Source organism: Stomoxys calcitrans, chromosome 3 (genome assembly GCF_963082655.1).
Source record: "Stomoxys calcitrans chromosome 3, idStoCalc2.1, whole genome shotgun sequence".
NCBI lineage: Eukaryota > Metazoa > Arthropoda > Insecta > Diptera > Muscidae > Stomoxys > Stomoxys calcitrans.
The window spans coordinates 12,615,467-12,680,219 of record NC_081554.1 but is presented as its reverse complement, the minus strand read 5'-3'; the positions used below and the strand labels follow the sequence as shown (position 1 = coordinate 12,680,219).

General features: G+C 38.3%; 1 protein-coding gene across 1 annotated transcript; it reads right to left on the bottom strand.

Annotated features, from left to right (window-relative positions):
* Positions 1–7,291: 7,291 nt before the first annotated feature.
* Positions 7,292–57,494, bottom strand: LOC106092170 (excitatory amino acid transporter). The gene is made up of 8 exons (XM_059365003.1): positions 56,872–57,494; positions 51,741–52,222; positions 28,863–29,042; positions 17,034–17,367; positions 14,496–15,065; positions 13,528–13,857; positions 8,671–8,782; positions 7,292–8,278 (listed from the first exon to the last, which is right to left on the bottom strand). The coding sequence occupies exons 3-8, from the start codon at positions 29,023–29,025 to the stop codon at positions 8,108–8,110; spliced, it is 1,680 nt and encodes a 559-aa protein (XP_059220986.1). The 5' UTR covers positions 29,026–29,042; positions 51,741–52,222; positions 56,872–57,494; the 3' UTR covers positions 7,292–8,107.
* Between the last annotated feature and the right edge of the window lie 7,259 nt (positions 57,495–64,753).

Here is a 64,753-nt window from a genome sequence, read left to right as displayed (position 1 = left end):
AGAATTCCCCAAAAAGTTCTCATTTTGTTCGATTAGCCCATGTTACTTTTGGCTTGAGGTGTTGATGGACACAGTTACGCGCTTAAATACATAAATAACTTAAAAATAAGGTCTCATGCCTCCTTTTCGATCATCTTCCAAAAGATATATTTTTTTTTAGGAACACAAAACCCTCTACATCCTCATGATGGAGATCTTCATCATAATCATCAATTGAGAATGACGACAAAAGAGGCCAAATGAAAGATTACTTTGGCGTTACAGCACCAGAGTTGAGCCGTCATGTAAACAGTGGATTGTAGGAGAAATCTTGGTGTGGTGTGCAAAATTTTAGTTTACTTGGCACATATGGCCTCTCAGTTGTTAATGGCCTCCCAAGCACAGAGGTTGAAATTTTTTCCCTAAGACTATGAAGGCCTGGCTTCTAAATTTGTGGAATTTTATCTCTCAATTTTTATACCCTCCACCATGGGATGGGGGTATACTAATTTCGTTATTCTGTTTGTAACACCTCGAAATATGCGTCTAAGCCCCCATAAAGTATATATAGTCTGGATCGTCGTGACGTTTTAGGTCGAACTAGCCATGTCCGTCCGTCTGTTCGTCCTTCTGCCAGTCGAAAGCACGGTAACTTTTGAAGGAGTAGAGCTAGCCGCTTGAAATTTTGACAAATACTTCTTATTGGTGTAGGTCAGATGGGATTGTAAATAGGCCAAATCGTTCCATGTTTTGATATAGCTGCCATATAAACCGATCTTGGGTCTTGACTTCTTGAGCCTCTAGAGGGCCCAATTCTTATCCGATTGGAATAAAATTTTGCACGACATGTTCCGCTATGATATCCAACAACTGTGCTATATATGGTTCAAATCGGTCCATAACCTGAGATAGCTGACATAAAAACCGACATTGGGTCTTGACTTAGCCTCTAGAGGGCGCAATTCTTATCTGATTAGAATGAAATTTTGCACAACATGTTTTGTTATGATATCCAACAACTGTACTAAGTATGGTTAAAATCGGTACATTACCTGATATAGCTGTCATATAAACCGATCTGGGGACTTGAGTTTTTGAGCTTCTAGAGGGCGCAATCCTTATCCGATTGGAATGAAAATTTGCACCACGCATTTTGTTATGATATCCAAGAACTGTTCTAAGTATGGTTCAAATCGGCCCATAACCTGATATAGCTGCCATATAAACCGATCTTGGGTCTTGACTTCTCGAGCCTTTAGAGGGCGCAATTCTTATCCGATTTGGCTAAAATTGTGCACAAAGTATTTTATTATGATATCTAACATCTGTGCCAAGTATGGCTCAAATCAGTTCATAACCTGATATAGCTGCCATATAAACCGATCTGGGATTTGGACTTCTTGAGCCTCTAGAGGTCGCAATTATCATCCGATTTGCCTGAAATTTTGTACGACGAATCCTCTCATGACCATCAACATACATATTTATTATGGCCTGCATCAGTCAACAGCCTGATACAGCTCCCATATAAATCGATCTCTCTATTTTACTTCTTGGGCCCCCAAAGGGCGCAATTCTTATTCGAATTGGCTGAAATTTTCCACAGGTCTCCAACATATAATTTAATTGTGGTCCGAACCGGACCATATCTTGATATCTTTCTAATAGCAGAGCAAATCTTTTCTGTTTCCTTATTTTGCCCAAGAAGATATGCTGGGAAAAGAACTCGACAAACGCGATCCATGGTGGAGGGTATATAAGATTCGGCCCGGCCGAACTTAATGCCTTTTTACTTGTTTCCTTCCTTTTAACCAATGTTCAGTGCAATACCATCAGCCCCTTTCCACATGATTTTTAATTCATTTGAATATTTTTGGTTTTTTGTTTTCCCAAATTTTTACGCATGCGCAAAACACAAAGCTTCTCAAAAAGATATATCCAGCGCTCACATATGGCACATTACTATTCAAACTTTCAACATCAGTTGAAAGTACCAACATGTGATTCATCTCCTCATAGCCATGGTACTGGCCATAAACATATCCCTGCCATACCTTCACCTCTTTCACTCACTCAGCCATCCATCGATCGATCGCATCCATTTAGTCAGTCAACGTTCATTGATCGATCAGTTAAGCTTATTGATGTCTTCGATTGTGATCATAACCTAAGGATATGTGTTTTACGCCACAGCAGCCACCAACCACCAAACCACCACCACCGTGTGTTATGTTCCTTTTTAAGAGAGACAGAGTTGTCCGTCCGTCTCACACGGAAATTTGTGAATTATGATAATAAAAGTGTAAAAAATATGTTCCATACATAAATATCCTGCAAGGCTGGCGTTTAGCAATTTTCAATGGTATAATGGTCAGCCCGTATGAAGCATGCGTCGCTGCCCTATCTGTAGCAAAAGCGGTAGTCGAAGGATATCGTATCATAAATAACAGTTATTTGACCAAATTTAAATAGGCCTGCATACTTTATGAGAGGACTACTGTATGGTAATGAGGAAAAGGTTTTAAAATGTTTCTTTTTATTATTTATGTGGGAGAGGTGGTAATTGTCTGGCCCACAATTTTATAGAGTGGCTTAGAGCAACCGATTCTAGGCTTCTCACGAGTTGGCTCTGGGGCTAGCAGTTGCCCAGACCACCAGTGTACATTTCCCCATTTCTAAACCAGCAACCGCACAGCACTCATTCGAAAGACCACGGTCGTCTGGAGATCTTCCCATCCACCAACAGCATTTGTGCGACAGAAAAAATTTCCTTCATAGGCAAAATGACATTGATTCCATTGTCTAAAGAAATTTTAAAAATTTTTTTCCAACGACAAAATTTCCATGAAATTGTCCCTTAAAACAAAATTTCCCTCTAATTTTCTGAAAAAACTTAATTTTATTGAAAATTTCTCCTAAGAAAAAACTCACAAACCTTTTCTTTAAGAGCCAATAATAATCTCCACATTTTCCCTTAAACTTCTTGCCAATTTCTTATGATTGGCTAAACAGCAAGGCTGCTGCTTCCAGCAACTTCAACGCAATGAATCAACGCCACTAAGCGAACCAGTTAATCTTGAATATGTCAAAGACATTTCGACATTTCAGACAAAATGAAAAAGGTGTGAAAATAAAATTTACAAAAATGTATCAAGAATTCTGCAAGCAAAAGGAAGCATTGCGCTGGCAGTGGAACATCACCCAGAGCACTAATGAGGAGGCAGTTCATGAAGCAAGTGATTCAACGAATGCGGCCAGTGGCCGCCAAGATTGGGGTACAAAAAATATTCACAGAAATATTGACAACAACGAGCAGAGGGACAAACGGCGACTCCTTGCCATTGATAAGAGCACCAACTGGAACGATTGAGTTGCCGATAATTTTTTGACAATTATGACAAGTTGAAGTTAATTAGTACCTTTTGTATTGACAACAGCTAATCAAAGAGGCCAGAGGCAGCGGCAGCAGCAATGGCAACATCATCCCAACACCCATTCACCGTGACAATGATGTGCAACTATTTTTAATGAAAATGCTAAAAATAACGCAATGCTTAACTTAAACGACGCTACTCACTATCAATGGAAAAAACAAAACAAACAAGTAAAAGCGTGCAAAGTTCGGCCGGGCCGAATCTTATATACCCTCCACCATGGATTGCATTTGTCGAGTGTTTTTCCCGGCATCCCTTCTTAGGCAAAACAAGAACTAAAATAGAGAGAACAATTTATATGGGAGCTGTATCAGGCTATAGACCGATTCAGACCACAATAAACACATAAGTTGATGGTCATGAGAGGATCCGTCGTACAAAATTTCAGCTAAATCGGATAACTATTGCGCCCTCTAGAGGCTCAAGAAGTCAAGACCTAAGATCGGTTTATATGGCATCTATATCAGGTTATTCACCGATTTGAACCATACTTGGCACAGTTGTTGGAAGTCACAGCAAAACATGTCGTGCAAAATTGCATTTCAATCGGATTAGAATTGCGCCCTCTATTGCGCACGCTAACTCCTTCAAAAGTTAGCGTGCTTTCGACAGACAGGCGGACGGACGGACATGGCTAGATCCACCATCCTATGGTGGAGGGTATAATAAGAGAAATGCCACAAACACTGGGTGTTATCATTTAACAATGGCACTTGAATGTTATATGAAGGAGTTTCCTTTGGCGAAGAATAAACCGGTTCTTTGGTCCTTAGACAAATAAAAAAAAATATAAAAAAGACTTTAACGACCTGTGATATATTCGGCAAATTTTGCTCATGAACATTGCACTAAGAATCAGGGGCAAACTTCTCACATATCAATAAGTATAGTCCGATTCAAATTTAAGCACAATGCCAAGACGAGTCCAAACACCTCTTAAGAGTGTAGTTTTTATATGGCATAGTACCTCACCTCAAATGTTGCCAGCATCAGAAGGGGAAAACCACCGGAAAAATTTTTTGTCTTCAGGTTTAAAGTAAAGTAAGTCTCCAGGTTTACGTATTTCGTTGGAAGTGACGAAAAAGATTAGTGGTAAGAAGTTCAGCCAACATATGAAGAGGCGGGGTCTGCTGGGGGCCTATTTCCGATACAACAAAATGAAGTCGGCCGTGGATCGTGCTACGGAGTATCTTATCGAAGCCTTTTGAGACGTTAGCCCGAAATGAGTAGCGACGCGTAAGACCAACCAATAGTGGCAGGGGGCCACGAGGTGTTTTAGCAGCCCGAAAAAATAGAATGGAAGAAATATTGTTAAATGCAACTTTTATTGGCTCAAGATCCTTAATCGGCAGATCGGTCTATATGGCAGCTATATCTGCATAAAGATCGATCTGACCATATTTAGGTGTGGTGACGCAAGGCTTCAAATAACTCAATGTTTCAAATTTCAGCGAAATAGGATAATAATTGCGGCTTTTATGTGCGTAAGACCCTAAACCACCAGATCTGTGGCAGCTGTATCAATATATGGTCCGATCTGAACCATATCGGGAGGTTTTTATCAACTCAAAATTGCACCAAAAGGTACGAAATGGGTGAACTTTGTGCAAGGCGAATGGATAGAGGTTGAATTTTGAAATTTGACTTAAAAGACTTCAGGTGCAAAAGGATGAGGGTGAAAAGAACTTTGGGTACCCAGCACCTCGGGTGTATATGTAAACCCCCTTTCGCCACAATCTGGTGAAAATTGGATAACTTATGCACCCAAATTCGGCACTGACATTGAGTGGTCTACAAAAATAAAAGTCACTGTTGAATTTTGTATTTCAAATTTCAGCGAAATCGGGTAATAATAAAGTTTTTATGGTCTTTAGACCCTATATTGAGAGATCGGTCTATATGGCAGTTATATCTTAGTATGGACCGATCTAAACCATATTTGGGTCAGATGTCGGGAGGCTTATAATAACTCACTGTTGCAAATTTCATCCAAATCGGATAACAAGTAAAGCTTTGATGGGCTTCAGACCCTTTATCGGGAGATCGGTCTATATGGCAGCTATATCTATATATGAACCGATCTAATCCATATTTAGGTCAGATATCAGGAGGCTTAAAATAACTCACTGTTGCAAAATTTCAGAGAAATCGAGTAATAAATAAAGCTTTTATGGCCTTCAGACCCTTTATTGGGAGATCGGTCTAAATGGTAGCTATATCTAAATATAGTCCGATGTGAACCATATTTGGGTCAGTTGTCAGTTAAACTACTCACTGTTTAAAATTTTAGCAAAATCGGATGAAAAATAAAGTTTTTATGGGCATTAGACCCTTTATCCGTACCTGTGCCAAATTTCAGCTCAATATCTCAATTTTTGAAGGCTCTAGACACACGGACATCGTAAAATCGTAAATTCAGGCATTAGTGGAGCTATGAGGTATAGGTTCAGTCAAACTTAAGGCCTTCATGCTGGCTTGTAAATGGTATGAGAAAGTGCGCTGACGGAACTTCTGCGAGTAGATAAGAAGTTCGATGTAAGTAGTCGATGTAAACCCCGCGATTGAAGATGAGAGAAGTTTGAGGAATCACAATGGGACAATTTGGAGGCCACCATAGCGCAGAGGTTATGTCATGTCCGCCTATGACGCTGAACGCCTAGGTTCGAATCCTGGCGAGACCATCAGAACAAATTTTCACCGTTGGTTTTCCCCTCCTAATGCTGGCAACCTTTGTGAGGTACTATGCCATGTAAAACTACTCTCCAAAGTGGTATCGCACTGCGGCATGCCGTTCGGACTCGGCTATAAAACGGAGGCCCCTTATCATTGAGCTTTAACTTGAATCTCGGACTGCACTCATTGATATGTGAGAAGTTTGCCGCTGTTACTTAGTGGAATGGTCGTGGGCAAAATTTGCTGTTTTTTTAATGGGACAATACAAGGTCTCAGCGGATATTAAGACGAAGTCTTGCTATCATTGACGGTTCTAACCCAACCTAACCTGTATTAGCCAGGTTTATCCCAGGTGCGTAGCCTTTATACCTCTTTGATGAACTTTTGGTTTGTTTCTGAACCACTTGATACCTATTTTATGTACCAAATAAAACAACCACCTTTCATTGGTACTATAATCGAGTACATGGTTAGTGTTTATAAGTAATTTTCACACGATATTTATTGTTTTGTTATAATAGTACAATATATATGTATGTATAGTATAGGTAATATTTTTTCATTTCTCTTCTTCCTCCTTTCATCATCATCTTTGGGTTTGTTTGCATACAAATATATTTTTTTTTTTTTAGGTTTAATTACTAATTTGCTATCAGTCTACTTTTAAAATGTGAATATATTCTTTGGGGTTTTTCTGCTTTTTTTTTGAGAAAACACACAGAAACATGTGAGTGAGGGGACAAGGGGAAGGTGACAATGATCAAAACGTTTTTTTTCTGTTTTCTTTGAATGGGTGAATTTTAAAAAGTTCATTAATTATTTATAAAAAAAATAAAACAAAAAAAAAATACAACCAATTTTGATTATGTGGAATTTATAAAAAAAAATGTTTTTTATACGTGGACATTTTTAAAATTTCTTAAAAAAATTTCCAATGAAATTTTGATTTTTTCAAAAAATAACAAAAATTTAAAATTTTCGTATGTATATTAAAAAAAAAAAAAATTAAAGCTTTTTTTTTGGCCCGTTAAAAAAAAATTATAAATATTTTTCAGTGTCATGAGGTAAAAGGAACTTAAACTCAAAGTGTCTTAAAGTTAAAAGAAACATAAAAAAAAGTTATTTGTTACATGATTTGCTTTCACTAAATACTTAATAACATCACAAATTCAGTTTGTTGTTGTAGTTTTGTTTTATTGTTGTTGTGTTGATTTTTTATTTTTTTTTTTTTTTTTCTTTAAAATACTTGCCTAACATTAAGAAATATTTAAAATAGTTATAGGGGGCTTTATACTGGTGTGTCTGGGTGTGTTCGAGTGTGTTCAATGGGTGGTGGGGGGAGCACAAAGTCTTGGGTTTTTTATTCACTTTTTTGAGAGTATCTTTAAAACGTTCATCTTGTTAATCGTTTTGCAAAAAGGAGTCTTTTAATTTTTTTTATTGAAAATTCTTTTTTTTTTAATTTAATTTTTCAATAGTTTTGGTGGGTTTCAAGAATACAAATTGGTTTATTTCATGGATTATTTTCTCTTGGACATTTTTGCTTGTTTGATTTTTATGATAAACAGTCTGATTATGTGGTCATTCTTATTATTGCATGGCTTTAAATTGAAGTCTATTTTTAGGGGTTTTTGATACGTCTTAAGAAAATTAACCCTTTAAGAGGGTTCTTGACATACAGAAGTTCTGTTTCTTTGATATTTTTATGTTTGCTATGGGGTGGCTTATGAGTCTGACCGAGGCATAAACGGCCGTAGAAAACTCTTGGAATGGGTGGTTGTTGGGTGGGGGGGGGGGTAACTTTTAAAACTACACAAGTGAACTTTAGACAATTACGTGTTTCATTGCTACTCTTATTGTTTTAGTTGTTGTTGTTGTGGCGATTGGTGTTGTTGTTGTTGTTATTGTTAATCATGTGGTTTACATATGCTCACGCAATTATTGTTCTTTGGTTTAACTCTACAACTATGGCTGTAATGCCACTTTTGGGATCCTTTTGTGTTTTTGCTTTGAAATCTCTCTTAAATCTTATGATTGGCATGTCCATTCTGATGATGTGGCTGCTGATGTTGCACCTTATTGATAACCGCATTCATATCCACTATAACAGCATCTGGCATGGTGCAAGTGCTATCCAATTCAGTTTGTCCCTCCAAACTGACATGACCATTGGGGGTGCTGATGGGAATTTCCTGTGCAAGAGAAAAAATTCAAGTTGGCCCCGCAAAGAGAACAAAGCCAACCCCACAAAAATTTGTATTAGTAAATATCTCCTAAAAAGGGTTAAAGAGCACATGGCAGTAGTAGTAGTGGCAGTAGTTGTTGTTCTTCTTCACTTCACTTCAAGGCCCAGACCTCTAGCCAACTTAGTCTCACTTTTTTAATTTGCTTAGCATGTCATCTGGAAACGCATATTTTTTTAGTGAGTTACAGAAATTTTTAACAAAAAAAATTTCTGTTACAGTTTTTTTTTTTTTTAACACATTTTATACTTAGCCTTGATGGTTGGTAAGGGGTTAAGTTAGGTTTGGAGGGATAGGTTTTGTGTGTTTATTTAGAGTTATTAATGGAAATCATGTATTACCTGATAAAGTATTGCAGCATCAAGTGCCATTAATTCCTTACGAGATAGTTCTTCAACAATGGCTGCTGTATAACAATCACCCAACATGTTGTTAGTGGTCCGAATACGATCGCTGAAAGGGAGGAAGAGACTGAGAGGTAAATTCAAGTGCTGCTACGAAAGCAAAATTACAACGGATGTGAAGAAGTCTGTCTAAAAGGAGACCCAAACCGAGAAGGTGCCCACTTTGGTAAATAATATTGGGTTGCCCAAAAAGTAATTGCGGATTTTTTAAAAGAAAGTAAATGCATTTTTAATAAAACTTGGAATGAACTTTAATCAAATATATTTTTTTTACACTTTTTTCTAAAGCAAGCTAAAAGTAACAGCTGATAACTGACAGAAGAAAGAATGCAAATACAGAGTCACAAGCCGTTGAAAAAATTTGTCAACGCCGATTATATGAAAAATCCGCAATTACTTTTTGGGCAACCATACAATATCCTAGTTGAATTTATCCCTATAACTTTTGCTTATCTCCAGCTGCTCTTCATTCCCCCCGGTTACGCTGAGACTCAGGCTCAGATGCAAATTGAAAATTTTGACCATGGACATTCAACTAAGGAACAGGGACAAACGTCTCACATATCAATGAGTGTAGTCCGATTCAAATTTTAAGCTCAATGATAAGGGGCCTCCTTTTTATAGGCGAGTCCTAACGGCGTGCCGCGGTGCGACACCTCTTTGGAGAAAAGTTTTACATGGCATAGTACCACACAAATGTTGCCAGCATTAGGAGGGGAAAACCACCGCTGAAAAAATTTTCTGATGATCTCGCCAGGATTGGAACCCAGGCGTTCAGCGTCATAGGCGGACTTGTTAACCTCTGCGCTAAGGTGACCACCGATACCTTACAGTAAAATAGACCGAATCTTGGGCCAGGTCGAATATTGGGTACTCATACTCGGATCATACTCCGCAGGGAAGTTGAAAGTCCAAACAAAAGACCTCGAACCAAATTCAGCCAAATTGGATGAGGCTTCAAGGTGCCAAGAAGTTAAATTCAGGGTATCGGTTTATATGGGAGCTATATGTGTTTATAGACAGATTTGGATCATACTCTCCACGGATCATACTCTCCATAATAACAGAACTATGTGTGTTAGAAGTGATAGCAAAACACCACCTGCAAAATTTCAGTCAAATCTAACGAGACTTGGGCCCTCTAGAGGCTCAAGAAATCAAGACCCAAGATTGGTTTATATGGCAGCTATATCAAAACATGAACCGATTTGGCCCATTGATAGTCCCATCCTACCTACACTAACAGAAAATATTTTTGCAAAATTTCAAGCGGCTAGCTTGACTCCTTCGAAAGTTAGCGTGCTTTCGAGAATTGTGCCCTCTAGAGGCTCAAGAATGCAAGATCCAAGATCGGTTAATATGGCAGCTATATCAAAACATGAACCGATTAAAACCATACTTTGCGTAGTTGTTGGAAGCAATAACAAAACACCACGTGCAAAATTTCAGTCAAATCGGACGAGAATTGCGCCCCCTCGCGGCTCAAGAAGTCAAGATCCAAGATTGGTTTATATGTCAGCTATATCAAAACATTGACCGATATGGCCCATTTATAATACCAACGGACCTACACTAACAAAAAGTATTTGTGTAAAATTTCAAGCGGCTAGCTTTACTTCTTCGAAAGTTGGCGTGCATTCGAGATTTGCGCCCTCTAGACGCTCATGAAGTCAAGACCCAAGATCGGTTTATATGGCAGCTATATCAAACATGAACCGATTTGGACCATACTTAGCGCAGTTGTTGGAAGTGATAGCAAAACACTATGTGCAAATTTTCAATCAAATCGGACGAGAATCATACTCGAAACGGATATTGCAAAACCGAACAAAAGAACTTGGTCAAAATTTCAGGCAAATCGGATGAAACTTGAAGCTGCTAGAGGTTCAAGGTGGAAAATCTAGAGTTTGAGTTGAGGGCAAATTTTAGCCAAATCGGATGAAAATTGAGGCTGCTCCCTGAGTTCGAATCCTGGCGAGACCTTCAGAGAAAATTTTCAGCGGTGGTTTTTCCTCTCCTAATTCTGCCAACAGTTGTGAGGAACTATGCCATGTTAAAACTTCTCTCCAAAGTGGTGTCGCACTGTGGCACGCCGTTTGGATTCGGCTATGGAGGAGGTCCATTATAATTGAGCTTAAAACTTGAATAGAGAGAAGTTTGACCCTGCACCCTAGTGGAATGTTTTTGGGCAAAATTTTAATTTTTATACCCACCACCGAAGGATGGGGGTATATTCATTTTGTCACTCCGTTTGCAACACATCGAAATATCCATTTCCGACCCTAGAAAGTATATATATTCTTGATCAGCGTAAAAATCTAAGACGATCTAGTCCGTCCGCCTGTCCGTCTGTCTATTGAAATCACGCTACAGTCTTTAAAAATAGAGATATTGAGCTGAAATTTTGCACAGATTCTTTTTTTGTCCATAAGCAGGTTAAGTTCGAAGATGGGCTATATCGGACTATATCTTGATATAGCCCCCATATAGACCGATCCGCCGATTTAGGGTCTTAGGCCCTTAAAAGCCACATTTATTATGCGATTTTCCTAAAATTTGGGACAGTGAGTTGTGTTAGGCCCTTCGACATATTTCCTCAATTTGGCCTAGATCGGTTCAGATTTGAATATAGCTGCCATATAGACCGATCTCTTGATTTAAGGGTTTGGGCCCATAAAAGGCGCATTTGTTGTCCGATGTCGCCAAAATTTGAGACAGTGAGTAAAGTTAAGTCCTTCGACATACTTCTGTAATATGGCATAGATCGGTTCAGAATTGGATATAGCTGCCATATAGACCGATCTCTCGATTTAAGTTCTTCGGCCCACAAAAGGCGAATTTATTGTCCGATAATGCTAAAATTTGGAACAGTGAGTTGTGTTAGACCTTTCGACATATTTTTGCAATTTGGCCTAGATCGGTTCAGATGTAAATATAGCTGTCATATAGACCGATCCGCCGATTTAGGGTCTTAGGCCCATAAAAGCCACATTTATTATCCGATTTTGCCGAAATTTGGGACAGTGAGTTGTGTTAGACCCTTCGACATTTTTCTTCAATTTGGCCTAGATCGGTCTAGATTTGAATATAGCTGCCATACAGACCGATCCGCCGATTTAGGGTCTTAGGCCCATAAAAGCCACATTTAATATCCGATTTTGCCAAAATTTGGGACAGTGAGTTGTGTTATGCCCTTCGACATATTTCTTCAATTTGTCTTAGATCGGTTCAGATTTGAATATAGCTGCCATATAGACCAATCTCTCGATTTAAGGTTTTGGGCCCATAAAAGGCGCATTTATTGTTCGATGTCGCCAAAATTCGGGACAGTGAGTTAAGTTAAGCCTCTCGACATACTTGTGCAATATGCCACAGATCGGTCCAGATTTGGATATAGCAGCCATATAGACCGATCCGCCGATTTAGGGTCTTAGGCCCATAAAAGCCACATTTATTATCCGATTTTGCAAAAATTTGGGACAGTGAGTTGTTTTAGGCCCTTCAACATAGTGCGTCAATTTGACCTAGATCGGTCCAGATTTGAATATAGTTGCCATATAGACCCAACTCTCGGTTTAAGGTCTTGCGCCCATAAAAGGCGCATTTGTTGTCCGATGTCGCCAAAATTTGAGACAGTGAGTAAAGTTAAGCCCCTTGGCATATTTATCCAATTTTGCCTAGATCGATCAAAATTTGGATATAGTCCCTATATGGACCGATCCGCCGATTTAGGGTCTTAGGCCCATAAAAGCCACATTTATTATCCGATTTTGCAAAAATTTGGGACAGTGAGATGTGTTATGCCCTTCGACATCCTCCTTCAATTTGGCCTAGAGCGGTCCAGATTTGAATATAGCCCGTTATAGACCGTTCTGCCTATATAAAGTATTTGCCCCATTAAAGCCCAATTTGTTATCCGATTTTGCTGAAATTTGGGATAATGAGTTGTGTTAGGTCCCTCGACATCAAATCAATGCGACCCACATTGACATATAGCTGCCATATAAACCAATCTCCCGATTTAAGGTCTTGGACCCTTAAAGGCGCATTTATTGTCCGATTTCGCTGAAATTTGGTACCCTGAGCTATGTAAGGCTGTTGCACATTCATGCTTGTATATATCTGCCTTATACATATACCGATCTCCCGGTCTAAGTTATTGGGCCTATAAGAGGTGGCTTGGTCCAAATAGGACCATATATCGATATAGCTACTATGTTTTCATAAATGATGAATTTTCCCTGTTTTATGATGAATGTTGGTTAATATGCATATTCGAGCTGGTGGGTACTCACAGTTCGGCCCGGCCGAAATTAATGCCTTGTTACTTGTTTGTGCTTCTATCACCCCGAGAGTTGGTGATATCCTTGTACGCCTCGGTTTAGGTACTTCCAGCCCCTGTCTACATCTTTTGGCCTCATAGTTTCTGCCCAGCGGGACTTTTCCGATATCTTTAAGCCTTTTCGTTTTTCTAGCCTTTTCGTGAATTGCTGTCATTAAGCGTAGCCCTTGTTTGACGCCCAAGACGCCGCAGTTTTTTTTTTGCTGGCCCAGGGATCATCTTCGAGGTCACTACGATTTGTAGTCCCCTTGGACTGCAAAATCTGTTTTGTCTAACCCCATATTGCTAAACGATGAATTTTTTGTCTGAAAATCCCCTGGAGGATTACCGAAATTTTAACATTTCCAGTTTTATTCGTCTTGATTACTACAGGGTGCTAAATATTCGCAAACTCTGCAATTACAGCCCTTACTTATAGCTAAAATACAGTGATATTTGTTGGTAATACTTACACAAACCAATCGACAGCAAACAAGAGTGTGACATCCTGCACCGGAGCATCAATAGCCGTCAGGACAACCAAGAGTAGAACCAGAGCAGCACTTGGTACACTAGCAGAGCTCATCGAAGCTGCGGTAGATGTCAGCAGGACAGTGACAATTTCGCCAAAGCCCAAAGTCATGCCACTCATCTGAGCGATGAAGATCGAAGCAATGGAAATGAAGAGAGCCGTGCCGTCCATGTTGATGTTACAGCCAATGGGCAGGACGAAACGCGTTATACGCTGATCCACACGTAGCTTGTCGTTCATGCAACGGAATGTCACAGGAAGTGCAGCAGCACTGGATGAGGCAGTTTGAAGATTGTAGAAAAATATATCACAGATATCCAAGAGTTGTAGTATCACAGATGATTTTGTTTAGAGAGAATTATCACAGTCACATTTTGGTTTTAAATATTTTTTTTTTTTTTTAAAGGTTAACAATTTACAGTTGTTGGAATATTTTTTTTTTTTTTTGGTTTTTAGGTTGGGAAAATTTTACATAATTTTCACATGAATGTTTTCGTGTGTTTTTGGTTAGTTTTGGGTTTTTTTGAGGTGTTGTTGTTGAACAACGTTTTAAATCAAAAATGTTGCATAAAAGTACAAACCAAAAAAGGAAAGAAATATTTGTAGCAAATGAACAGAGTTTTTGTTTAAAGGAAATGAATAATTATTAAAAAAAAATTACCAAGAAGACAAACAATCTGTGTCCTTATGTCCTTTGGTAGGAGAGTAAAGAGTACAAGGCATCGCTTGAACGATGCCCAATGCCCATTGTAGGTTTTTGTTTCCCTCATATCCCCTTTTGTGTCAGGGGGTGAATGGGCGAAACAAAAACTTTAAGGGCGCTCTCATTGAAAAAATTTCTCTTTTTTTTTTGATCGTTTCTTCATTTTCTGAAAATATTTAATATTTAAATTTTTATGTATGGCTTACGTTGATGCTGTCGCAAATGCGGTTAGCATGGCTTGTATTAATCCTGCATAGAATTTGAATGGATTACGACGCACCACCACATAATAGATGGCTTGCATGATCACAAACTGATAGAGAACCACCCCAATGGTCACCGTCAGTATGAACCACATCAGCTGGGCCATAACCAGATGCAGATCGTTGACGCTGAGAATTTTGCCCGCTATCACCGAACTGATGCCCACCGGTGTTAGCCACATGACGCAGGTGACCATTTTCATGACAACCTCAAATATGGCCGAAAAGAAATCCACCACAACTTGGCCCTTTTCACCGATTGTGCCGAGGAATGTGCCAAAGACTAGACAGAAGAAAACAATGCCCAGGGTATTGGTGCCACTGCGATACTGGATGACACGTATGAGTGCGGGTTCCACATCCTGACGTTGTGCCTCTACGGCGGGATCTTCATCTGTATCGTTGGTCTCGCTGACGGTTTCATTGAATGTATTCGTTATTGAAGGTTTAGGCAGATAAACAGTGTGCGCTTGTTGAAATGTGGCTTGGAATAGGTTGTCTGGGAAGACATTTCTGCAAAAAGACAAAGAGAGAGAGAGAGGAGAGAAGCAAAAAGAGAGAGTGATTAGAATTAGGAAGTTGTACGAGATTGTAATAAGCGTTGCAAAACTTAACTAAAATTCAAAGAAGTTTCTATTAAAAAAAAAGAGTCACCCTGTTTAATGGATTTTTGTTAGCTAAGACATACACCTGACACTAACAGCATGTACTATAAAAGGTGTATACTTAGCTTGGACACACACCTCTTGAACGAAGTTATGAGCTATAAAAACTAATATAACGCTATTAGGCCAGTAAACGAATATAATTCGGCCAGTTATTTATTTTTTTATACCCACCACCGTAGGATAGCAGGTATATTCATTTAGTCATTCCGTTTGCAACATATCGAAATATCAATTTCCGACCCTACAAAGTATATATATTTCGGATCGTCGTAAACTTCTAAGACGATTAAACGATGTCCATGATAGAGATATTGATAATAAAGGGTCGGATAAATGATGATGATGATAAAGGGTCGAAAGCCCATAAAAGCTTTATATTTAACCGATTTCGCTGAAATTTGAAACAGTGAGTAGTTTTAGGCCTCCTAACATAGGACCCAAATATGGAGATCGGTCTATATGGTAACTAGATATGGTAACCATATAGACCGATCTCCCGATAAAGGGTCTGAAAGTCATAAAAGCTTCAGTTTTTATCCGATTTCGCTGAAATTTGCAACAGTGAGTTATTTTAAGACTCCCGACATCTGACCTAAATATGGATTAGATCGGTCCATATTTAGATACAGCTGCCATATAGTCCGATCTCCCGATAAAGGGTCTGAAGGCCATAAAAGCTTTGTTTTTTATCCGATTTCGCTGAAATTTGAAACAGTGAGTAGTTTCAGACCTCTCAACTTCGAACCTAAATATGGTTCAGATCGGACTATATTTAGATATAGCTGCCATATAGACCGATCTGCCGATAAAGGGTCTGAAGCCCATAAAAGCTTTATTTATAATCCGATTTCGCTGAAATTTAAAACAGTGGGCTATTCTAAGCCTCCCGACATCTGACCCAAATACGGTTCAGATCGGACTATATTTAGATAATGCTGCCATATAAGCCGATCTCCCGACAAAGAGTCTGAAGGCCATAAAAGCTATTTTTTACCGATTTCGCTAAAATTTTAAACTGTGAGTTATTTTTAGCCTCCAGATACCCGGTCTAAATATAGTTCAGATCGGAAATTTTTTATTTATAGATACCATGTATAAAGGGAAATTTGGAATTATGCGCAGTTTTAAGCCTCTCAACATCCGACTCAAATATGGTACAGATCGGACTATATTTAGATATAGCTGCCATATAGACCGATCTCCCGATAAAGGGTCTGAGGCACATAAAAGCTTTATTTTTTAACCATTTTCGCTGAAATTTGAAATAGTGGGTAGTTTTACACCTCCCAACATAGGACCCAAATATGGTTCAGATCGGACTATATTTAGATATAACTGCGATATAGACCGATCTCCCGATAAAGGGTCTAATTCCCATAAAAACTTAATTTTTCATCCGATTTCGCTGAAATTTGAAATACAAAATTCAAATTCAAAAAGTTTGAAATAGTGGGTAGTTTCACACCTCCCAACATAGGACCCAAATATGGTTCAGATCGGACTATATTTAGATATATAACCGCCATATAGACCGATCTCCCGATAAAGGGTCTAATTCCCAAAAAAACTTAATTTTTCATCCGATTTCGGATGAAACCACTCAATGTCTGTGCCGACTTTGGGTGCATAGGTTATCCAATTTTCACCAGATTGTAGCGAAAGGGGGTATACATATACACCCGAGGTGGGGGGTGTCCAAAGTTCGGCCCGGCCGAACTTAATGCCTTTTTACTTGTTTGACTCTCTTTCAGTGTATAATACACTCATAATTATTCGCTGCGCCAAAGATGTGTTAATGTCTATTAGTACTCACCTTCCCAAATCCAATAAACTATCCAAAAGATTCACAGCCCTCTTATCAGTGGAACGATCTATAGAATTGTGTAAATCCGGGTCACCTGGATGAATCAGCAGCACCAAAGCAATACCCAATGCGGCATTCATCAGCGAGGTAGAGGCAAAATACACCAAAGTCCTTAGGGCTATCTTGCCATTCATGCGGGCATTTAAGCTGGCCGAACCGGCGATAAGACTTGAAATGACCAAAGGTAAAATCATCAGTTTCAGCACACGCATAAATAACTCGCCCGGATAGGAGATCAGCATAATGGAGTCCTCATGTAGGTGGAAAGGACGAAGTGAGAAACCTGGAAATAGAATAAGAAATAAATATTTTAAAATTAAAATTGAACAGCTCGAAGTGGTTGAAGTTCCTTAAGGGTTAAAGCGAAATTTTAAGAATTAGATGGAAACACTATGTGTTAGATATGTTGGAAAATACACCGTTTGTATACTTTCTCTAGATACTTTATGTGCTGCAGTTGTGCATGGTCACATTAATTTATAAAATATCCACACTTTTTTGCCACCTATTGCAAAATAACTATGAAATTATGGCCATAGATTTGAAGAACATGTCACCTACTCGCCGCCATTCTTGTGTACTTAGAGTACCTCTGTGTGTACTCTCTGCCCTACTCTAATGTTTCCGAATTCTATTTTTATCTGACCTATTTCTTTCAGTTGATTGTGTCTTTTCTTTTTCTGTTAGTTTTTGTTTTGTTTCTTCTTTCCTAGACTTGAAGGAAGGTGGCAGGTGCTTGCTCTGGGATTGTATCAAGTGTTCCAACACATGTTCACGTTTACCATGAACTTGAACTTATCAGTCAGCCAGCCGTATCTGCCATCCCAACCACTTTCTCTAGTACTGTGGAGTTTATGTGTGTGTGTGTGTATTCAAGGATAATTGTGTCAGTAAAAACAGTAGGGAGCAATTAAATAGCATTGTTTTCAAATTCCTTTCATTGGAAACGGAGGTAAAAATTAATAGAGATTACTGATTATTTTGAGTTAATTGGAATTCATTTGACAAGGGTTGGTATTCTGTTAATCTTTTCATGCGAAAATCTGTTAAACTCCTTAATAAAATCAGTAAAGAAAGGCAAAAATCGGGCGGTGCCGACTGTATAATACCCTTTACCTACACTTTAAATACAAAGAGAGAGCATTTTTGGGATGGGTGGTCAATAAATGCGCTTGTAGTGGTTCCAGGGGTGAAAATCGGACGATATATGTATGAGAGCTGTATATAAACCTAAACCGATTTCCATAATATTCACCAATAATGTGTAGAGTCCAAAGAATGTCCCTCTTACCCAATTTGGAAATCGGTTAACAAATGACCATTTTATTGCATTATTACTGTAAATCGGACGAAATTATCCAAATCCAAAATCTGAACCGATTTTTTCCAATTTTAATAGGTTTCGTCTTCAGGCCGAAAAACTTGCCTGTACCAAGTTTTTAGACCAACGAAGGAAAATTAAGACCTGTACTTCGTACACAAACTAACATGGATAGACAGAGGGGCAGGCAGACAGACGAAGATAGCTTAATCGAATCAGAAAGTGATTCTGAGTCGATCGGTATACTTATCAATGGGTCCATCTCTCTTCCTTCTGGGTGTTACAAATATATGCACAAAGTTATAATACCCTGTACCACAGTGATGGTGTAGGGTATAAAAGCGTATGAGCTACAAACATGTGAAATAAATAAAGGACATCTTTACGCTAATGGCTTAAGGGGAGTACATAACAAGTAAAAGCGTGCTAAGTTCGGCCGGGCCGAATCTTATATACCCTCCAAAATGAATCGCATTTGTGAATTTCTTTGCGCGTATCTCTTCTCAGGCAAACACGTGATAAAATATAAGAATTGCTATGATTTTGGAGCTATAATATCAAGTTATTGTCCAAATCGGACCACAATTGAACTGAATGTTGGTGACTATAGTAGAAGTCTTTGTGTAAGATTTCAGTCAGTTCGAATAAAAATTGCGACCTTTAGGGGCTCAAGAAGTAAATAAGGGAGATCGGTTTATATGGGAGCTGTATCAGGCTATAGAATGATTCAGACCATAATTGACACGAATGTTGAAGTTCATGAGAGAAGTCGTTGTACAAAATTTCAGCCAAATCGGACAAGAATTGCGCCCTCTAGAGGCTCAAGAAGTCAAGATCCCAGATCGGTTTATATGACAGTAATATCAGGTTATGGATCGATTTAAACCGTGCTTGGCACAGTTGTTGGATTTCATAACAAAACACGTCATACAAAATTTCATTCCAATCGGATAAGAATTGCGCCCTCTAGAGGCTCAAGAAGTCAAGACCCAAGAACGGTTTATACGGCAGCTATATCAAAACATGGACCGATATGGCCCATTTACAATTCCAGCCGACCTACAGCAAGAAGCATTCGCAAAGCAAATTTCAAGCGGATAGCTTTACTGCTTCGAAAGTAAGCGAGCTTTCGACAGACAGACAGACGGACGGACATTGCTAGATCGACTTAAAATGCCATGACGATCGAGAGTACATATACTTTATGGGGTCTCAGAAGAATATTTCGAGGAGTTACAAACGGAATGAGAAATGAGCGAACCCCCATCCTATGGTGGAGGGTATAAAAACAATTAATCCCATTCTTAAGTGAATGTAAGATTTCTTTAATACAAACAAGTAAAAAGGTATTAAGTTCGGCCAGGGCGAACATTGGATACCCTCCACCTCGGGTGTATATGGCGAAAGGTGGTTCGCCACAATCTGGTGAAAATTGGATAACTTTTGCACCCAAATTCGGCACGGACATTGAGTGGTCTAATAAATATAAGTCACAGTCGAATTTTGAATTTCAAATTTCAGCGAAATCGGGTAAAAAATAGAGCTTTTATGGGCTTCAGACCTTTCATCGGCAGATCGCTCTGTATGGAAGCTATATCTAAATATAGTCCGATCTGAATCATATTTGGGTCAGTTGTAGGGAAGTTTTAGGCTACTCACTGTTTCAAAGTTCAGCGAAATCGGGTAATAAATAGAGCTTTTATGGTCTTCAGACCCTTTATCGGGAGATCGGTCTATATGGTAGCTATATCTGAATACAGTCCGATCTAAACTATATTTGGGTCAGTTGTCTGAAAGCCCTAAACTACTCACTGTTTTAAATTTCGGCGAAATCGGGTAATAAATGAAGCTTTTATGGTCTACAGACCCTTTATCGGGAGATCAATCTGTATGGCAGCTATATCTTAATATAGTCCGATCTGAACCATATTTGGTTCAGATGTCAGGAGGCTTGATATAACTCACTGTTTTAAATTTCAGCGAAATCGAGTAATAAATAAAGCTTTTATGGTTTTCAGACCCTCTATCGGGAGATAGGTCTATATGGCAGCTATGTCTAAATATAGTCCAAACTGAATCATATTTGGTTCAGTTGTCGGGAAGCCCTAAAGAATATGTTCCGATTTGGACCAAATACTTATACGTACAAGTCATTGTTCAATTGTGTATACCAAATTTTTGGCCTAACATATGTCACTGTGTCAAATTTCAATGAAATCGGATTATAAGCGCGCCTTTTATGAGGTCAAGACTTTAAATTGAGATATCGGTTTATGGCAGCTATATCCAAATCTGGACCGATTTGGGCCAAGCGGCAGAAAAATGTCAAAAAGCCTAACCAAACTCACTGTCCCAAATTTCGGCGACATCGGACGATAAATGCGCCTTTATGGGCCCAAAGCCTTAAACCAAGAGATCGGTCTATATGGCAGCTATATTCAAAACTGGACCGATCTGAGACAAATTGAAGAAGTATGTCGAAGGGCCTAACACAACTCACTGTGCCAAATTTCGGCGACATCGGACAATAAATGCGTCTTTTATGGATGCTAGACCTTAAATTGAGAGATCGGTCTATATAGCAACTACATACAAATCTGGACCAATCTGGGCGAAATTAAAGAAGGATGTCGACGGTCTTAACACAACTTACTGTTCTAAATTTCAGCTAAATCGGATAATAAATGTGGCTTTTATGGGCCCAAGATCCTAAATCGGCGGATCGGTCTATATGTCAGCTTTTATGGGCCTTAGACCCTAAATCGTCGGATCGGTCTATATGGCAGTTACATCCAAATAAGGAAGGGCCTAAATTTCAGCAAAATCGGATAATAAATGTGGCTTTTATGGACCTAAGAGCCCAAATCGGCGGATCGGTCTATATGGGGGCTATATCAAGATATAGTCCGGTTTAGCCCATCTTCGAACTTAACCTGCTTATGGAGAAAAAACAATCTGTGCAAAGTTTTAGCTCAATATCTCTATTTTTAAATACTGCAGCGTGATTTCAACAGACAGACGGACGGACGGACATGTCTAGATCGTCTTAGATTTTTACGATGATCAAGAATATATGTACTTTATAGGGTCGGAATGGATATTTCGATGAGTTGCAAACGGAATGACAAAATGAATATACCCCTATCCTTCCGTGGTGGGTATAAAAAAATTAAATAATATGTGGATGTTAAAAATTGCCAACTTTCGACAAGCCAGTTTCCCCCCCAAACATGACCTTATGTGACGCAAACAATTTTTCTTAAAAAGTTTCATTCGTCTTCTTCACGCCAATCTAAATTTCATTACGATACCACTTTCCCAACTCAAGCTAGAATTTTTCTAAGACAGCTCTATTCTTGGGTACTCTTCTACCCCTATATCGCTAATGGGTTAAAGTGACTCTAAAATCACACTACACAAAAAATAATCATATGGGCACACTAATACATGATCAATATTTCCTTCAAAACATTGCCATTTCTAACATTGAAACTCTCTACATTCACTGGCAATGTTCAATTTTAAATGCATCCTCTTTCCATACTATATTGTGTATACATCCCCATATCAGTAATGCACATCAATACTTTGCCTTATGAATTTGTCGTTAAACCGTCCCATTGCCATTGAGTGCCAACTGAACTCATCAGATTTGTGGCATGCCACACATGCATATCAAAGAACAACAAAAACTTAAATAAATTATTTGTTGACTGTTAGCACTTTATTACCTCCATTGTCACGAAATACGGAAAAAAAATCACAAAACCTGTCGCCTCCACCTAAATGTTGACGATTGATTTTGTTTGTTTATAGCGCAAAATAGGGTTGCCCAAAAAGTAATTGCGGATTTTTCATATAGACGGCGTTGACAAATTTTTTCACAGCTTGTGACTCTGTAATTGCATTCTTTCTTCTATTAGTTATCAACTGTTACTTTTAGCTTGCTTTAGAAAAAAAGTGTAAAAAAAGTGTATTTGATTAAAGTTCATTCTAAGTTTTATTAAAAATGCATTTACTTTCTTTTAAAAAATCCGCAATTACTTTTTGGGCAACCCAATAAAATAATTGCTTGGGTATTTTTTTTTTTTTTTTTTTTTTTTTGTTTAAACATAAATTAAAACATTGTTTATCTTAAAATACTTTGTATGGGTTAAAATGTTTTGCATATAAGTGAATAACTTGTTGGGAAAAATAAGCCGTCAATGGATAAGGGCAGATATACGAACGGACGGACCAGTTGAGTGGTTAACTTGCTGATAAGAGGATAAACAAGCGAAAGCGTGCTACGTTCGTCAGTGCCGGATGAGGTGTTACAAACGGAATGACGAAATTATTATACCCCCATCCTATGGTGGGGGGTATAAAAACACATGCTTCTAGCCCATGCAAAACTTTGAAAGAATCGAAAGAGAATCAGTGAAAGTGGTTTTGGCAGTAAATGGGGATAAGACAAAATGGATGATATCAACTCCCACAACGACTTGTACATCCGAGCATATAAAGACAAGCCGTTAAGTTTGGCCGGGCCGAAATTTAGATACCCACCACCTCGGGTATATATGAAAACCACCTTTCGTCATAATCAGATGAAAAATGCATGATTTATGCCCCCATAGCAGATCTATCGAAATATGATCCGATTTGGATCAAATTCAGCTCGGAAATTGAGTGGTCCAATAAGTCATTGTTAAATTTTGTAGAACAACATATTGGTCTTTTTGGTAGCTATTGGGTTGCCCAAAAAGTAATTGCGGATTTTTTAAAAGAAAGTAAATGCATTTTTAATAAAACTTAGAATGAACTTTAATTAATTATACTTTATTTACACTTTTTTTTTTCTAAAGCAAGCTAAAAGTAACAGCTGATAACTGACAGAAGAAAGAATGCAATTACAGAGTCACAAGCTGTGAAAAAATTTGTCAACGCCGACTATATGAAAAATCCGCAATTACTTTTTGGGCAACCCAATATAACCAAATATAGATCGATCTGAACCATATACGACACGGATGTCGAAAAGCCTAACGAAATCGGATAATAAATGCGCCTTTTATGGGGCAACGAGATCGAGAGATCGGCCTATATGGCAGCTATATCCAAATCTAAACCGGTCTAGGTCAAATTGAAGAGGGGTCTAACACAACTCACTGTTCCAAATATCGGCGAAATCGGACCATAAATGCGTATTTTATAGGCCCAAGACTTTTAATCGAAAGATCGGTTTATATACAAGCTATATCAAAATCTGAACCGATCTGAGCTGCAGAAAGATGTTGGACAGCCTAACACAGCTCACTATCCCAAATTTCGGCGAAAACTGAACCAATCTGAGCCAAATTGAAGAAGGATGCCGAAGGGGCTAACACAACTCACTATCTCTTGGGCCTTTATGAGCCCAAGACGATAAATCGAGAGAACGGTCTATATGGCAGCTATATCCAAATCTGAACTAATCTGGGCCAAATTGAAGAGGGATGTTGAAGGACCTACTACAACTCACTGTTCTAAATTTCGGTGACATGAGACAATAAATGCACCTTATATGGGCCCAAAAGTTTAAATCGAGAGATCGCTCTATATGGCAGCTATATCCAAATCTGGACCGATGTGGGCCAGATTGAAGAAGAACGTCGAAGAGTCTAACATAACTCACTGTCTATAATTTCAGCGTCATCGGACAATAAATGCGTCTTTTATGGCCCCACAACCTAAAACCGAGAAATCGGTCTATGTGGCAGCTATATCCAAATCTGAACCGATCAGGACCAAATTGAAGAAAGATCTCGACGGGCCTAAGACAACTCACTGTCCCAAATTTCAGTGAAATCGTATAATAAATGTGGCTTTTAGGGGCCTAAGACCCTAAATCGGAGGATCGATCTATATGGCAGCTATATGCAAATATGTACCGAACTGAGCTAAATTGACGAAGGTTGTCGAGGGGCCTAACACAACTCACTGTCTGAAGTTTCACCAAAATCAGATAATAAATGTGGCTTTTATGGGTCTAAGACCCTAAATCGGCCGATCGATGTAGCCCATCTTCGAACTTAACCTTTTTATGGACAAAAAAAAGATTCTGTGCAAAGTTTCAGCTCAATATCTCTATTTTTAAAGACTGTAGCGTGATTTCAACAGACAGACAGCTCGTTTAGGAGTTTTTTTTTTTGTATGCATTGACCCTTCATATACTTGACCCAAAATGAGATTATCGGGTTTAGTTCCTATTCCCAAATGCCTATCATTTAACTCCTTTTTTCTCCTTGCGGTCTACTTTTTTATTTAAGCCATTTTGATTCATGACCTTGGTAATCTCACATCTTCCCAACATTGATAGGTTAGGTTGAAAAGAGGGTGCAAATATAAAGCTGTCCCATGCCACTATAGACATACACCTAAGTCTTGTTGTTTGCTTTAAAAACTAAAAAGTAACCTCGGCCGCCCCGGTAGCCGAGTTGGTAGCTTGCTTGGATTACCAGTGCAGGGGTCGTGGGTTCGATTCCCGCCAGAAGCCTTGGTCTGTCGCTACTGTGGTATCACAATGGACTTAAAATTGTCTAAGTGAGTCTGTAAAGGACTGCCACTCTTACCTAACCTAACTTCGAAAAAGAAAATTTTAAAGTTAGGAATTCCGAGCTGCTTACAAAATCCTTAAATGTTTTCCATACCACTTCCCTAAGTTGGTTAATGCCTTGCATCGTGTGCCCACCTAAGTACCGGTGTTTGTGAGCCTCGAAAGCCCATCAATGACATAGGAAATGGTCCAACGTCTAAATATCTTCCTGACATGCCCTACACATGCTATCACTTGCCGCACCGATTTTGCGTAAGTGAACTCCAAGTCCTATGTGTCCCGTTTTGACACCAAAAGCTATACTGACCTCCTTTTTACTTCTTTTCAGTAATAGCCTCGTCCTCTCATGATCTGGATCACCCCATAGGATTTTCGCCGTCCTACCGACTGTTTCGCTGTTCCACAGCGTTACATGCCCATGCTCTTAAATTCTAGTCCATGCTCTTAAATCGGACTGCGTCGACCCGAAAGGCTTCAGGTTAGTCGGGTTTATCGAAGGAAGTTCTCTTACCTTCACTGCCAAAGCGACTGCCCTTTCATTCCCCCTTAATCCGTTAAGGCCCGGCATCCAAACGATGCGGATTGTGCCATCCTCAGAGAAGTCGTTAATCTCCTTCTTACACTTCAAGACTGTTCGTGACCTTACCGTCAGGTTATTATTAACCTTATGGCCATTTTACGGTCCATAAATATGTTCACACTCGATGTCCTCGCTTTAACACCACACCACCTCACGCATTCCGTGATCGCACGGTCCTCCGCCTGCAAGGCCGTATTATGGTCAGGCAGTCTAAAAGAGATCTCAGTTCTTTGGTTCTCAATGTATACCCCCAGGCGCACTCTGTCCCCTGGTTTCAATCCATCCATGTAACATGATCTTCCAGACGGCAATATAAGGTCTCCGTCTGCCCAAGACTATGCCGCTGGCAGCAGTGCCTCATACTCGACCTCAAGTGTCCTCTCAGGAATTCGAAAACCTCTTCCCTTCCTTCTAGGTTTCCTATCCTCACCGCGATTATATTGCGATGGTATGTGGTACTTCCATCCTTAATCCATTCACCTAACGCCTTAAGCCACAGGGGCTGCCTCACACTTAATCTGTATGTCTATGGGTCGGATATCCAGAATAGTCTCCAGTGCCCTAGTGGGCGTGGTATTCAACGCTCCACCTAAGCTAAGACTACATGCTCTTTGAACTTGTTGTATGGTCCTAACGTTGCACTTTTTATCCACAGCAGTCCACCAAACTATGGAGGCATAAGCAAGTATTGGTCTAATCACGCTTCTGTAGAGCCAGTGGATTCGATAACTTTCTCAATACTTCCCATTTTATGACCATATTCTATCCTTAATCTTCAATTTGTGTTTGCTTGTTTGTATGTTTGTTTGTGTGTCGGTTTGTTTGTTTGTTCCGTATAGACTCAAAAATGGCTGAACCGATTACCTTGAAATTTTCACAGATTGTTGGTCTGGAAGGAAATATAGTCTATATAATTTTTTGATATCGGGAGGGGGGCGGACCCTCCCCCTTACCTTAAAAGTATTACCCGAAAATAAAAGTGGACCGATCGGGACAACATGGGACTTAAATGAAAGGTATTCAAGAGTAGAGAACGAATTTCATATTAAAAATTGGGTCCTAGTACCTGGGGGGCCGCCCCAGCCCCAAAATCCTTTTAAATAGGTTTATTTGACGATCATGACAATATGGGATTCAAATGAAAGGTATTCGGGAGTAGATTGCGAATATGGTCAGGAACGAGAAATAGGCTTTTTAGTTTGTTAATTTTGGAAGGGGGCGGACCCTCCCCCTTTACCCAAACACAAAACCCAAAATTAAAAGTGCACCGATAAGGCCAATATGGGTATCAAATGAAAGGTATTGGAGAGTAGAATACGAATATGGTATTAACATTTAAATCTAAGTACCCATCGGGCCGCCTCAACCCCAAAACTCCCACAAACAAACATATTGAACTTTCGTTTCAATATGGGGCTCAAATGAAAGGTATTCGGGAGTAGATTTCGAATCTGGCAAAGAAAATCAGATCGAAGTATTGGGGGTCAGCCCTCAAAAACGCCATTAGACCCATTATGATTATATGATACTTGGCTGAACCGATATTCTTAAAATTTTCATTGATTGTGTACGTTTGTCTGGAAGGAAACATAGGCTATATGATTTTTAGATATCGGGTGGAGGTGGACCCTTTCCCTTACCCCAAAAACGCCACCCATATCCGAAAGTGGTCCGATGGACACAACAAGGGTAGCAAATTAAAGGTTTTGGAGACCAGAAAACGAACATGGTATTAAAATTTGGGTCCAAGTACCCAGCGGGTCCCTCAATCCCAAAACTTCTCTAAGCAGATATATTCGAAATTCATATAAATATAGGACTCAAATGAAAAGTATTAGGCAGTAGATTACAAATATGGCATAAGAAAATAGGTCCAAGTAATGGGAGGTCAATGAAAGGTATTTAGGAGTAGATTACGAATTTGACATTAAAATTTGCGTTCAAGTCTAGGTGGGGCTTTTCATCCTAAAGATACGTCAAATGGGGTTTTTGACCCATTATGACAATATGGGACTCAAATGAAAGGTATTTGGGAGTAAAAAACGAATTTGATATCCAGTTTTGGAGCCAAGTGTTTTGGTGTACGCACCCCCCAAACTGAACTTTATTTCCGTTGGGAATAAATGGGTTTTTGACCCTTTATGACAATTGGGAGTAGAAAATGAATTTGATATCCAATTTTGGAGCCAAGTGTGTAAAGCACCCCCTAAACTGAACTTCAATTCCGTTTGGAATAAAGAAAGAATTTGATATCTATTTTCAGTGCAAAGTGCCGGAGGTCGCCCCAGCCCCAAAACACCCTCCAAACAGCTCATATTTACCATGCCTTGGCAATATAGGGGTCAAATTAAAGCGATTTGGAAGTCCCGCACGAATTTGATATCCATATTTGAGTCGAAATGTCTGAGGTGCCATCCCTCCCTTAAAAAGCACTTCTCATGACCCTAATTTTCAAAAACGTCAGGAACCGAGCAGAGGCATACTGCTCACACATCAGTGAACGCTTTCCAATTCAAGTTTAAAATCAATGATAAGGGACCTTTTTCATAGCCGAATCCAAACGGCGTCCCGCAGTGTGACCTCTCTTTGGGGAAAATGTTTTAAATGACCATGCATGGCATTGTACCTCGCAAATGTCGCCAACCACTGCTCTGTACGATGTTCTCGCCAGGATTCGAACGCGTTCAGTGTTATAGGCTACAATAGCACGAATTCGATATACACATTCAGGACGAAGTGTACCCACTCTAAAAAGATATTAGAGATTTAAAGAAGGCACAGCGGAGCGGGCCCGGTTCGGTTAGTTTAATATAAACCAAGGCACATATCCCTTTGGGGGATTGGGTTTAAGCATAGTAAAACTTCTCACAAAGTGGTGAAGCTTTGGGTCCCGCCATTCAGACTATACTACGAGTAGCTTAAGTTGGAATCAGACAAGGTTTTCTAGATAGATGTATTGCATGCAACAGTTGTTGTCAATTTTGAAGAACTAATCCATCAAAGAGGCCTTCAGCAATAGTAAGGCCAGGATCCCTTCCTTAGTTTAGTTAAGCAAAGACTAGAACTAGTGGACCTTTAATAGTGTTTGGGCACAAGTACAATTTTTCCCTGATTTCAAAGCTTCGCACTAACATTAACGTATACGTATAATCTGGACATAGACGTTAAAGAAGTAGTGGAGAAACAATTTGTCGCTAAAATCGAAAGCTCAATGGTTTCTTGGATACTCGTCATAGATTTCGATAACCCACCCTAATATATAATCTTATCTACTAGTTAGGTGACATTATCGGTACTTACCCAAAATGACACCCAGCATAACGCCAGAGAGTGTTACGAGCAGCATAAGATTCTCACTTAGCCATTTGCGTATGCCCTTCAGCTCACGGGGAGCTTCACAGCGTTCGGTAGTTTTGGGTGGTAACTCCGAACCATTGACGGTGGTAGAATTTGGTGGACCCATTTTGGCAAAGAGATAATCTGAAAAATGTTCAGATTTTTCCATTTCACACGAACTACAAAAGCGTTTAAAAGGGAAATCGAACGTAACCAAAGGAAGTAAGGCAAACGAAGAAACCAAACGTAAAGTAAAGGGGTGTGCAGTGCTTATAACGGTCCCCTTTAGTAGAATTGATGCTGTGCTCCTAGTGCCAATGTAAATGTGAGTTGATGGCCAAGAGATGTATTAAGATTAGCTTTTTCTATGGTGGTTTGGGGGAGGGCTGCCACCACTTGGCTACCCCAAAGAGGGCAACACTTGCAGGTGCACGTGAACTGAGAGGTCAACCGAAGCGGAGAGTGAGAGATAGGTTTTACAAGTTGCTGCTGCTGCTGCTACAGCTGCTACTGTTGTTGAGGTGCGGTTGGGGGTGGTAGTGGTGTTAGTGGTGTTGGTGGTGGTGGTGGTTTGAATGTGTTGTTGTGTTTAGAAACCTGCTAGTCTGGCTTGCACTTGAGGATGTTGTTGATATTGATGAGGTCGATGATAGATTTCTTTTGTTTTTGTTTTTGTTGCTGTTGCCACTGCTATTGCCTATGCTTGGCCTTTGGGGGGATTTTGCCTTAAGCTTTTCAAAAACAGAATTCACTGTTCAGTTATTTTTAGTCATTGTTTTTTTTTATTACTTTTGAGGGGATTACTGGGAATTCATACACCACTCTTGCTGCTCTCTCACTCCTCTCTCTCTGTCTGTCTCTCTCTCTCTCTCTAGACTGCAAAGCTCTGACTATTGATTCAGCAACAGACTGACTGCAGGGGGATTTTCTTTACTATTTGCTATTTTTGTTGGGCTCTTGAGTTGTCTTAGGACTCTGGTTGTGTATTCTCAGCTTAATTGTATTATTGATTTTTTAAATATTTTATATTAAATTTCAATATATTAATTAAGTACTCCATTGATATGGGTTTATAGAACATTTATGTGCCTAGAAAATCTTTGCGTAGTCCCGTAGGGTGTGCTGATGGTGCTGTTCTCTGTGTTGGGGCCGGTCCAATGGTTGTTTTTGTTTAATGATTTGCCACCCTCTGCTCCGTCTGCTACCGATGGGGAGTGGTCTTGCGTTTATTTTCCAAATATTTGAGTGAAAAACATGGATTGTTTTTGTCCTTTTGATTAAGAAATTTATTTGAAGGCTCCGTTGTTGGGGTGATTGAAGAGACTTGGTTAATGAATTGAATTTTGTTGGGGCTTTTCTTTAAGGCTAATAAGCGATTTTGAGTTATGCCCACTAGCAGTTAATTAGAAAAGTTTCTGTTTCTTGGAGGTTTTAAACTATTGTCGAAATATGCAATTGGTCCTCTTTGCTAGTCAGTGATTATTTAGTGTTTTTTTGTTTTTTATAAAGAATTTAAACAAATAAATTCGTTTGTTCAGTCTTTTTTTCTTCTATATAATAGTTTTTGATATATATTTTCTCGACTCTTTTTTTTTTGTAATCCTTTATTTCTGTATTTGATTTGTGGTTGGATGAAAATCTTGTTCAATCTCTCTTTGTCTGCAACTGCACTTTGAATCTGTGTCAAGTCCTTGTACTAGTGCATACACCACAATCTAGTGTATAGTTCAATTGTCCCTTGCTGTAGGTGCATGTGTATGTGCGCCTTTTTTTCCAATTCGATATCTTTTGTCTCGAAAAAGGGGCGTTGTACCCACAGAATAGTTCAACTTTGTCAAAACCACACGACACTTGATTAGATTTCTTTGTTTTCCTTTTAATTTCTTTAAAAATTTCTTTTATTTCATTCTTTTTTTTGAGGAAAAATGCTATCACTAGGGAATTTCAAGCTTCCTTGTATTTTCTGGTGTGTATATATTTTATTTTTTCCAGCTTTTCCGGCTTGGGTTTCCGTTTCCCGCTTATGTTGTTCGCTTGACAAATGCTCGAGTATATCTGTCTCCACTGAGTCTCTTGTTCATGCTATTTATAAGGAATGCCTTAACACAGCTGGTTTTGTTTGTCAAACTTCCTCTCTCACTCTCTGCGCTCCTTTGTTCACAATTGCGTGAGAGGTACAAAGAGCTCCAGTGCTCTTGCACTCATTGACGTTTATAGGGCTTACCATAATTACTTTGCTATACATAGAACTTTTATAGGCAGTATGGCAGGTAGTAATGAAACAATTTGCCACGAGAATAGCCTACCATGTGTATTAACTATTGATAATAAATATTAAAATCTATTGGTGGTAATTAAACATTAAAATGGAAAAAAATTAAAAATTCAATGTAAAAACTAAAAATTATAATAAATTGAAAACCAAGATTTTTTTTCAAAAATTTTTAAACAAAACATGTATGATAAGACAAATAAAAGCGTTCTAAGTTCGACCGGGTCGAATCCTGGAAACTCACCACCATGGATTCTAAAAAAAAATTGCATTCGAAAAAATAAAGAGCGTGCTAAGTTCGGCCGGGCCGAATCCTAGCTACCCTCCACCATGGATAGCATATGTCGAGTTCTTTGCGCGGCATCTCTTTTTAGGCAAACAAAGAATAATGAATAAGAACTGTTATGCTATTGAAGTTATATCAAGTTATAGTCCGATTCGGACCATAAATGAATGCTGAACATTGTAGAAGTCACTGTGTAATATTTCACTTCATTCGGATAAGAATTGCGCCTTGTAGGGGCTCAAAAAGCAAAATCGGGGGAGAGATTTATATGGGAGCTATATCAAGCTGGTTGATCGATTCAGACCATATTAGACACTTATGTTGAAGGTCATGAGAGAAGCCGTTGTACAAAATTTTCACCAAATCGGATGAGAATTGCGCCCTCTAGAGGCTCAAGAAGTCAAGATACCAGATCGGTTTATATGGCAGCTATATCAGGTTCTATACCGATTATCGTCATACTTAGCACAGTTATTGGAAGACATAACAAAACACCTCATGCGAAATTTCAGCCAAATCGGATAAGAATTGCGCCCTCTAGAGGCTCAAGAAACCAAGGCCCCAGATCGGTTTATATGACAGCTATACCAGATTATAAACCGGTTTTCGCCATACTTAGCACAGTTATTGGAAGACATAACAAAACACCTCATGCAAAATTTCAGCCAAATCGGATGAGAATTGCGCCCTCTAGAGGCTCAAGAAATCAAGACCCCATATCGCTTTATATGACAGCTATACCAGATTATAAACCGATTTAAATTATACTTTTCACAGTTGTTGGAAGTGATACCAAAACACCACGGGCAAAATTTCATTCCAATCGGATAAGAATTGCGCCCTCTAGAGGCTCAAGAAGTCAAGACCCAATATCGGTTTATATGGCAGTTATATCAAAACATGGACCGATTTAAATCATACTCATCGCAGTTGTTGGAAGTGATACCAAAACACTACGTGCAAAATTTCAGTCGAATCGGATAAGAATTGCGCCCTCTAGAGGCTCAAGAAGTCAAGACCCAAGATCGGTTTATATGTCAGCTATATCAAAACATGGTCCGATTTGGCCCATTTACAATCCCAACCGACCTACATTAATAAAAAGTATTTTTGCAAAATTTTAAGCGGCTAGCTGTACTCATTCGAAAGTTTGCGTGCTTTATATAGGAGCTATATGAGGTTATATACTGATTTGGACCGTATTTGGTACAGTTGACTCTCTACAACTGTGTCGTAAAATTCTAAAACGATTTAACGATGTCCGTGCGACTGTCCGTCCGTCTGTTGTCATCACGCTACAGCCTACAAAAATTGAGATTTTGAGCTGAAACTTGAACGGGCCAAATCGGACATTGTTGGATATAGCTGCTATATAAACCGATCTGCCGATAAAGGGTCCAAAGCTCATTAAAGCTTTATTTCTTTCCGATTTCGCTGAAATGTAAAACAGTAAATAGTTTAAGGCTTTCCGAAATCTTACCCAAATATGGTTCCGATGGGACTATATTTAGATGTAGCTGTCATATAGACCGATATGCGGATAAATGGTCTGAAGCCCATAGCTTTTTTTTTACCCAATTTTGCTGAAATTTGAAACAGTAAGTTGCTTAAAGGCTCCCGACATCCGACCCAAATATGGTTCAGATCGGACTATATTTAGATATCTTATATTGTGTTTGTTTGTTTATGGACTCAAAAACGGCTGATCCGATTACCTTGAAATTTTTACAGATTGTGTAGGTTGGACTGGGAGGAAACATAGGTTATAAAATTTTTTGATATCGAAAGGGGGCGGACCACCCCCCTTACCCCAAATGAACTACCCAAAAAAAAAGTTAACCGACCGGGATAATATGGGACTCAAATGAAAGGCATTCAGGAGTAGAGTACGAATTTCATATTAAATATTGGGTCCAAGTAACTGGGGGACCGCCCCAACCTTAAAACCATCTAAAATAGGTTTTTTTCGGACGACCATGACAATATGGGACTCAAAAATGAAAAGTATTCGTGAGTATATTGCGAATATGGTCAGGAAGGAGAAATAGGTATGATAATGAGTTGATTTCGAAAGGGGGCGGACCCTCCCCCTTTACCCAAAAACACCACCCAAAATCAAAAGTGGACCGATTGGGACAATATGGGTATCAAATGAAAGGTTTTGGAGAATAGAATACGAATATGGTATTAAAATGTGGGTCTAAGTACCTATCGGGCCGCCCGAAGCACAAAATTTCCCCAAACAGACATATTGGGCGTTCATGTCAATATGGGCTTCAAATGAAAGGTATTCGGGAGTAGATTACGAATCTGGCATACAAAATCAGATCGAAGTATAGGGGGGGTAACCCTACCCCCCAAAAACGCCTTAAATGGGCATATAAGCCATCATGACTATATGGGACTCGGTTTTTTTGTTTCTTCCGTAGAATCAAAAACGACTGAACTGATTTTCTTAAAATTTTCACAGATTGTGTAAGTTTGCCTGGAAGGCAACCTAGGCTTTATAATTTTTAGATATAGGATGGGGGCGGTCCCTCCCCCTTACGCCAACAACGCCATCCAAAATCAAAAGTGGCCGACCGATGACACGATATGGGTAACAAATGAATATCATATTAAAATTTGGGTCCAAGTACCCAGCGGTCCTCCCCGACCCAAAAACTTCTCCAAACAGATATATTCCACGTTCATGTCAATATGGGACTCAAATGAAGAGTATTCGACAGGAGATTACAAATATGGCATAAAAAATTAGATCCAAGTAATGGGAGGTCGCCCCACCCCCAAGTACCCCCAATGGGCATATTAGCTGACCATGTCTATATGGGACTCAAATTAAAGGTATTTTGGAGTAGACTACAAACATGACATTAAAATTTGTATTCTAGTCTAGGTGGCGCTTTTCTTTCCAAAAATAAGTCAAATAGGATGATTGACCCATTATGACAATATGGTACTCAAATGAAAGGTATTTGGGACTAAAAAACGAACTTGATATCCAATTTTGGAGGCAAATGTTTGGGGGTACGCCCTTAAGCGCCCTCTTAACTGAACTTCATTTCGGATTATGGCAATATGGAGCTCAAATCAACGGTATTTGGGAGAAAAGAACCTATTTTCAGGGAAAAGTACCGGTGGCCGCCCCCGCCCCAAAACACCCTCCATACATTTCAAATTTACTGACCATGGCAATGTGGGGCTCACATTAAATGGATTCGGGAGTGCAGCACGAATTTGATATTCATATTTAAGTGGAAATGCCTTAGCGCCATCCCTCCCTCAAAAAGTACTTCTCATTACCCTAATTTTCAAAACCACCAGATCTCGTAGATTGGTAATGCGATTCGTTCGAAATTTTGTTTGCACTCTCACAGTCAAAACAAAAGATGGGTTCGGTGCCTCGGGGGCCGTCCAAAACCCATCAAATGGATACATAGACCAATCACGACAATATAAAGCTCAAAAGAAAGGTCAGAAACCGAGAACGGGCACACTTCTCATACATCAATGAAAGCTTTTCGATTCAAGTTTAAACTCAATGATAAGGGACTTACATTTATAGCCGAGTCCGAATGGCGTGCCACAGTGCGACATCTCTTTGAGGAGAATTTTTACATGACCATGCATGGCAAATGTCGCCAGCATAAGGGGGGAATCACCTCTGCTTTAAATTTTGTCCGATGTTATCGCCAGGATTTGAACGCAGGCGTTCAGCGTTATAGGCGGACATAGGCTACAGTGGCACGAATTCGATATACACATTCAAGGCGAAGTGTCCCAATCCTAAAAAGATATTGGAGAGTTAAAGAAGGCACAGTGTAGGGGGCCCGGTTCGGCTAGTAACTGCTATATAGACCACTCTTCTAAAAACTAGGGTCTTGATCCCATAAAAAGCTTTGGTGCCCGACTTTGTTGTTACTTGTATAAGAGTTCTCGAGACCTTTATGAAATATGATCCATACCAGGACCCATTTCCATATTATTATGGATATGGTAGTTGAGTTGTTATAAGACAGGATTTTTAATTTATCCTTGGTGGTGGGTACCCAAAGTTCGGTACGGCCGAACTTAACACACGTTTTTACTTGTTTTATTTTTTATGAAACAAACATCAAATGCACAAACTCCCAGGATTTTCAGAAATTTCACTCCTGAACATTTTCAGAACATCTTTTGTTTGAATTTTTCAGTTTTGTAAAAATGCAGATATTTACCGAGCCAATTTTTTCTTAAACTTCACATTATATGGCAAAAAAATTTATTATTTTCCAAGGAACGTGTGATGAAGCAAAGCAAAAGCGTCTGTTCTAAGCTAGACAAATATAATATTAACTAATTTCCTCAAAAGTTTTTCGAAAACGTCTCATTCTCGTAGAGAAAATACTTCACCCGATCATCGTATACTTAACATTAACTACATGTGGCACATGGACTACATGTGAGGCCAGTAGTCTTATTTTCCTAGAACATCAACAATTGAATATGATATTAATTATCGATTTTATTGTAGCACTTAATAAACCAGCAATAAGTGCGTAAATTAATCCATACCAAGGGACTGAGAAAAGGAGTTCGAACAAATTTTAATGTAAATCGAATTGCTAATGACTCGCTAATGATGAATGTCCTTAGTCATGTTTTCTACATTAGTTATTGTGGTCATTGACCTTCTTAGTCAAAGCTTGTTGATAAAAGAAATTGTGTTCCTTGGGTTATCTCCTTAATATCATTTGTAGAGAAATGAAGTAAAGTAACAAGACCGTAGGGAATAATTTGAAAGTAGTTCCGTACATACGTACATATTTAAACACACTTTGTAACAAACGCTAAAAAAGTGAAAAGTGCTCATGAAACATTTCGAATTTCAAGTATATACCCTAGAAATTTGGCTTTAAAAAAGGTGGTGAACTAAAATCCTTGCCTTGACGAAGATGGTAAACTTAAATCCACGATTTAAAGAAGGTGGTGAACAAAAACCCTCGCCTTAAAGAAAGTGGTGAACTAAAAACTACGATTTAAAAGGGTGGTGAAATAAAACCCACGACTTATAGAATGTGGTGTACTTATACCCAGACCTTGAAGAGGATGGTGAACTAAAAACCACGATTTAAAGAAAGTGGTCAACAAAAACCCTCGCCATAAAGAAGGTGGTGAACTAAAAACCACGATTTAAAAGGGTGGTGAAATAAAACCCACGCTTTAAATGAAGTGGTGAACTAAAACCCAGGCCTTAAAGAAGGTGGTGAACTAAAAACCACGACTTAAAAACGTGGTGAAATAAAACCCACTCCTTAAAGAGGGTGGTGAAGTAAAACCGACGCATTAAAGAAGGTGGTGAATTAATAACCACGCCTCAAAGAAGGTGGTGAATTAAAAACCACGCCTTAAAGAAGGTGGTATACTCAAATCAATGCCTTAAAGAAGGTGGTGAACTTAAAACCACGACTTAGAAAAGGTGTTGAAATAAAACCCACTCCTTAAAGAGGGTAGTGAAATAAAACCGACGCATTAAAGAAGGTGATGAATTAAAAATAACGACTTAAAGAAGGTGGTGAATTAAAAACCACGCCTTAAAGGAGGTGTTGAATTACAAACCACGTCTTAAAGAAGGTGGTGAATTAAAAACCACGCCATAAAGAAGGTGTTGTACTCAAATCCATGCCTTAAAGAAGGTGGTGAACTAAAAACCACGACTTGGAAAAGTCAACGCCTTAAAGAAGGTGGTGAATTAATACCAATGCCTTAAAGAAGGTGGTGAATTAAAAACTACACCTTAAAGAAGGTGGTATACTCAAATACATGCCTCAAAGGTGGTGAACTAAAAACCACGACTTAGAGACTTAGATGGTGAACAAAAGTCAACGCCTTAAAGAAGGTAGTGAACTATAGAACCCAGTCCTTAAAGAAGGTAATGAACTTAAACCCAGGCCTTAAAGAATGTGGTTAACTAAAAACTACGACTAAAGAGGTGGTGAAATAAAACCCACCCCTTAAAGAGTGTGGTGAACTAAAACGCACGTATTAAAGAAGGTGGTGAAATAAAACAAACGCCTTAAAGAAGGTGGTGTACTCAAATCCATGCCTTAAAGAAGATCGTGAACTAAATACCACGACATAGAGAAGGTGGTGAACAAAAATCAACGCCTTAAAGAAGGTGGTGAATTAAAACCAACGCCCTAAGGAAGAAGGTGGCGAACTAAAACCCACGCCTTAAAGAAGGTGGTGAACTAAAACCCACACCTAAAAGTAGGTGGTGAACTAAAAAATCACGACTTAAAGAAGTGAAAAATCCTAATCTGGTCTGATTTATGTCAAGTTGCAGAAAAATGTAGAAGAGCCTAACACAAACCACTGTCAAAAGTTTCGGCGAAATCGAACAATAATGGCATCTGTTATGGCCCCAAAACCTAAAACCGAGAGCTCGGTCTATATGGCAGCTATCCAATATCTATCAATATAGCAACTTTATCCAAATGTGGACCGATTCAAATCTGGACCGATCTGTGCCATATTGCAGAAATATGTCGAGGGGCTTAACCTACCTCACTGTGTCAAATTTCGGGCAGTAAATGCGCATTTTATGGGCACAAATCCTTAAACTAAGAGATCGGTCTATATGGCAGCTATATCAAAATCTGCACCGATCTGAGCCAAATTGAAGGAGAATGTTGAAGCGCCTAAGACGACTCACTGCCCCAAATTTCGCCCAAAACCTTAGACCAAGAGATCGGTCTATATGGCAGCTATATCTAAATCCAGACCGTTGTGAGCCAAATTGCTAAAAGATGTCAAGGGGCCTAACACAACTCACTGTCCCAAATTTCAGCAAATTCGGATAATAAATGTGGCTTTTGTAGACCTAAGACCTTAAATCGGCGGATCGGTCTATATGACAGCTATATTCAAATCTGGACAGATCTGGGCCAAATTGAAGATGCATGTCAAAGGGCCAAACATAACTCACTGTCCCAAATTGTGGCAAAATCGGATAATAAATATGACTTTTATTGGCCTAAGACCCTAAATCGGAGGATCGGTCTATATGGGGGCTATATCAAGATATAGTCCATCCATCTTTGAACTTAACCTGCTTATGGACAAACAAAGAATCTATGCAAATTTTCAACTCAATATCTCTATTTTTAAAGACTGTGGCGTGATTAAAACTGACAGACGGACAGACATGTCTAGGTCGTCTTAGATTTTTACGCTGATCAAGAATTTATATATATCTTATAGGGTCGGAAATAGATATTTCGATGTATTGCAAATGGAATGACACAATGAATATACCCCCCTCCTACGGTGGTGGGTATAAACATTTTCATGATATTAATGATTTTGTCATAACATTTAAGAAGAATGCTTCATATAACGCAAAAATTAGAATCACTGAAACACTTCATAACATTTATGAAAATCAAGCATAAATTATATGAAAAGTTTAAATATGAAGCAAAAGTTCATATATATGAGAACTTTCCATTTTTATGAATCATCATATATTTATGCTCACCACCATAGTTTGGGGGTTTGAAATTTTGCACAGATACCAAATATTGATGTAGTTCGTTGGAGACTGCCAATAGGCCATATCGGTTCAGATTTAGCTATAGCACCCATATAAACCGATCTTCCGATTTGACTACTTGAGCCCGCAATATTTGTTCGATTTGGCTGAAATTTTCCACGTAGTGTTCTTTTATGACTTCCACCAACTGTGCCAAGTACGACATAAATCGGACTATAACCTGATATAGCTCCTATATGGAACGATCTACCGAATTCTCTTCTTGAGCAATTTTTGTCCGATTTAGTTGAAATTTTGCACATGGTGTTCCGTTGTGACTTCCGACAACTGTACCAAGTATGGTCTTAATCTGATATAGCTCTCGTATAAACCGATCTCCTGATTTGACTTCTTGAATCCTTACAAGCCGCAATTTTTGACCGACATGGCTTGAAATTTTGCATGCGGTGTTCTGATGGGCTATCCAACAACTGTGCCAAATACGATCAAAATCAGTCTAGAATCTGATATAGCTCCCATGTAAACCGGTCTTTGATCATCGTTGTTCAGTTCCAAGAATTTTTGGTGGTCCTTCAACTAAATTTATTTTGTATAAATTTTTAGCAGAATCCGTGATGGTGGGGGGTACCAAGATTCGGCCGGGCCGAACTTAGCATGTTTTTAGGTGTTCTGGATGCATTGGTAGCTCTTGCAACGATACTGGCTGATCTTTACTCCAAAATCGAGAATTCTGCTTATTTACATACCCATTGAGCCAAAAATGAGTTTCGTCCCTCAATGGCAGAAGCTCGCAATGAACTTTTTTAACAGAGCCCTCATTTTGATAATGAAATTCAATAATTTGCAAGCGTTTAGACCAAACAGAAGATGTTTGACAGTGACCCAAACCGCAAAACATTAGTAAGCTGTATAAACCAGTGTAGCCAAAAGAATAATAGTTAAAAATTTCACCCTTAATATCCTTTAATGTTGCCATAACTTTTTATGGGGATTATTTACGAGCCCAGAAATATTCCACCATCTTGGTCATATCCTGTTGCATAGTGTTTCGAGTGCAAACTCGTTCAAAACAATTGCTCAAGGCAAAAGTTGAATAATTACCAAAGCTTGGAGGAGGAGACTGGAGGCTACTAAAAAGCCACCAACTTCAACTGGTATTTACATTCCAACACGTGTCCCTATAAAAGTATCGGAAATGTCAATTTTATTGCCTTTTTATACCCTCCACCATAGGTTAGGGGTTTACTAGCATAGTCATTTCGTTGTTAATATCTCGAAATATTGGTCTTAGAGCCCATAAAGTATGCATATTCTTGATCGTCATGACATTTTAACTCCATTTAGCCATTTCTGTCGGTCTGTCTGTTCATCTGTGGGTCCGCCAGTCAGTCCAAAGAATGCTTACTAAAGGAATTAAGCTAATCGCTTGAAATTTTGCTCATATACTTCTTATTAGTAAATATCGGCTTGGAATGTAAAGGAGCCAAATCGGCCCTTGTTTTGGTATAGCTGCCTTATAGACCAATCTCCCGAGTTGACTTCTTGAAAAATTCTTATCCGATTTGCCTGAAATTTTGCAAGTTGTGGTTTGCTGTGATTTCCAATAAACGTGCTTAGTATGACCCAAGTCGGTCCTTAACCTGCTATAGATCTCATATAAACCGATCTTAGGATTTCATTTCTTGAGGATGCAATTGCTATTCGATTGGGCTAAAACTTTTCATAAAGTGTTTTACTTTGACTTGTAACAACTACGGTATGTACTATCAAATCGGTTCATAACCTGATATAGCTCCCATATAAACCGATCTACCGATTATACTACTAAAGCCTCTAAAGAGCGCAATTCTTATCCGATTTGGCTGAAAATTTACACAACGACTTCTACTATGACCTTCAACACACGTGCAAAATACGGTCTGAATAGATTCATAACTTGCTAAAACCGATTTCCCGATTTTACTTCTTGAGGCCCTATAGGACCAAACTCTTAGCCGAATTAACTGAAATTTTGCACAGACAAGAACTGCGCCCTCTAGTGAGAATCAGCACTAGAGGGCGCAGTTCTTGTCTGATTTGGCTAAAATTTTGCACAATGACTTCTTCTATGACCATTTTGAAGGTCATAGGAGAAGTCATTGCACAAAATTTTGGCCAAATCTGACAAGAACTGCGCCCTCTAGTGCTGATTCTCACTAGAGGGCGCAGTTCTTGTCTGCATATAGCTCTCTATCGGTTATGAATGGTATGGTATGAATCGGTTCGTAATATTATTGGGTTGCCCAAAAAGTAATTGCGGATTTTTCATATAGTCGGCGTTGACAAATTTTTTCACAGCTTGTGACTCTGTAATTGCATTCTTTCTTCTGTCATTTATCAGCTGTTACTTTTAGCTTGCTTTAGAAAAAAAGTGTAAAAAAAGTATATTTGATTTGATGTATTTACTTTCTTTTAAAAAATCCGCAATTACTTTTTGGGCAACCCAATATATGGCTCCCATATAAGCCGATTTTATTTTTTAAGCCCCTATAAAGCACAATTCTTATCCGATTTAGGTGACATTTTGCACAATGACTTCAACCAACATTTAAACCAAGTATGGCTCGAATCGGTATTTAACACTTTGCTTTAAAGAGATACCAGGCAAAGAACTTCTCAAATGCGATCCATGGTGAAGGGTATATCAGATTCAGCTTAGCCATACTTAGCATACTTTTTCTTTCTTCAATACATTTCTTCCTTTGCCCACACCTCCCCCCTAAACTTCAAGCTGTCATCATTAATGCCTAATAACGCCATGTCATTAAACGTCTCATTTCATTGTTCATAGTTGCTTGCATTAAAAAAAAAAAAAAAAAATAAGGAAATTACAATTAAAGTAAGCGAATGTTGTCTACATTTAGAAAATTATATCGTACAACACTTTTATTGCCTGCTAGCCCTTCATTTTGGGACACGCATTTAATGGGAATTTTGAACAAAAAAAAAACAAAAAAACATTGATATTAGCGTCGAACGTCAATCATCGATTGCTTCTATCATTGACTGGCCATACGGCTGTCACTGTTATTATGGATTTGAATGAATGACTGTAATTACCACAGCGCTGACTCAAATTATATCTCAAATGACGCAGGAATAATCGATTGGAAAGGTCTATTTCAAGCACATATAGGCAAACTGTCAAGGATTACTACACAGGGGAAAGTTAAATTTAAACTCAAAAAGGAATATTCGATTGAAAAGGTTTATTTCAGACATGGTCTATTTCAGGCATGGATAGTTCTATTTCAAGAGAACTCTTTAAGTTAAAAGCGGGTAAAAGCGTATGAATTTAAGCAGGGCCGAATCTTGGGATCACTATATTCTGCTAAAAGTATACGCTAACTGAACTTAGTTAAAGGCCATGACTGTACTCGTACTCGTAGCAAATTTCTGCCAAACCTGTCAAAAATTAAAGCAATCTCTTGCTTTCTTTTTCTATTTTTGTAAAGAAAATCTCCGATCATTGAGCTCGTCCCGAAAGAGAAACAAACAAAAATTGCAAAATTTAATGACCTTCCCCCTAACAGGCAAAAAACTTGAAAATTAAAAAGGTTCGGCAGAGCCCGCCCAGGATTTGAACCTGGCCGCACGGAACAATAGCGAGAGCCGTTGTCGTTGGCTAGCGTTCGAAGCCATCAACACAACTTCCAACAGATGCACAGAATCATGTGTACCACGGAAGTAGTATAACTGTCACAGAAACAAAATCTGTCATTACACGAAAACACATGCATTGGGAAAAGTACAGCTAATAGACAGAGCTGTCGAGCGTGGTTAATGTGGTAATTGTATCAAAGACAACATACCAACGCCATCATACATAATATGGTTGAAGCCATCATACCTAATATGGTTGAAAAGTCTTCTAACCAAAGACGAAACGCGTCCCATAGGGGTTGGTTTGTTTTGCTATTTTTGGCTTTCCTTTTCCATTTGCAATCTCCGATCATTGAGCTCGTCTCAACAGAGAAAGAAACAAAAGTTGTAAAATTGAATGATCTTCGCCCTTACAGGCAAAAAACTTGAAAATGAAAAAAAAGCTTCAAAAGGCTGTATAAGGTTTATCGGAACATCAGATTGCATGTTTTTGACCGATTTTAACAATAATTACCATGGATGTGATTTTCAACATAAAATAAATTACAAAAAATTACATGCAAAATTTTAGCCAAATCGGAAAAAAAGTTGCGTCTTTAAGGTCTCAAAATGTTAATTCGTGAGATGGGTTTATGTAGAAACTATATTAGGTTCTAGACAGATTTGGACCGTATTTGGCACATTTATTGGAAATCCTAACAGAACACCACATGCTCAATTTCAGCTAAATCGGACAAAAATTGCGGCTAGTTAAGGGTCAAGAAGTCAAATCGGGAGATCGGTTTATATGGTAGCTATATCAGGTTATTGACCGATTTGGACTGTAATTGGCACAGTTGTTGGATGTCATTATAAAACATTACATGCTCAATTTCAGCCAAATCGGACAAAAATTGCGGCTTGTTAAGGGTCAAGAAGTCCAACTGGGAGATCTGTTTATATGGGAGCTATATCAGGTTATGGACCGATTTGGACCGTACTTGACACAATTATTCGGAGTTATAACAGAACACCATATGCTCTATTTCATATAAATCAAACAAAAATAGCGGTTTGTAAAGGCTCAATCAAATCAAATCGGGATATCGCTTTATCGCTACATGCAAAATTTTACCCAAATCGGACAAAAGTTCCGATTAGTAAGGGCTCAAGAAGCCAACTCAGGAGATCGTTTATATGGGAGCTTTATCTAAATCTTAACCAATATGGAACATTTGCAATCTCCAACGACCTTATCATTGTATAAAATTTTAGCTCAATCGGATGAAAATTGCGCCCTCTATTGGCGGACACATTCAGTGTCGAATCGCTTTTTCTACACACCTCCGAAGGTTGGGGTATATACTTTTGGTCATTCCGTTTGCAACACGTCGTAATTTCCATTTCCGAGTAATTGCGGATTTTTCATATAGTCGGCGTTGACAAATTTTTTCACAGCTTGTGACTCTGTAATTGCATTCTTTCTTCTGTCAGTTATCAGCTGTTACTTTTAGCTTGCTTTAGAAAAAAAAAAGTGTAAAAAAAGTATATTTGATTAAAGTTCATTCTAAGTTTTATTAAAAATGCATTTACTTTCTTTTAAAAAATCCGCAATTACTTTTTGGGCAACCCAATATATCTTCGGACAATCCAGCAATGATCGTTCGTCTGTCCGTCCGTCTATCTGTTGAAATCACGTCACAGTCATCAACAAGTAAAAAGGCGTTAAGTTCAACAGGGCCGAACTTTGGATACCCGCCACCTCGGTTATGTATGTCAACCACCTTTCGTCAAAATCCGGTGAAAAATGCATAAATGCCCCATAACAGGTATATCGAAATATGTTCCGATTTGGAGCAAACACTAATAAGTACAAGTAATTGTTCAATTGTGTACAACAAAATATTGGTCTTTTTAGTAGCTGTATGTAAAAATTAACCGATCCGAACCATATACGATACGGATGTCGAAGAGCCTAACATAAGTCACTGTGGCAATATTCAGTGAAATCAGATGAAATCATTTTATGGAGCCAAGACTTTAAATCGAGATATCGGTCTTTATGGCAGCTAAATCCAAATCTGAACTGATTTGGTCCAAGCCGCAGACAAATGTCAAGGAGCCTAACAAAACTCACCGCGCCAAGTTTCGGCGAAGTCGGACAATAAATGAGCCTTTTATGGCCCCAAAACCTTAAATCAAGAGATCGGTCTATATAGCAGCTATATCCAAATCTGGACTGATCTGAGTGATATTAAAAAATGATGTCGAAGAGCGTAACGCAACTCACTGTCTGAAATTTCAGCGAAATCCGATAATAAATGTGACTTTTATGTGTCAAAGACCCTAAATCGGAGGATCGGTCTAAATGGCAGCTATATCCAAATCTAGGCCGATCTGAGCCAAATTGACGAAGGATGTCGAAAGGCCTAACGCAACTCACTGTCCCAAATTTCAGCATAATCGGATAATAAATGTGGCTTTTATGGGCCTAAGACCCTAAATCGGAGGATCGGTCTATATGGCAGCTATATCCAAATCTGGACTGATCTGAGTGATATTAAAAAATGATGTCGAAGAGCGTAACGCAACTCACTGTCTGAAATTTCAGCGAAATCGGATAATAAATGTGACTTTTATGTGTCAAAGACCCTAAATCGAAGGATCGGTCTAAATGGCAGCTATATCCAAATCTAGGCCGATCTGAGCCAAATTGACGAAGGATGTCGAAAGGCCTAACGCAACTCACTGTCCCAAATTTCAGCATAATCGGATAATAAATGTGGCTTTTATGGGCCTAAGACCCTAAATCGGAGGATCGGTCTATATGGCAGCTATATCCAAATCTGGACTGATCTGAGTGATATTAAAAAATGATGTCGAAGAGCGTAACGCAACTCACTGTCTGAAATTTCAGCGAAATCGGATAATAAATGTGACTTTTATGTGTCAAAGACCCTAAATCGGAGGATCGGTCTATATGGCAGCTATATCCAAATCTAGACCGATCTGAGCCAAATTGACGAAGGATGTCGAAAGGCCTAACGCAACTCACTGTCCCAAATTTCGGTGACATCGGACAATAAATGCGCTTTAAATGGCCCAAAACCTTATATCGAGAGATCGGTCTATATGACAGCTATATCCAAATTTGGGCCGCTCTCTGCAATATTGCAGAAGAAAGCGAGGGTCTTATCTTTACTCACTGTCCTAAATTTCGGCGACATCGGATAATAAACGCATAATCGGATAATAAATGTGGCTTTTATGGGCCTAAGACCCTAAATCGGAGGATCGGTCTATATGGCAGCTATATCCAAATCTATACCGATCTGGACCCAATTGACGAAGAATATCGTAGGGCCTGACCCAACTCACTGTCCCAAATTTCAGCAACATCGAATAATAAATGTGACTTTTGTTAGCCTAAGACCCTAAATCGGAGGATCGGTCTATATGGGGGCTATATCAAGATATAGTCCGATATAGCCCATCTTCGAACTTGTCCTGCTTATGAACAAAAAAAGAATCTGTGCAAAGTTTCAGCTCAATATCTCTATTTTTGAAGACTGTAGCGTGATTTAAACAGACAGACGGACGGACAGACAGACGGACAGACGGACGGACAGACTTACGGACATGTTTCGATCGTCTTAGATATTGACGCTGATCAAGAATATATATACTTTATAGTGTCGGAAATAGATATTTCGATGTGTTGCAAACGGAATGACAAAATGAATATACTCCAGTCCTTCGGTGGTGGGTATAAAAAGTGACTGTTTGGTGCGGTTTATGGTCTGGTGGCATCATTGGACCATACTTCTTTAAAGATGATGCGAATCGTAACATAACTGTGAATGGTGAGCGCTACCGTGAGATAATATCCAACTTTTTTTTGTCCAAAATGCAAGAGCTAGACCTGCATAACATGTGGTTTCAACAAGACGATGCCACATGCCACACAGCCGCGTAACAATGAACTTATTGAGAGGCGAGTTCGGTAAACATTTTATTTCACGTTCAGGACCGGTCATTTTTCCGCCTAGATCGTGCGATTTAACGTCTTTATACTTTTTTTGTGGGTCTATGTTAAAACTCATGTCTATACATACAAGCCCGCTTCAATTGACGCTTTGGAAGACAACATTGAAGCATTTATTCGTGATATACCGGCCGAAATGTTGGAGAGAGTACGCCAAAATTGGACTAAGCGGATGGATCACTTGACGCGCAATCACGGTCAATATTTGCATGAAATAATCCTCAAAGATTAAATTACATGGACCGTTCTATTGATTCAAATACAGATGCCGCGCATTTGTCTGAATTTTAGGTGTATTTATAACCTCCACCATAGGATGGGGGTATTCGAATTTCGTCATTCTGTTTGTAACACTTCGAAATATACGTCTGAGACCCCATAAAGTACATATATTCTTGATCGTCATGTCATTTTAAGTTGAACTAGCCATGTCCGTCCGTCCGTCTGTCTGTCGAAATTACGCTAACTTTCGCAGGAGTAAAGCTAGCCGCTTGAAATTTTGCACAATTATTAGTTGCCCAAAAAGTAATTGCGGATTTTTTAAAAGAAAGTAAATGCATTTTTAATAAAACTTAGAATGAACTTTAATCAAATATACTTTTTTTACACTTTTTTTCTAAAGCAAGCTAAAAGTAACAGCTGATAACTGACAGAAGAAAGAATGCAATTACAGAGTCACAACTGCCTAAAAAAATTTGTCAACGCCAACTATATGAAAAATCCGCAATTACTTTTTGGGCAACCTAAAATTTAAAATTATTTGATCAATTTTCATAATGCAAAGCATTACGAGTATAGAAAAGAAATCTATAGTCAAATGAAATTTAAAAGTTCTTCTGAAGATTCAAAAATTTCTTGCAATTGATTGTCACGTGCATTGCATATAAATCAGCAAAAAAGCAAATCAGCGAAAACAAATTTTAAGAATTTGCCAAAGTTTTTGCAAAGTCTATGACTGTTACATATGTACAAAATCCATGTGTATGTTGGTAAAGTGGAATGCAAAACAATATACAATATATTTATAAGGAATTTGTTCCAAAGAAAATCCCTTTAGGGTTTACCTTGGACCCTAAGACGAACCTAAGTCATTAACTTAAGCAAGAATTTATGCAAAATTTCAGCATAATGTCATTATTTGGAAAGTATGAAGACGGATAATAATTCGCAAGAAGATAGACCGGCAGACTTTGGGACACCACTAAACATATGTATTTTGGTTCTACTATTTGGTTGCCCAAAAAGTAATTGCGGATTTTTCATATAGTCGGCGTTGACAAATTTTTTCACAGCTTGTGGCTCTGTAATTGCATTCTTTCTTCTGTCAGTTATCAGCTCTTACTTTTAGCTTGATTTAGATAAAAAGTGTAAAAAAAGTATATTTGATTAAAGTTCATTCTAAGTTTTATTAAAAATGCATTTACTTTCTTTTATAGAATCCGCAATTACTTTTTGGGCAACCAATACTTAAATGGTTATATAGAAAGATCCCAAATCTCTACATTTCCACAAACCTCTAATGCAATGAGAAAATGTATTCGCACACCCCCTCAATCATTTAGAAGTGTGAATGGAAAATATGACTAAAAGCAATCAATAACTGCCTCAAATCTGCTTAATTTGATTGTTACGCTCTATTGCATTTCCACTGAAGTTCTATGTAGCAAATATTTCAACAAATGATTAAATTATCATTTGGTTTTTTTTTTCTTTTGGCATTTATTCATAAATTTTTGTATGCAATCATTTTCGATTTTCTTAAGCAGCCATCATGGGGTGGTATGTTTGTCTGCTATTCGTTTTTTGCTTACCACCACTTAAGCGTCTTTTGACTTGATATGAGTACGTTCTTGACATTCGTGTTTGAAAATAATTGACAAAATTTTCCGAAAGGTGGGATGGAAATTGGGAATCATTTTTCTCTCTTTCGTTTTTTCAGCCAAATTGATTTATGTTGATTTTATCATTATTTAATTGTCATCCTAATGAGATGGTTCGTTTGTGTTTGTTCGGGTAGTTGGTTTTGGCATTAGGAATTATAAGAATTATTCATTTAATTTGTTTTATTACCAACACTAAGACATTAATGAAGAAATTTATTGCGGTTATTGGCGGGGCGGGGTTCTAGGGGGAGATGGTTTGTTGATCAAATGGGAAATGGCAAGCAATCACGCAAAGAAATATTAGTTCTCAACTTTTATTTTTGCAAGGTAAACAACATCAGTCAAAATATTTTTGGCACTCATTCTCTATTTCATTCTAAGAACGAAATAACGATGAGAAATTTGTTATCCATAGGAAATGGGTTTTTAATAACACACAAAATTTTAAAGAATAAACTAAAACCAAACATGTAAAAATAAGCAAACATCAGGCGGAACCGTTCATATAATACCCTACACCACCTGGTATATAAACTACCGACAAGTCTGAGAATGTACCAAATGAATGATGTATGGGTTAATACATAGAGATGGCTTTCTACCGGGTAAATACCCAACGCTTGGGTATTTATTGGGTAAATACCATTTTAATACCCACCATCGTAGGATGGGGGGTATATTCGTTTAGTCATTTCGTTTGCAATACATCGAAATATCCATTTCCGATCCTATAAAGTCTATATATTCTTGATCAGCGTAAAAAATCTAAGACGATCTAGATATGTCCGTCCGTCTGTCTGTAGAGATATTGAGCTGAAATTTTGCAAAGATTATTTCTCTTTCCATAAGCAGGTTGAATTCGAAGATAGACTATATCGGACTTTATCATGATATAGCCCCTATATATACTGATCGGCTAATTTATGGTCTTAGGCCCATAAAAGCCACATTTATTATCCGAGTTGTGTTGTGTTAGGCCCAATGACGTCCTTCTTCAATTTGGCTCAGATCGGTCCAGATTTGGATATATCTGCCATATAGACCGATCCTCCGATTTAGGGTCTTTGGCCCATAAAACCCAGTGAGTTTTGTTAGGCAGTTCGACATTCTTCTTCAATTTGGCCCTGATCGGTCCAGATATTGATATAGCTGCCATATAGACCGATCCGCCGATTTAAGTTTTTGGGCCTATAAATGGCGCATTTATTGTCCAATGTCGCCGAAATTTGGGACAGTGAGTTGTGTTTGGCCCTTCGACATCCTTCTTCCATTTAGCCCAGATCGGTCCAAATTTGGATATAGCCGCCATATAGACCGATCAGCCGATTTAGAGTTTTAAGCCCATAAAAGCCACATTTATTATCCGATTTTGCTGAAATTTGGGACAATGAGTTGTGGTAGGACCTTCGATATCTTTCTGCAACTTGGCCCAAATCGGTCCAGATTGGGATATAGCTGCCATATAGACCGATCTCTCGATTTTAGGTTTTAGGACCATAAAGGGCGCATATTGTCCGATATCGCCGAAATTTGGGACAGTGAGACAAGTTAAGCATCTCGATATACTTCTGCTATATGGAATAGGTCGGTTCAGATTTGGATATAGGTGCCATGTAGACCGATCTTTCGATTTAAGGTTTTGGGGCCATAAAAGGCGCATTTATTGTCCGATATCGCCGAAATTTTATATAGTGAGTTGTGTTAGGTCGTTCCAAATCCTTCTTCATTTTGGCACTGATCGGTTCAGATTTTGATATAGCTGCCATATAGACCGATCTCTCGGTTTCAGGTTTCGGGGCCATAAAAAGCGCATTTGTCGTCCGATTTTGCCAAAATTTGGTACAGTGAGTTGTGTTAGGCCCTTTAGAATCCTTCGTCAATTTGAGCTAGATCGGTCTAGATTTGGATATAGCTGACATATAGACCGATTTCTCGATTTAAGGTTTTGGACCCATAAAAGGCGCATATTGTCCGATGTCGCCGAAATTTGTGGAAAGAGAGTTAAGTTAAACACCTCCTCATATTTCTGCAATTTGGTCTAGATCGATCATGATTTGCGTATAGTGGCCATATGGACCAATATCTCGATTTAAGGCCTATGCCCATTTATAGGCGCATTTATACTCCGATTTAACTGAAATTTGACACATTGACTTATGTTAGGCTTTTCGACATCCATGTTGTATATGGTTCAGATCGGTTTATGTTTAGATATAGCTTTAACAATGACTTGAACTTATTAGTATTTGGTCCAAATCGGATCATATTTCGATATAACTGCTATGGGACCTAAGGTATGCAATTTTCACCGGATTTGGATGAAAGGTGGTTTACATATATACCCAAGGTGGTGGGTATCGAAAGTTCGGCCCGGCCGAACTTAACGCTTTTTTACTTGTTCTTTCTACGGAATAGACGTTTCTCCTATCTCCTTTTTCCCGATACCTCTCCTTCATCTGGCGCGTTGCTACTGATTGCAGGGTTGCTCTATATGTCGCATTCTTGGCTTCAGTAGCATCTCGAAACTCTTGTGTTTCTTGGAGGAGGCTTCCGGTACCCAAGTACGATTTTCGCGGCATTTTCCATGGAGTGGGCAATAGTTTGCCACTGTGCCTTAATATCATCGGAACAAGGATTGCTTTTATCAAGCAGTTGGGTCAGTCGAGTGGAGTATGCCGCTGCCATTTGTTGTGTTTGCAGCTTTTCAATGTCCAGCTTCCGTGCAGTGTCAGATCGTACTTTGCTCACCATGTTCACACGGGTGCGAACCTTTGTTGCAATAAGGTAATGGTCCGAATCTATATTCGCTCCACGGATCGATCGTACATCTAACACCCTGGATGAATGCCTTCCATCTATCACAACGTGATCAATTTGGTTTCTCGTGCTTTGATCGGGTGACAGCCATGTGGCTTTGTGAATATTCTTATGTTGAAATCTGGTGCTACTAACCACAATGTTTTTTATTTGTTTTATTTATATTTTGTTTAAGTAAACCCCCATCCTATGGTGGAAAATGCAAAAGTAAAATTCCATTACAATGGAAAATTAAAAAAGCAAAAAAAATCATTGTTATAAATTGAGTTATTGTTAAGAAAAAAAATATTACTGTATATGTCCTTCCTTTCGCTGCCCTTTCCTTTGGTTACGTTCATAATAGATTCCTTTTTTTTAAAAATTTTAAAAACAAATTCCACTTACCTTTTACTATAAACCACAGCTTACCCAGATTTACTAAAATTTTGTTGATGTTTTTTAAAACTAATAACAACAGTTTCAGGTACTTGATGATTGTGTAAAGTTTTAGACTTTTCAGTTGTAGTGATTAAATTTAAAATTGGTTTTTTGTTTGTGTATGCGTTTATCATTAAATGAGGTATTTAGTTAAATTCTTTATACGAAGTTGGTTATTTAAAAACTACGTTTTATTATTTTTTACTAACAGCTAAATCAGTTGGGTTGGATACTTTTTTTATCTCGTTAAAGGTGGACCGTGTTGCAGGAGTTATGGCCTGAGTTTGATTGCAGATCCGTTTGCCGTTAAGTTGCGAGAGAAGTTCGTGAGTCTCAAACTGCGATATAAATGCTAATGCAATTCAGTTGACTACGCAGCAGCTTGTGCTGCAGTTGCATTAACAGCTTCAAAATTCTTTGCACTGCTGTAGCCGTTGTAGTGAATTTAGCTGTAGATAATTTTTGCAATAAAATTTAAATTTCTTTATTTAATTCACTTTTATTTATTGAAGATTTAATATTTAATATTTTTTGTTTTTGTTTCTTTTTTTCGAATTTTGAATGCTCAGTGTTTTAAAAAGTTGTGACCTCCTTCTATTGGCTATTGTGTTAGACTATGAGTGTTCATATTTCCTTTTGACCTCTTTCCAGCCATAATTCATGCAAATGCCCTCTAATTTAATATAGCCCTACCTTTGGGTTTCTTTTGCACATTCCCGTATGGTTGGGTAATACCCGCAAGTCCCTTATTTTTAGAATTGTTGTTTTATAAGAGGCCCGACTTATAATTGCCTAAGCTATGGTCATGTACAGTTTTACGTACGGGAATTCGTTATATCACTGTATTGGCGGTGGATATAGACTAAATATGGTTTGATGCTCAAGTAACATAAGTAACTGTTGAATTTTGTATTTGAAATTTCAGCGAAATCGGATAACATATAAAGCTTTTATGGGCTTTAGACGCTTTATCGGCAGATCGCATTGTATGGAAGCTATATTTAAATATTGTTCGATACAAACCATATTCGGGACGGACGTCGGGAGACCTTAAACTACCCACTGTTTCAAATTTCAACGAAATCGGTAATAAATAGAGTTTTTATGGGCTTCAGACCCTTTATTGCCAGATCGGTCAATATGGCAGCTATATCTGAATATATTCCGATCTGAACCATATTTGGGTCCTATGTTGGCTTAAAACTGCGCCCTATTCCAAACTTCAGCGAAATCGGATAAAAAATAAAGCTTTTATGGGCATAAGACCCTTTATCTGGACATCGGTCTATATGGCAGCTATATCTAAATATTGTCCGATCTGTACCACATTTAGGTCGATTGTTGAGAGGCTTAAAACTGCAAACAATTCCAAATTTCAGCGAAATCCGATAAAAAATAAAGCTTTTATGGACATAAGACCCTTTATCGGGAGATCGGTCTATATGGTAGCAATATTTAAATATAGTCCGATCTGTATCACATTTGAGTCGGGTGTTGAGAGGCTTTAAACTGCGCACAATTCCAAATTTCAGCGAAATCGGATAAAAAGTGCAGCTTTTATGGGCTTCAGACCCTTTATCGGGAGATCGGTCTATATGGTAGCTATATCTAAATATAGTCCGATCTGAACCATATTTAGGTCAGATGTCGGGAGGCTTGAAGTAATTCACTGTTGCAATTTTCAGCGAAATTGGGTAATAAATAAAGCTTTTATGGGCTTCAGACCCTTAACGGGAGATCGGTCTATATCCAAATATGATCCGATTTGGCCCAAAAAGACGTATCTGTGCCAAATTTCAGCCCAATATCTCAATTTTTGAAGGCCTAGAGTGATTACAATAGACGGACAGACATACGGACGGACGGACAGACGGGCGGACATACGGACGGACAGATGGACGGACAGACGAACGGACAGACGAACGGACGGACGGACGGACAGACGGACAGATATACGGACATCATTAAATCGTCTTGAAATTTTACGACGATCCGAAATATATGTACTTTTTGGGATCGCAAATTGATATTTCGATGTCTTGCAGATGTGTTTAGATTAGTAACAAAACAATCCGTGCCAAATTTTGTGCAGATCGGTTGAAAATTTTAGTTACTACGACCGTTTAAGTGAAAATCGGGCGATACATATATATAGGAGCTATATCTAAATCTGATCCAATGTTCGTCCTTGGTTCAAAAAAGTGCCATGTGCAAAATTTCGTGACGATTTGATAACAAATACGACCTGTACCTTAATTCAATGAATACATGGACTCACAATCGAATAGACGGACATGGCTAAATCGAATCAGAAAGTGATTCTGAGCCGATCGGTATACTTATCAATGAGTCTAGCTCTTCTCCTTCTTAGCGTTGCAAACAAATGCACAAACTTGTAATACCCTGTACCACAATGGTGGTGTAGGGTATAAGGGGAAGGGGGCGTACCCTCCACCGTTACCCCAAAAACACCACCCAAAATCAAAAGTGGACAGATAAGGACAATATGGGTATCAAATGAAAAATATGTGGGAGTAGATAACGAATCTGGCATATAAATTCATAATAGGGAGTAACCCCACCCCCCCAAAGGGGACCAAAATGGGCACATTAGCCAATCACGAATATGTGGCACTCGGTTTGTTTGTTCCGTACAGACTGAAAAACGGCAGAACCGATTTTCTCGAAATTTTCACATATTATGTAGTTTGGTCTGGAAAGAAACATAGGCTGTATAAGGTATAGGTATCGGAAGGGGGACGGACCCTCCCCCTTATGCCAAAAACATAACCCAAGATCAAAAGTGAACCGATCGGGACAATATAGGTATCAAATGGAAGGTATTGCAGAGTAGAAAACGAATATGGCATTAATATTTGAGTTTAAGTACCCATCAGATCGCCCCAACCCCAAAACTCCCCCAAACAGACACATTGGACGTTCGTTTCAATATGGGGCTCAAATGAGTAGATTTCGAATCTGGCAATCAAAATCAGATCGAAGTATAGGGGGTCATGCCACCCCTCAAAAACGCTATTAGACCCATTATGGCTATATGATACTTGGCTGAACCGTTATGCTTAAAATTACCATAGATTGTCTATGTTTGTGTGGAAGGAAACATAGGCTATGTAAATTTTAGATATCGGTTGGAGGCGGACCCTCCCCTTTAACGCAAAAACGCCACTTATATCCAAAAGTGGTCCGATGGGCACAATAAAGGTATCTAATAAAAGGTATTGGAAACCAGAACACGAATATGATATGAACATTTGGGTTCACATACCCCACCGGTGCCCGCCCCAGCCACAAAATACCCACCAAACTGTTCATATTTATCGGTCATGGCAATATTAAATATTAGAGAGTTAAAGAAGGCGCCACGGATCAGGGGCGGTTCGGCTAGTAAAGTATATATATTCTTGATCACCATGACATTTGAGGCACGCTAACTCATATAAATGTAGGTCGGTTGGGATCGTGATATAGTCCCCATATAGAATGATCCGCCTATTTAGGATCAGAATTTGCTAAAATTTTGGGACAGTGAGTTAGATTAAGCCTCTCATATTCCTTCTACAATTTGGATCAAATCGGTCCAGATTGGATATATTTTGTTGTCAGAACCAATAGACCGATCTCTCGATTTAAGGTTTTGGCCCATAAAAGGCGCATTTATTGTCGGATGTTGCCAAAATTTGGGAAAGTGATTTGTGTAAGGCCCTTCGACAACCATCTTCAATTTGGCCCAGATCGGTCTAGAATTGCATATAGCTGCCATATAGACCGATCTCTCGATTGAAGGTTTTGGGAACATAAAGGACATTGAGTTGTGTTACGCCCCTTGACATCCTTCTTCAATTTGGCCCAGATCGGTCAAGATTTGGATATAGCTGCCATATAGACCGATCTCTCGATTTAGGGTTTTGGGCCCATAAAAGGCGCATTTATTGTCGGATTTTGCCAACATTTGGGAAAGTGAAAGTGCCATATAGACCGATCTCCCGATTGAAGGTTTTGGGCCCATAAAAGGCGCATTTATTGTCCGATGTCGCCGAAATTTGAGACAGTGACTGATGTTAAGCCCTTCAATATACCTCTGCAATATGGCACAGATCGGTCCAGATTTGTATATAGCTGCCATATAGACCGATATCTCGATTTAAAGTCTTGGCCCCATAAAAGGCGCATTTATAATCCGATTTATATGAAATTTGGCACAGTGACTTATATTTTATTTTTAGATATAGCTACTAAAGAGATCAATATTTTGTTATACACAATTGAACAATGACTTTAACTTATTAGTATTTGGTCCAAATCGGAGCATATTTCGATATAGCTGCTATAAGGGTAAAAGTAATGCACTTTTCACCTGATTTTGACGAAAGGTGGTTTAGATATATACCCGAGGTGGTGGATGTCCAAAGTGGTGGATGGTGGTGGTGGATGTCCTAACTTCGGCCCGGCCGAACTTGGCACGCTCTTACTTGTTAAGCTACAACTACCGTATATCGCCGAGTCGCTCGATTTGCATTTAGAGAGGAAGTTATTACAATTTTGCCCCTGCCTTTCCGTACTTGTTTTTATCCAAATGTACTTGGAATCTTGTATTAATTGCGTCCCTGATTTAGACATAGATTGTCATATTGACGGATCGTAACATTCGTGGTATTATAGAAATCACATTTTTATGCGTTGTCACTTAAAATATCAAAAATTTTCTTTACCGGTTACAGTTCACTACCAATTGCATGAAATTTCTTAGAACTGCATTTCTATTTTTATTTTGGCAATTTTAAGTGATTCATTGATTCATAGTTTCATATGACAATTTAATTTATCACATTTTTTGAATTATGCACTCAAACAATGCCAATGACTCAGTCAATGTGACATGTGCGGTTGTGGGACTTCCACAAAACTCTTAAATTTTTGTTTCTTTTTTCACAAAAGGGCAACATTTTCCTCTTTTTGTTTACTTTCTTGGACGCTAATATCTTCTAGATAATGCTAACACGGCCATTTATGGCCTACCATTGTTACCATTTCTTATCAACTTTTTAAAACACTGCGCTTTTCTTCAATTTTTAATCACCTTTAAAAAATTTATGAAAAAATATTAAAAAAATTTTTTATTCACTCAAGCAGTTGCTTTTATTATGATTTTTAAAATTTCTTCCGTATTCACTTTTTTCCCGAGCACTCTGGCACTTCACATGTCTACGCTAAGCGCTACAAGACACTGTGTGTGGTTACAAAAAATCAAAAAAGAAAACTAAAAATATTTTCGCTTTTCACACAGAAGATTACACCGAAAATTGCATAAATCGCCACAGATGCTCTGATCATCTCATGCTCAGAGGGTGGAGGCTGATGAAAATCACAAATTTGCACAGCAGCGTTACTTGCTGATGACGTTGATGTTGCTGTTGATGGGTAATGACGGCGATCATGCGCTCAAGGCGTTAAGTAAAGCGCTATAAATTTTAATATGCCACTGTCTCTAGATGGGGTGGCTAAGTGGGTGTTCTACTCTGGACGCTACGCTATTACTACCCGAAGACTCAACTCAAGTTGAGAAAATTTAACTGGCAATTCTTGATTTTGAGATGTGACCGCAAGTTGTTTTGTTTTTTTTTTTAGTTTGTTTGTATTTTTTGTATTTTCGTTTTTTTATTGGCTTTGTGATGTGTTTGAGTAAAAGTTTAATTTGAAAATGAGAACTAAATTGAATTAGACCCAACGTTTTATTGTAATAAACGGTTTCGCGAAATCCAAGAAACTGTCGAAAGACATTAAAGGGGGAACATGAATACAAGAAACGAAACGTACAACAGAACGTAGGAAACAACAACAAACATACGCACACACACACTCATGTATATCAACATGGGCACATGTACTCCCAAAACATGATACAAATCGAGAAAATCGAAAAAACAGAAAACAAGAAAAAAATACGGCATGTAATTGACATTTGTATCTGTTGTACTCGTACCGTACTTTCGCAGTTGGCCACAAATGTCTTGTTACCTCCCCCTTTGACACTCTCTACAAATTTCATGTTAATTTTTCTTGAACCACATCTAAGAGAAAAGGGGAAACGAAAAAGGTTAGACATTTGGGGTTAGGAGAAAGTTTGTTTTATAGGAACTTGGGACATGAGTCCTTAAATAATGAAACTTTTGTTTCGTAATTTCATAAATTTTTTTATTAAGAAAAAATGCGGACCGAAATTTTTTCTAAAAGTTATTTTATTTAAATTTTATTCCGTAAAATTTTTGTTTTTTTTTTCATTAACTCATTAACGACGATTGAGTAGAAAAATACCCAGCAATAGAGCTTTTTAGAAAAGTTTTTGTAAAATTTTCTCGTTAAAAATATTTTATCGAAAATTTTTCTAAAAAAACTTTATCGAAATTTTTTTTAAAAAAATGTTTTAACGAAAATTTTTCTAAAAAAATATTTTACTGAAAATTTTTCTAAAGAAAAATTTTATCGAAAATTTTTCTAAAGAAAAATTTTATCGAAAATTTTTCTAAAGAAAAATTTTATCGAAAATTTTTCTAAAGAAAAATTTTATCGAAAATTTTTCTAAAGAAAAATTTTATCGAAAATTTTTCTAAAGAAAAATTTTATCGAAAATTTTTCTAAAGAAAAATTTTACCGAAAAAATTTTATCGAACATTTTTCTAAATGTTTCTAAAATTTGTCTAAAGAAAATTTTTCTAAAGAAAAATTTTATCAAAAATTTTTCTAAAGAACAAATTTTATAGAAAATTTTTCTAAAGAAAAATTTTATCGAAAATTTTTCTAAAGAAAAATTTTATCGAAAATTTTTCTAAAGAAAAATTTTATCGAAAATTTTTCTAAAGAAAAATTTTATGGCTAATTTTTCTAAAGAAAAATTTTATCGAACATTTTTCTAAAGAAAAATCTTATCGAAAATTTTTCTAAAGAAAAATTTTATCGACAATTTTTCTAAAGAAAAATTTTATCGAAAATTTTTCTAAAGAAATATTTTATCGAAAATATTTCTAAAGAAAAATTTTATCGAAAATTTTTCTAAAGATAAACTGTATGTGTGTAAATGTGTGTAAATGTAAACTGTAGCTCGTCTCGAAAGAGAAAGAAACGAATATTGTGATATATAATGATCTTCTCTCTAAGAGGCAAAAATTTCGTTGTAGGTTTGACCAACTTTTTTGTTTCTAATTCGAAACTAAAGAACAAAAACACTTTAAAGGGTCTGTGTGATGAAAGTATCAGAAGTGGGCTGCTATAATTGCGATTTCGCCCTTGCCAGGGCCTCATCAGACTGCGATGCCTTCAAAAGATTACATGCTTGCACCGATTCATTAATTATTGAGCAATGGTAGAGGCATGCCCTTTGAATAAAATGTTGGATCTTGTTAAACAAATTTTCCTTATAGCGCAATACGAGAAAAGTTAAATTCTAACAACCAACATCTCTTCCAAAAGACATCCAACATCAACAACACACACAAAGCCAAAGATTTGTTATCCAGACAAATTTCGTTTGCCTTAGAATAAGATTTCAATATGATCATAGACACATATTTCTCGACGTGCTGTTCGTGCATTCATTCGTTTTTACGCTTTTTTATACCCTCCACCATAGGATGGATGTACACTAATTTCGTCATTCTGTTTGTAACACCTCGAAATATGCGTCTATGACCCTTTAAAGTATATATATATACTTGATCGTCGTGACCTTTTAAGTCGAACTAGCCATATCCGTACGTCTGTCAGTCCGTCCGTCTGTCTGTCGAAAGCACGCTAGCTTTCGAAAGAAATTTTGCACAAATACTTCCTATGAGTGCAGGAATTGTAAATGGCCCAAATCGGTCCATTTTTTGATATAGCTGCCATATAAACCGATCTTGAGTCTTGCCTTCTTGATCCTCTAGAGAGCGCAATTCTCATCCGATTGGAATGAAATCTTGCATGAGGTATTTTGTTATGTCTTCCAATAACCGTGCTAAGTATGGCGCAAATCGGAACATCACCTGATATAGCTGTCATATAAACTGATTTGGGATCTTGATTTCTTGAACCACTAGAGGGCGCAATTCTATTCCGATTTGACTGAAATTTTGCGCATAGTGTTTTGGTATCACTTCCAATAACAGTGCTAAGTATGGTTCAAATCGCTCCATGTTTTAATATAACTGCCACAAAAACCGATCATGGGTCTTGACTTCTTGAGCCTCTAGAGGGCGCAATTCTTATCCGATTGGAATGAAATTTTGCACGACGTGTTTTGTTTTGATATCCAACAACTGAGTCAAGTATGATTCAAATCGGCCCACAACCTGATATAGCTGCCATATAAACCTTGAATCTTAACTTCTTGAGCCTCTAGGTGGCCCAACTGTCATCCAATTTGGCAGAATTTGTGTACAACGGCTTTTCTCATGACCTTCAACATACGTGTCTTATATGCTTGATACACCTCCCATATAAACCTATCTCCCGATTCTGCTTCTTGAGCCCCTACAAGGCGCAATTCTTATCCGAATGAAGTGAAATATTACACAATGACTTCTTCAATGTTCAGCATTCATTTATGGTCCAAATCGGACTATAACTTGATATAGCTCCAATAGCATAACAGTTCTTATTCAATATTCTTTGTTTGCCTAACTTTACAAATGCGATCCATGGTGGATTCGGCCCGGCCGAACTTAGCACGCTCTGACTTGATTTTTTTTTCTCATATTGATTGTGAATTCTCTAACCCCCTTTCTATAACCCTTTTAATGTTTAACATTGCACAGGAGGACTACATCGAGGTGCTTGCCACATAAAGGCAATAATCAATAAAGAATGTGGACAAGACTGTTCTGTTGTTCTGTGGCTCTGGGTGCCACCTATAATTTTTGTCCGTTTTTTTTGTTTGTTGTTAACAAGCAGCTTTAAAATTGCGCATAAAAATTGCAAACAAAACGGAAACCATAACAATAACAAATACACACACACACACACACACACAGTTGAAATATATATTCACCATAACTCAAAGTAAAATGAAGAAGACAAAAACACAACAGAAATTTATAAGCCTCTTAATGACGTATTCAAAATAAAATTTTTTAACAGCATTACAACAGCCTCTGTAACCATACGCATTGGCCTGTGGGTTGTGGTTTACATCATTGGTTATACCCATCAAATTGTTATGGGGAAAAATCTGTTGCTCATTTCCTCAATGCAATATGAAGTGCGATGGTAATATTGGCGAAGTGGATAATTTGATGAGTTCGAACAGCATGGTATTTCCTTTGAAAATTTATCAACAATTTTATTTTTGCTATCCGATGTAAGTTTCGATGAATGAATCCTTATTCCCGATTTTCGGGAGATTTTATTTTATAAATGAACCCTTATAGCGAAAGACTACGGCTTCTAGTGGGAATCAGACCCATGACCATCACATTGGTAGTATGAGCATGCTAAAAACTCAGAAACTGGGGCGCAGAAAAACTTTCTGTTAAAAAGAATAATAACAACAAGTAAAAGTGTACTAAGTTCGGCCGGGTCGAATCTAGAGAACCCACCACAATGGATTCTGCTAAAAATTTACCTTCTTCTTCTTAAATATATAAAAATCAATTTGTGTTTGTTTGTAGGTTTGTTTGTTTGTGCGTTCCTTATAGACTCAGAAACGGCTGAACCGATTTTCTCGAAAATTTTCACTGATGGTGCATAATGATCCCGTGGTGAAAATAGGGTACTACATATTTTTAAATCTGAAGGGGGAGCGGACCCTCCCCCTTACCCTAATTTTCAGAAACGCCAGATTTCGGAGACGGGTGGTGCGATTTAAGCGAAATTTTGTGTGCTCTCTTATAGTAACCCACAAACAATAATTTGGTATCCAAATTTCGGATGGGGTACCTAGGGGGGGGGTGCCCCACCCCAAAACCTACCAAATATATATATATATATATACACCAATCACGACAATATGGGACTTAAATGAAAAGTATTTAAGATTAGAAAACGTATCTGATATCCAATTGTCGGACCAAGTATTTGAGGGACCACCCCAACCCCCAAAACACCCCTAACTCGGACATATTTAACGACCAAGGCAATATGGGACTCAAATGAGAAGTATTTGCAAGTAAAAAACGAATCTGATGCCTAAATTTAGGACAAAGATTCTGGGGCTCCACCCCTTCCACAAAACAACTCCAAACAGGTCTTATTTACTGACCATGGCAATATGGGGCTTAAATAAAAGGTATTTGAGTGTAGAAAATGAATCTGATATCAAGATGTGGGACCAAGTGTTTGGGGGGCCGCCCGAGATCATACCCCAAAGAAGACAAATTTACGACCATAGCAATATGGGGCTCTAATGAAAGGTCTTTGGAAGTAAAGCACGAATCTGATATCAATGTTCGGGAAAAGTGTCTATGTGGCCACTCCACCATCATAACCCCACCCAAAATAGGAAGTATTTGCTGACCATTACAATATGACGCTCAAATAAGAGGTATTTTAGAGTAGAACCCGAATCTGATATAAAATAGATTTTCATAGCCAAGTCACTGAGTGGACGCCCCATCCCCTAAAACACCCCCAAACTGGTCATGTTTGCCGACTATATAAAAATGGGGCTCAAATGAAGGGTATTTGGGAGTAGACCATGAATCTGACATCAATATTCGGGACCAACTGTCTAGGGAGAGATCCCATCACCATAACAACCCCCAAGTAGGACGTATTTGCACACCAAGACAATATGGGTCTTCAATACAGTGGAGCTCGATATTCATAGTTTATAGGATCCATACCCCAAACCGGACATATTTGCTGGCTTTTTCAATAAGGGGTTTAAGTTAATGGTATTTGAGATTAGAAAACGAATTTGATATCCAATTTTGAGGCCAATGGCAATATGGGGTTCAAATAAATGAGAATAGGGCACGTTGCTGATATATTTTCTGGGCTAAGTATTGGGGAACCACCCCACCCCCCAAAACACTCCTAAATCGGGCATATTTACCGACCATGTCAATGTTGGGCTTAAATAAAAGGAATTGGAGGGTAGAGCAAGAATTGATACCCACTTTCGGGACAAATTGTGTCAGTTGTAAGAAGTCATAAAAGAATACCAAGCTCAAAATTTCAGCCAAATGGAACAAAAATTGCGGTTTCCAGGGTCTCAATAAGTCGAATCGGGATATCGGTTTATATGGAAGCTATATAAGGTTATAGACCGAATTTAGCCGTAGATGACAAAGTTGTTGGAAATCATAAAAGAATACCACATGCTCAATTTCAGACTAATGGTACAAAAATTACGGCTTTCAGGTGCTCACGAAGTTAAATCTGGAGACCGGTTTATATGGAAGCTATATCTAAATCTGAAGCGATATGGCCCATTTGCAATCCCCAACGATCTACATCGATATTAAGTATCTGTGCAAAATTACGAAGTCTAATATTGAGGCTATGCCTGGTTCTGGACCAAAACAGACCATATAGGAAATTATGTTGCTCAGACTCACATTGGCTAAAATGCTACGTCAGTCACATTTATTGAATGCTACGGTCAACTCTTCATTTGAAACTTTTTCTATTTGACTAACATCAAATACCCTATGTGCAGCAACTCGAAAATATGGTAAGTGTTGAAATAAATTTGCTATTACATTTATTCATATCTCTTCAGCCAAGCAAATGACGTAAAATCAGCATTCATGAACATTTATCTTTTCTATTTTGTTTTTGCATAAGAAACGAAAGCAACAACAACAAATCAAATGAAATAAATTTGCATAAAAACATTGCCCAAGCCACTTAGGGGCACAAGCTTAAGTAGCGTACACAAGCACTTTCTTGGACATTCAAATTGCATACGGGCATTAGTGTGTGTGTGTAGCAGAACATAAGAGTGGGTAAAAATAGTTTTATAATATTCAACTCGAATACGATAGTCCAAGTTGAACCTCTCGGCTTATATGTAAGCCATATCTGGTAATGGAATCGTCTCATAAAGTAAAACAGGTCAAAACATGCTGGGCAGGGCCGAACTTTGGATACCCACTACCTCGGGTTTATATCTAAACCACCTTTCGTCATAATCCGGTGAAAAATGCATAATGCATAATTTATTATATGGTCCGATTTGGACAAAATTCGCTCCTTTTATGGACTCAAAACCTTAAATCGAGAGATCGGTCTATATGGCAGCTATATCCAAATCTGGACCGATCTGGACCAAATTGAAGATGGATGTCGAAGGACCTAACACAACTCACTGTCCCAAGTTTCAGCAAAGTCGGATAATAAATGTGGCTTTTATGGTCCTAAGACCCTAAATCGGCGGATCGGTCTATATGGGAGCTATATCAAGATATAGTCCGATGTAACCCATCTTCGAACTTAACTTGCTTATGGACAAAAAAAGAATCTGTGCAAGGTTTCAGCTCAATATCTCTATGTTTTAAGACTGTGGCGTGATTTCGACAGAGAGACGGACAGACGGATGGACAGACAGACGGACGGACAGACAGACGGACGGACAGACAGACGGACATGGCTAGATAGTCTTCGATTTTTACTCTGATCAAGAATATGTATATATTATAGGGTCGGAAGTGGATATTTGATGTGTTGCAAACGGACTGACAAATTGAATATAGCCCCATACTTCCGAGGGGGTATAAAAAAGCAATTAGTAAAAGTTTACCCTTAGGAAACCCTTTTTAAAAATTTTTAAAGAAATTTTATCTTCATGGAAATGTCATTGACATTTCATTTAATTGGTGCCCCTAGGGAAAATATTGTTCAAATAGCGTTTTTAGAGAAATTTGTTTTTTTTTTTGTTATTTAATTTTGTGTCCAAATAAAAATTGACCTTTTCTAATAACTATTAGGAAGCACACTTGCTTATGTGCATACATTAGATTTGTTGGTTGACTGGTGGATATATACGT

Bases quoted from the DNA above. Each gene is read 5' to 3' on its own strand.
- LOC106092170 (XM_059365003.1), bottom strand. From the start codon at position 29,025: ATGGGTCCACCAAATTCTACCACCGTCAATGGTTCGGAGTTACCACCC. The intron at 15,066-17,033 runs GTGAGTACTAAT...GTCTTTTTGCAG, and splicing joins AGTTTATTGGATTTGGGAAG to AAATGTCTTCCCAGACAACC. The intron at 8,783-13,527 runs GTAAGTATTACC...CCTCCCTTTCAG, and splicing joins TTTGCTGTCGATTGGTTTGT to CGATCGTATTCGGACCACTA.